Here is a 68,036-nt window from a genome sequence, read left to right on the forward strand (position 1 = left end):
TCGGGCCGCGGTCTCCTCGCTGGGGGGACACGGCTCTCTCCTCCCCAGCAGCAGCAGAGGTAAGTGCGGCTTTGGGACGGGCACGCTCGTAGAAGAAAGTCCTGGCGCATCCTGGGGGCGAGGGAGGCAGAGCTCCGGACTGTGCCACCAAGTGCCTGTGGCAGCTGGAAAACTGGAGCAAAGCGGGTGAGGAAGAGAAGCCAGGGAGAGTGGGTGTGTGTGTGTGTGTGTGTGTGTTTCAGAGCAGAGGGGTGTGTGTGTGTGTTTCAGAGCAGAGGGGTGTGTGTGTGTTTCAGAGCAGAGGGGTGTGTGTGTGTGTGTGTGTTTGTTTCAGAGCAGAGGGGGGTGTGTGTGTGTGTGTGTTTCAGAGCAGAGGGGTGTGTGTGTGTGTGTGTTTCAGAGCAGAGGGGTGTGTGTGTGTGTGTGTTTCAGAGCAGAGGGGTGGGTGTGTGTGTGTCTTTCAGAGCAGGGGTGTGTGTGTGTGTTTGAGCAGAGGGGTGTGTGTTTCAGAGCGGGGGTGGGTGTTTCAGAGCAGGGGTGTGTGTGTGTGTGTGTTTCAGAGCAGAGGGGGGTGTGTGTGTGTGTGTGTGTTTCAGAGCAGAGGGGTGTGTGTGTGTGTTTCAGAGCAGAGGGGTGGGTGTGTCAGAGCGGGGGTGGGTGTGTTTCAGAGCAGAGGGGTGTGTGTGTGTGTGTGTGTGTTTCAGAGCAGAGGGGTGTGTGTGTGTGTGTGTTTGAGCAGAGGGGTGGGTGTGTCAGAGCGGGGGTGGGTGTGTTTCAGAGCAGAGGGGTGTGTGTGTGTGTGTGTTTCAGAGCAGAGGGGTGTGTGTGTGTGTGTGTTTGAGCAGAGGGGTGTGTGTGTGTGTGTGTTTGAGCAGAGGGGTGTGTGTGTTTGAGCAGAGGGGTGTGTGTGTGTGTGTGTGTGAGCAGAGGGGTGTGTGTTTCAGAGCGGGGGTGGGTGTGTCAGAGCGGGTGTGTGTGTGTGTGTGTTTGTGTGTGTGTTTGAGCAGAGGGGTGTGTGTTTCAGAGCGGGGGTGGGTGTGTCAGAGCAGGTGTGTGTGTGTGTTTGAGCAGAGGGGTGTGTGTGTGTGTGTGTGTGTGTGTTTCAGAGCAGAGGGGTGTGTGTTTCAGAGCAGAGGGGTGTGTGTTTCAGAGCGGGGGGGGTGTGTGTTTCAGAGCGGGGGGGTGTGTGTGTGTTTGAGCAGAGGGGGTGTGTTTCAGAGCGGGGGTGGGTGTGTCAGAGCAGGTGTGTGTGTGTGTGTGTGTTTGAGCAGAGGGGGGTGTGCCTGCACGTGTGCGCGCATTTCAGAAGTGTGTGTGAGGCAGAGCATAGGTCTGTTCGGCACAGACCCCCCCCCCCACTTCTCCTCTTGCGAGGGCGGGTTCCACCTCGTGACCTCTGCAGGCTGAGGGGTAACAGCTGGTTTATCGCTACCGCTGTGTCGCATCCCGCGGCCCTCGGGCGCTCGCTGCTTGTCGCCGCGTCAGTCGAAAGTCTCGTAGACAGTTGTGAGCCAGGGTTAGAAGCAGCAGGCTGGTCCCTAGACAGTCGAGTATCCGTTTCTTTAACCCCCGCAGAAGCGGGCTGTGCCCACAACGCCCCGGTACCATCACAGGGTTTGTCCGGTGCTCCCAGACTCTTGGTTGTTTTAAGTTGTTCCTGTTACAGACCAGCTCGGCTCCCCCCGACGCTTGATGAGCTGTTTGGAAACCGCATTTCAAAACCAGGTGTAAGCGGGGAGCTGCGGTTTGGAGCCGTGCGTGTGTTCAGCGGGATGCGGCTAGCTGGAGACGGTGGGTGGGTGTTAGAGGGGAGGAAGCGGCTGGAACTTAGCAGTTTGGCTTTTAAAAGGGGGGACCCTTGAATTTGGCGGCTCCCTAGCCCCTCCCATGTGCCCCGGGCCCTTCAGTTTCTGAGGTTTGCTGAAATGAGACTTTTGCTGGTTGGTTTCTCTGATTTCAGCTGGCTGCGATCAGGGCCGCAAGTGAACAGAGCGCAAGGGAGGTTTTCCTAGCACCACGCCCAGTCCAGGTAAAGAGACACCAGGATCTCACGAGGAATCATGAGGACCCCCACCCCAAGCTAGGTCTTCCCCAAATTGCCAAACCTCCATGGCCCCCCCACATCCTGTGGATCCCAAAGCTGACAGCACAGGAAGTCCTGTCCTTATCTGACCCCCCTTGCCATAGTCCCTCAGTGTCTCAGTGTTTATCCTGACAACATCCCTGCGAAATAGGGCAGTGATCATGGGGCAAATGGGGAAACTGAGGCACGGAAAAGTGAAGTGACTTGCCCAAGGTCACAGGGGGAGTCTGCGCTGTTGGAGGACAGCTGCTGCCCACTGACTGCCCGGGCAGGCCTGGGGCAGATTTCTCAGTGATTGATCCTTGCTGTGACGCGGGGGAGAAGGCTGCCCCCCAAGGCTGAGCTGCCACCACAATGTGGTTACCCAGGTAAAACCGTAGGCAGAATGTGGCCCTGGCCCGCTGCCTGTTTGGGGTCTTACGCTGGCGCCTATCACTGGTCTCCGAGCCTTTCGTGTAAAACCAACTGGGGGGGGGGGCGCGTCGTACAGCATGGCCCCCCTCTGGTCCCCGGAGCAGACCCGACGTTTCGGGGGCTCTCGATGGGAATCCCAGATGCTCAGCTCCCCTACGGATCAGTCTTGGGCCGAGACAAACTTCTGCCCAAGGAATCTCACTAGGAGGGAAAACTCTCCCCCACCTGCGCAATCGCCCAGTAGCGGCTCCGTAACCCCCCAGCGCCCCACAGCTCCTCGCCAACCACCGACGTGTTAAGCAAGGGGCGTCCTTGGCTGCTACAATCTTCCGTCTGGCACAAAAGCTCCCGATCCCAGCAGAGTGCCGGAGCCGCCCCTGTGCGCCTAGCAGGCGCCTGTCTTCGCGGCTTTATGGCTTCCGCTGAAGACTCGATCTCTGCTCGGGGACCGGGTAATACTCCGCGCCGAGTCTCGATGGGCGCTTAAAGCTCGCTCCTTGCGCAGCCGCGCTGCAATTGGCGGAGCTGCGCTATTACCTGTCGCGCTAATTGCGAGCGATTCCTCCGCCCTCCCGCAGGACAGGCACCAGCCTCGTTGTTTATGGGCTTTGCCGTGGGACTGCCCCCCCCCCCCCCCCGAAAGATGGAGTTTTGCTGTACGACTGTCGGGGCGGAACAGACACACTTGGAAGCCCAGCAGGCTGGGAGCTGCCTCCCTCGGGGAGGGGCTGGAGCTCGGCTGTGCCAGGGAACCGGCTTCTAGGGGACGTGCAGTAGCACCCGCTGGGATGCGCCTCGGAATGCAGGAGTTTGATGCCCAGTCGTGCTACTGCCTGTGTGCTGGGCCTTGGGGGAGTCACTTGATCTCTCAGGGGCTCAGTCCCCCATCTGCCATGCGTTTCGATCATAAACTCTTCGGGGCAGGGGCTGTGTCTGCGGCACCCAGCGCGATGGGGTTCTGCTTTTGGCCTGTCACCAGGAATTCAAATGCTGCCCAGCTGATTAGCAGAGCCCCATAGACGCCAGGGGGGTTTGTGCTGGTGGTGCACATCTGCACATGCCTGGGTGCACAGCACATTTATTCTGCGCATGGAAAAACCCTAGAGGGAGCCCTGCCTGTAACCTTTAACCACCCCTTGCAACGGGACTACCTTGGCCATATGACACCTGCGGGTCCCCTTTGGAAATCGCATTGTGCCTCCGATGGGGCAGCGCCGCCTTTCCAGCCCAGAGCCCCCGAAGCACCGGGCGGAGCTGGTTTTGCAGCTTTCCAGTGAGCGCGAGTCTGTCTGTGGCGGGTGGGACATTTAACTTGCCTGCGTCTAACTCCCGGGCCAGGCCAAGAGGTGGATTAGCCAGGTCTCCTGTGACGTGGCGTGGGCATCCCACTTCCAGCCACAAACCGGAGGGGAAGGGCCCCTGGTGCTTGCGGGGTACTGGCGGGAAAGCGCTGGCTTCAGGCAGCCGCCCCTTGTCCCTGAGCCCATGGGATGGGGCACTCTCCGAGATCAGCCTGCGCCCGGTGGGAGGCTGGGCAGGGAAAGAGAGCGGGGTGCGGGAGGGGCCGGGAGGGGCAGCTCGGGGGGAGCTGCCAGGCGGGTGCCGGAGACGGGGCAGTGGGACTGACTCGTGTTTTGCCAGTCCCAGTCCTGGCGGGGTTTGCTCTCGGGCCCGGAGTGGGAGCAGCGCTGGGGGGGGGGGGGGGGGCAAGGGGGGGGGGGGGGGGGGGGCAGGGGGAGGCAGGAGCCCTGCCCGCCCCAGGAGCAGGGGGTATGTCTACACTACCCTCCTAGTTCGAACTAGGAGGGTAATGTATGCATACCGCACTTGCTAATGAAGCCCGGGATTTGAATTTCCCGGGCTTCATTAGCATAAGCGGGGAGCCGCCATTTTTAAATCCCCGCTGCTTCGAACCCCGTGTAGCGCGGCTACACGGGGCTCGAACTAGGTAGTTCGGACTAGGGTGCCTATTCCGAACTACCGGTACACCTCGTTTCACGAGGAGTAACGGTAGTTCGGAATAGGACCCTAGTCCGAACTACCTAGTTCGAGCCCCGTGTAGCCGCGCTACACGGGGTTCGAAGCAGCGGGGATTTAAAAATGGCGGCTCCCCGCTTATGCTAATGAAGCCCGGGAAATTCAAATCCCGGGCTTCATTAGCAAGTGCGGTATGCATACATTACCCCGCTAGTTCGAACTAGCGGGGTAGTGTAGACATACCCTGGGAGAGCACCGGGCTGTGCCGGTCTTCCCGGCTGGCCCCAGGCACAGAGGCGCGGAAATCGCCGCTGTTCTCGGGATGGGGAAGAACCTCTTGCTGCGGACGGGACGCCCGAGAGGGGCTTGGTAACCCGCAGCCACCCGGGCAAGCCGAATGAGCCAAGGGCTCGCTGCTGCCTGGGCGCTGGGGCCTGATCAAAGGCCACTGGAGCCAGCTGGGGTCGGGTCTGCAGCGCAGCAGCGCGTCCCTCCCTGCGCTGGAGACCTGGGCAAGCGGGGACTTTGCTTAAGCTCCAGCGCTAGAGTTTTCCTCCCTGCGCCCCAGGCGGTGGCTGAAACGGCCCGATGTGGATGCCGCGAGGGAAGCGCTTCCTTCTGCAGTTAAATCCTCTCCACTTCCTTCCTGCGCCGTGGGTAGGCGCCTCTGGAAAGGCTGGCTGATGTTCCTCCTCCTCCTGGAAGGGTTGCAAGGGGCTCTGGGGCTGGGGGTTCATTCTCAGCACTGCCACTGACTCAGCGCACATCCTTGGGCATGTCACTGTCTCGACTCTGTGCCTCAGTTTCCTTGTCTAAGAATGAGTGATTCTCTTCCCCTAACTTACAGTGTCTGAGGGGGTGGTAGCGAGTCTGTAATTAGTGCCTGACGCGCTATCCTCGGCAGAAAGGAGCCCGTGAGTGGGAAATCCGATCGCGACTGAAGGATCAATCGCATTGGGGGGGTGGCTGCCCACGGAAGTCTCCTCAAGAGCCACTATTCATCTCGTTAAAGAGCCAGTAACTGGCAGCGCTAATCGCACTCTGTCGTTCCAGCCAAATCTTCCCTCTCGACAGAGCGGTCCTCTGGAGAGAATGGAATCCCCGCCAGGAGCAGGAGAGCTCTTGCTTTAGGGCTTGGAATTTGCCTCACCCCATCCCCACCCCCCAAACAAAGCTTTGCCACAGGCACGCTCGGAAGAGCCTAGTGACCCGGCTCGGTTCAGGGAGGGGAGGCTGAGCCCATTGCTCCCTGCGTGGGGATGCCAGTGACTTGCTCAGTTACAACAGGGATGCTGAAGGCTGCAGCTCCCAGGGCAGCGTGGGGGGTGGCAGGAGACCGGCCCAGCCCCATGGAAATGCCTCCCTGGCTGGCATCCAAAAGGCACTTTCGAAGTCCTCCCAGGAGCGGGCCTGGGAGACACTGTGTCTGTTCACAGGCTGCTCCCAGGCGGGCTGAGCAGAGCCCACCCTATGCTGGGCCAGCCAGGGCTTCTGCGGCTTGGGAGCCCCCAGGTGTAGGGGGCTGGGGGAAGCAGGCAGAGGCCAGACCCTGTCCCTGCTGAGCGAGTGAGGCAGGGACGCCCGTGGGCCTCACCGCAAAGGAGTTCTGTGCTCGCTGGGTAGGGATACCGGGAGCTGTGGGCCCCGGGTGAGAACCTACAGCCAGAGTCCAACCCTGCTTCTAAGCGCTGGACCCAGGCTGTGAGAGGAGGAGGAGCCCCCATCGCCCAGGGGAAGTGCTGAGGCACAGAGTGCGGATCGGGTTTATTTAGTCTCACGCCCTGCCCATCACCAGGGAATCTGGCTGCTCCCACAGGTTCATGGCATTAAAGCTGCTTTTGTGTCCCTTTCTAGCCCAGCTTATCCAGAACCAGGAGGAATTGTTCCAAACCCTGTTGCTTTGCGGATGCGGATGCGGATGCGCCTGCCGCTTTCCGAGGGCCAAGGGGGATACGTTCACTGGCATCAGTGGTGTCACTCCTGATTCACACTAGGGCAAGGGGGATCCGGATCAGACTCCTGTTGTCCCCTTTCCCCTGCCCCCCATTTATTTTTGTAAAGGTTTCCCACCAAAGCTGTCGTTCGTGACGTGACATCAAGAATGTGGCTGAATGTGATGCTGCCGTGGATGTTCTCATTTGGCATCTCCAGGTCCGGTAAGGAAGAGGGGGAGGAGGCGGGGACATGAGGAGTGTGGGGGGGACACGAAGCAGAGTGTAAAGTAGAGCAACCACCGGGCTGCTCTAACTCGCGCCAGCATCCAAGCAGCAAGCCCCCGGACACAGTGAGCGCAGAGACAGCTGCCTTGTTCCCTGCACCCCCTCCCTCCGCCACGCGCAGGAGTGGAGTCCCGCAGATTTGCCCCAAGCCAGGCTCGGGGAGAGTGAGAAACACCCAGAGGAGCACAAAGGCTTTTGACCGGAGATGGAAAATGGGCTGAAGCGAGGAGGCTGATGGATGCAGCAGGTCGCCGCCAGCCCCACACACCTGCTGACTGTTTCAGTGAGCTTGTTTATTCCATCTCCGGATGCCGGGGCTGGTTTTCCGTGAGTCACGGCTCTGTGCCGGGCCTCCCTCTGCTGCTGCTGTGTTGTTTCTCTAGGGCAATTCTGCTGTTTGGTTACATATTTTAAGTCCCCCCCCCCCCGTCTTTCTGAAGCAGAAGGTACATTGTGTGTGTCACTGGCGTAGGGCCAGCCCCGCTCCGTAGCTCTGCAGGGATTTGCTTCTGATTAGCACTGAAAGGTTTCCTCTTTGTGGAGAAAACATCCCGGGATTAGCATGCGGCCCCGAGGTAGCAACCCAACTGCACCAGATTGGAACTGATGGTGGGCAAATAGCATCCCCCTGGCTTCCCAATTGGGCCAGGCATATTGGCATGTTTGCAGGGGGAGGGATGCCATTCCCACCTACGAGCGACACCGATTTCAGTACCTGGTTCCGTGCCCTTGTGTAAGCCGGAGGCACTGAGACAGGGTGCGCTGCGGTGCCGGAAAGTGGCCTAGTTTGAATGTCCAGCAGCTGAGGATCCATTTGTCACGTACAGGAGGGGACACGCACCTGGCAGATGGCCGTCACCAAGCTTCTACCCCACTTATGCCCAGGGCAGGGAGGTAGATGGTGCACGGAGCTTCTGCTAGTTCTCTGCACCGGGTGAATGTGTCCCCTTAGCGCTTCCCTCTTTAAAGGCCAATCCTGCAATGCTCTCGCGAGTTCGACAAGTGGCCCTTGCCCTCCCTGGTACGAAGATAAACCTGCCCCGTTCCAAATGCCGTGCGTGCTGAAGCGTCCGATGCTACCGATTCTACTTCGTCTCCGGGTGATGCTCTTCCAGCCGGCCACGTTCTGAGCGTGCGAGCAAGGTTTTAGTCTGGGAAGGAATGCTTGTCGTGATTTGGTTACAATGGTCCTAGGTGGAAGGAACCATGGGGCATCTGGCTTTGGCCTTGGTCTCTAGATAACAATGAATCCCTGAGGCAGAGTTACTCCCAGGGAGCCCGGCCCTAGGGCTGAGCTGGGGGAGCTTTCCATGGAAAACCTAGGTGCTGCTCCTCTTTGCAGTAGGTACCGAATCCCAGGGCGGTGCCATAGCAGGCCCTGCGCAGCTGCGGACACCTCCCAGAGGAGAGGTAAAAGTAAGGCCCGTGGCATCTGAGCTTGTTACAGACCCTGTAGGTCTTTCTGCAGCAGAGCGAGAATCTTCCCTCATCTTCCATCTTGATGTCAAAGGCAAGACGCAAGCCAGAGCAGCCTCTGCCCTTGGTCCCCGTCAGCCTTGGGACGCTCCCGCCTGCCCAAGGAGTCGCCGGCTGGGCAGTCCCTGATCCTACTCTGCAGTCGCATGGTGCTGGGGCTAGGAGCTTGCTCCCCCCCCTCCCCCGGCAGCAGGCCGTCTCCAGTCTGTTGTCCCTGCTCCTTGCGGTTGTCAGGAGTGGCCGGTGTGCTGCCTGGGCCAGTGTCTCACCGTTCGGCTGCGTCCTTGCCCCTCTGCCTGTCGTACTGGCACTGCTCAGCTGGCTGGCACCAGACTCTGAGGAGCCCCCAAGGACCACAAAATGGAACAAGGACCAAAGGCGCCAGGCCAGGCCAGTGCAAACAAAGCGCAGTAACAGCTTCCCAGGCCAGTGCTACAGGTGGGCCAAGAACGTGGGCTGGTGACCAGGGCCGCGACTCAGACAGTGGCATGGCCTCCGCCGCTGCCCCTCGGCCGGGCACAACGCCGCTGGGTACAGTTGTGCACCCAGGGACAAGCAAGTCCCCCATCACTGCTGACGTATCAGGGTGCCAGCCCGCCGTACCTAGAGCCAGTTACCCTGTAGGCTCGCTATCAGCCACGCAGTCAGTTCCGAGACTGTCCTGAGCCAGGGTTGGTTCATTCCTGTTACCTGTGAGGGGTTTCTCCACCGGGTGCCCTGTTACTGCCCGGCCTGTGCCTCGCGCCTCGCGCCTCGCGCCTCGCAGGTACAAACGCTGCTGTGAAATCAGCCCCGTTCTTGCCGACGTCCGCGCGTGGGGCCTACCTCTTGCTCACCGTTTAATTCGGCTTTATATTAGCAAAGCCTTGACAGTGCTGTCTAGGCTGCAGGCCTCGCTCCAGGCCGGTAGTACGTGGGCTTGTGCTTCAGGGCCCCATCTTCCTACGCTCATTGCAGGTGGCTGTTTCCCTTTCCAGTCCCGCCACTGTAGAGCTGCCAGAGAACCACAGACTCCTAGACTCCTAGAACGCTAGAGCTGCAGGGCCCTCGAGAGACCAGTGAGTCCAGTCCCAGCCCTCACGGCCGGACCCAGCACCACTAGGGTCGCCAGGTGTCTGGTTTTGAACCGGACCGTCCAGTACTGGAGCTTTCTGTTGGGGAAACAAATTGAGACACTAGAACTGTCGGGTGTTTTCTAACTCAGATGGGATGTGGATTGTGAAGTCATGTCCAGCGTGTCCGGTACTTTTGTTGAAACCATCTGGCAGCCCTAAGCACCATCTAGATCATCCCTGCCAGGCGTCTGTCCAACCTGCTCTTCAATATCTCCAGGGAAGGAGATTCCACAACCTCCCTGGGCAACTTCTTCCAGTGCTGAACCACCCTGATCCTCCTTTGCTTCTATTTAAGCCTATTGCTGCTTGTCCTTTCCTCAGAGACCAAGGAGAATATTTTTTCTCCCACCTCCTTGTAACACCCTTTTAAGTGCTTGAAAACCACTGTCATATCCCCTCTCAGTCTTCTCCTGTCCAAACTAAACCAGCCCAGTTCTTTCAGTCTTCCCTCCTAGCTCTTGCTCTCTAGTCCTTGAATCATTTATGTTGCGCATCTCTGGACCTCCAATTTCTCCACATCCTTCTTGAAATGTGGCGCCCAGAACCAGACACAAGACTCCAGCTGAGGCCTGATCGGCGCAGAGTAGAGCAGAAGAACGACTCCTCGTGTCTTGCTCACAACACGCCTGTTGGTCCCAGGAAACTTGTCACGTCGCACACACGTGCACCACGTGAGCCGGGGGGATCCCTGGCTTGATGGCTGACCCCTGTGGCCCTCTGACGGCTGCGGCGTTGGCCCCAGCCCCTCACCCTCGTAGCCTGCACCTCACTCGGCTCTTGCTGGGTTGGCGAGCGAACCCGCTCTGCACTCCTCTCGCCAGAGAGCTGAGCCTGCTCTCCGCCCTGGGCATGCAGCTCAGAGCCCTGCTCCTCGGGACGGGCCAAAGCTGAGTGGGGCTCGGACCCCCACGTGCCAGGTTGCAACGCCACTCGCTTGGGAGCCGCTTAAATGGGGATCTTGGAAAAACTGCCCCTTTTGCCCCTCCCCAACGTCAGGCCGCTCTGCTGCCCACAGTCCACACTGCACATATTGTATGTTTGACGGCAAGCGCCACTGACTGCCCGCCTGGCCCCTGTCTTGTTTCTTTTGCCTCAGCTCAGTTCCTCCCCTCCTGCCTCCCGCGGCAGCCTGTGGCCCCATCTGCCCATGTGTGTTGGGGCTTGGCGCTGGACTTGCTGCAAGACGGTAGCACCCCGGCAGTGCTCGACCCTGTGGCCTCTGCCCAGCTCTCTCCACCTCCCCCAGGCTGGGTGCGTGCACGGGGGTGGTTATCTGCCTGCCTCTTTGTGCTTGCAAACGGGTGCCTGAGGCGGGGTGGGTGCTCCAGACAACAGCAAGTGGGTGGCCGTGATTCCACCGGCTTTGGGGCTGCAAGCGGCCTCCATTCGCACAGACCCGGGTTCCCCGAGCGGCTGCTGCAATTCGGCGTGTTCCCAAGAAAAGCAAATCCAGGGCCTGTCTGGATTCTTCTCCCTGGCTCCACCTAGTGCCCACGAGTGGGTACTGCATCTACTAAGTGTCCACACTGGGCAGTCCGGCGTCCCCTCCATGGGCCGCTCAAGTGTGCTGACTTAAGTGAGTTTTCCAAGAGCCTGGGAAAGCCCCGGAGCGGAAAGCAGCCAGCGCCTGGGGGGCCTGCTCCGGCCAGCGTGGAGGCAGGTTTCTAGTGCAGGTTTTGAAGAGGAGGAAAACGGGCCCAGACCAATTCCCTGCCCTGGAACCCTCCTGCAGGGAGCAGGCGAGACCCTGGTCGCTTTCACCTCCTGGCCCAGTGCAGTTTTGCTCGATGGGCGGGCCTGGCTCTAGGGTAGCACTGAGCATGCCCCCGCTCTCTCGGGGCTCCGGGCAGCCTGCCAGTGTAGGTGCAGCATCCTGGGAGCAGGGCTGGGGGCTAAACCAAGACAGGCCCGTTCTGGGGGCCCACAACCTGTGTCCGCCTGGCAGAGACCCCAGCTTCCCTCTTCTCTGTGTCCTGCCTCTCTCCCCAGGAGCCAACAGCCCCGGCAGTAGGATCCCTACGCCGCAGCCCAGCTGTGGCATGCTCAGCCTGCATCCCCCCGTGGCCAGCCTCGGCGCCCCTTTGATGGCCTCCTGCAGCCTGGATCCCAGCTGCCAGCAGATGGGCCATGCCCGCCCGAGTGACATCGTCTGGAGGCTGAATGGAGAGAGCAGGCAGCTGCCGCTGAGCCAGGGCGCGGCGAGGAACGGCACGGTGGCTGCGGTGGCCGTTCTCCGGGCAGAGTGGCCCCGTGGGGAGCTGAGCTGCTACCTGCCTCACCGGAGCCATCTGCACCTGCTGGGGACAGCGGAGTACCAGGCAGGAGGTGGGTGCAGAGCCCTGCACTCCCTGGCACGGAGGGAGGAGACGCTCCGGGTTTGGCCTTCCACAGGGCTGGCTAAGGGCGCGCGGCTCCCACTGGCAGCACCGGCCGAGGGGGGTGGTCTGCCAGGCTGGCAGAGAGGCTGAGTCCCTGCCAAGCTCATTGGCTTGTCCAGTCCAGGGGGGTTGGATGGAACGTTCCCACCCGGCGTTTATTCTGCTGGAAAGCGACGCGCGTCAAACACTCGCCAGCGATGCTGGAATCTCAGGGGGACACGACGTTCCCCTTGGCCTCCTCCCCCCCACTCTGAGTTTCACCCTTTGCCCTCTGCACGCGGTTCTCGCACACGCAGGCCGGAATCCCCTTTTCTCACATTCCATTTCAGAGGAGGGGGCCTGTTTTGGTTCTGTTTCGGGATGGGGTGGGGAATGGAAGCCCAGTTCGTGCCCAGCCCCTGGACCAGCTGCTGCACCCTGCGGTCAGAGCCGTCCCCTCCAGCACCGGACGCTGGTTCTATTGGCTGTTCCTTTTCCGCTTGTCCAGTCCCGCCAGGAGGTCTGCGTGTGGAGCGTTGCGTCAGCTTCTGGGGAGGGAACATCACCTGCTACTGGGACCCCGGGCCGGAGACCTACCTTCCAACCACATACACCCTCCACATCACCGAGTGAGTCCCCTGCGCCTGACAGCCAAAGGGCTGTCCCTGAAAACTGTAGCTACAGCTGTTGATCCCCCCCCCCCCCCCCGCGGCCTTGCTCAGAGCTGGCGGGTGCAAGGATGGGGTTGGATCCCCGCCCCTCGTGTTCCTGGCTAACCTGGGCTCTCTCCCGTAGAGAAGCAGGCCAATGCCTCTGGGAGGTCAGAGAGGCCGGGACGTGCGTCTCCAGCCGGGAGAGCCGCTCCTGCACCATCCCCGTGGAGAACCTCTTTGCCTCTTTCAGAGTCAGGCTCACGGCCGTGAACCCGCTGGGCCAGGCCAGTGCTGCAGGCCAGTGCGTGCATGGAATGAGCATTGGTAAGACCCAGCACCAGCGTGGGGAGCCGGGGTAGGGGCCCTGGGTCACCGGCAGGGGGCTCCCAGGTCCGGCTTGGAACCAACGTTTCCCTGCACACGCTGGGATGGCAAGTCGGGGCAGAAGGGGGTTTCCTGCGACGTGGCCCTGGGGAGCGCACTGGGCTAGTCCCGGCTGTGCCACTGATTCTCTGTGTGCCCTTCGGGCTGGCACCTCCCCCTCTCTGCGTCTGGGCAGAGCTGCTGGTCCCTGGCAGTTGGGGGGGACGGCTGCAGAAACGCCGCCCAGGCTTGTGTGTCTCCTGTCCCAGTGAAGCTGAGCCCGCCGGAGCTCAGCGCCACGGCCAACAGGAGCGACTGCTTCCACGTGGCGTGGCGGCCGCCCAGCGAGGAGCTGCTGCAGGTGACAGATGCGCAGTATGAGCTCCGGTACCGCGATGTGGAGGGGGCGCCCTGGAGGCAGGTGGGTGGCTGTGTGCGGGGGTGGGGGAGTTAGCTGCAGGAATGACACGGGGGGGGGGTGCTGGCTGGCTCAGCCATCTCGCCCTCCATCTATCCAGGCAGGACCCGGCTGGTTCAGCCCCCTAATCTAGTCCCTGGCCCAGCGCTCTTGGGCAAGCGCACGACGCTCCCTGAGAACCAAGTCCCATGCTTGAAACAGGGATGAACGGCCAGAATGTTCTAGCCCCTCCCCCCAACACACACACATTTACTCAGACCCGCCACCCCCCAAAAACCTGGCACCTCCTCAGCTTTCAGTCAGCAGCCCCGGGCAGAGCCGCCGGCCGAGGGGCTGGCCCGTACGTCTCCCCGCTCAGGCGGCCTGGGCTCAGAGAGCTTGAGAGAGTGGCAGCCAGTCCCCTCGCTCAAACCCCCGGTGCTTAGCCACCTCCCGTGCGAGCCGGGGGTGCTGGTGTAACTCACGGGGCTTGTGTTTCACGTTTCCCTCCCCCACCCCCACGGCTGACCCACTGAGGGATGAGCCTGTAACAGGCGCCCAGGGAGGGTTGACTCTGGCTCAAGCTGTAGCTGCTCCTGGTTTGGGCTCTGGAGGTCCCTGATTAGCTGCATCCCTCTGTGACGCTCAGGTGGCCTGTGGGGCCAGAGCTGGTGCTCGCTCCTTGGCTGGGCGACGGGGGAGGGAAGGGCCCAGCTGGCTTGATCTCCGGTCTAGCGCTGCCCGCCCTGCACAGCAGATCGGGGCTCCTGGGCAGAATCGGGGGCAGCTACAAAGAGGAGGGGTAACAAGGACCCGCCCCACCCCCGTGCAGGTGGAGGTCCCAGGTGCGGAGGCCGTGCCCGCCTCGAAGGCCGTGTGCGGCGTCTCGCCCTTCACCAACTACTCCGTGCAGGCGCGGGCGCGGTACCGGAACGTCGCCTTCCGCTGGAGCCAAGGGAGCCCCTCCTGGAGCGCCTGGAGCCCGGAGAGATTCGTGAGGACTCTGCCCGCGGGTAGGGAGCCGTGCTGCCCGCTCCAGCCCCTCCTGACCGCCTCCTCCCTCCCTTTGCAGCAGACCAGCCACGAGTAGGGCGCCAGGTGTCCGGTTTGGAACCGGACAGGCCGGTGTTGGAGCTTTCTGTTCGGGAAACACACGGAGACAATAGAACTGAGACAATAGAACTGAGACAATAGAACGGAGACAATAGAACTGTCCGGGACTTTCGAAATCAGCCGTGATGTGGATTGTGATGTCGTGGCCAGTGTGCCCGGTATTTTCGTGAAACCATCTGGCAGCCCTCGCATGAGCTGGGGCAGCATGGGCAGGGCGGGAGCTAGAAAACGCCGGCCAGACTGTCCACCCCTACTCCGCCCTGCCCACGCACAGTGCAGGGGCATCAATGTGAGTAACCCGGGTCACGCCGGCACGTAACTAGCATGCCCGAGCCAGCTGCCTGCGGTCACCCCGATCTCCGTGCGTGGGCAGGAGGCCCGCAAGAGGGCAGGGCGGAGTAGGGGTGGACAGTCTGGCCGGCGTTTTCTAGCTCCCGCCCTGTTAGACTGCCTGCTCCTCAAGGCAGGGACTGTCCGGGTAGCCGCTAGGCGAGCGCCACTGTCACACAATCCTATTCGCCACGAAGGGTTAAACTCCCGAGTCACTGCCTGGGGTGGCGGGTCTGGTCCGGTCTCCCCCGGGTGGCAGCACAGAGCAATCGGCGCTCAGCTCCTCCCTGCAGGGCCCACTCTCTGACGGCCTCTCCCTTCCTTTGCCATGGCCTCCTCTAGCCCCGTCCAGAGGGCCCGCTCTTTGGAGGAGACTTGCCAGGCCCGCGGCTGCCGACAGGAACAAGATCACTCTGCTGTGGAAGGTAGGGGGCTAAGCGAGGGCCCAGCCTGGGAAGGGCCAATGCCAGGTGCCCCAGAGAGCGTGAACAGAGCAGGGAGTCATCCAGTGAGCCCTCCCCTGTGGACCATTCCCAGCCTCTGGCAAACAGAGACCAGGGACGCCCCCTCCACCCATCCTGGCTAATAGCCACTGATGGAGCAAACCTCCATGAATCTTTCTAGTTCTTCTGTGAACTCTGCTAAAGTCCTGGTCTTCACAACATCCTCAGGCAAGGAGTTCCACAAGTCGACTGTGCTGAGTGAAGAAATACTTCCTCTTGTTTGTTTGAAACCTGCTACCTTCATTCCTAGGTGTGCAGGGTTGCACTCAGCCATATTAAAACGCATATCGTTTGCTTGCACCCTGCTTACCAAGCAACCTAGATTATTCAGTGTCTGTGATCTGCCTTCTTCCTTACTGGCCACTCCCCCAGCTGTACGGCAGCTGCCAGCTTTATCAGCGATGACCTTGTGTTCTCATCCTGCCAGCGACCAAAGCGCTTACTTAGCTCAGGGCCAAGGACCCCCCTAGAAACCCCCCCACGTGCTGCTGACTCTGTTTGCAGTTAGGAGGCAATGGAAGATGAGCGCGCTCCTTTGGGCTGGTTGGTTTTCCTTGGTAGCGGAAGGGGTTTCTCAGGATAAAATGGACGTTTTTGCAAAAGGTTTCCATTTCTGTCCAAAGCAATTGCAGCTTTTCATCGGGACTCTGAGACTCCAGAGGGCTTTTTAGTGAACCCCCAAATCCTGGGGGGAGGAGAGTCATTTCTCAGTCAGCTCTACCGTGTCCCTCAGTCCGGTGCTAGTGGGGGAGCGCAGCCCCCCCGTCTCCCTGCCGCTTTCTCCCTTGCAGCCCCTCAAGCCACAGGACGCCAACGGCCGGATCCTGACCTACCGGCTGCGGTGGCAGCAAAGGGGGCAGCCGGCTGCCCTGGAATGCCTCACCCGCTCCCTGCACTACACCCTGGAGCTGCCGGCCTCCGAGGAACACACCTTCCTCCTCACCGCCACCAACGCCGCCGGCGAGTCGCCCGCCACCAAGCTGCGGCTCCCAGCGGGGCCGGCCCAAGCAGGTTCGGCTGCTCTCTGCGCCCCCCGACACGGGGGTTCACTCGCAAGGCAACCTCTGGCTGGACCGGGGTGGCCAGGCCTGGCCTTGGCTGTGCTGGGGAACGTGGGAAGGGCCATGCGTCTGGGCTCTTGGCTACATGGGGCGGCTCCCAGCTGGAAGGGGACATTGGGTTCTCATGGGGGGAGCCCATAATGGAGCATGTGTGCACAGCGTGGGCCCCGGGACCCACTCGGCTCCATCTCTCCCCGCCCAGGTGTTGCTCCCCCTGACCTGTTCCCCCTTCAGAGCAGGGCCTGGGGGGAGAAACTGTCCTGCCCATGGGGCCAGGCCTCCCACTCCGCTCTCCCCATGCTCCTTCCAGTGCCGCTGCCGCTGCCAGTCCTGGTCTCTCCAGAGAGCGACCGCAGCCTCCTCCTGCAGTGGGATCCGCCTGGCTTCGCTGCACCCGCCTACGTCTTCGAGTGGGGCTGGGCCTGGGAGACCCGGGGGCCCAACAGCAGCTGGCACTATGAGCCGGGGAACATCAGCAGGGTGGTCCTGGCAGGTGAGTGGCTGTTGCAGAAGTGACGGGGTGGGAGGGCAGGAGGAGGGGAAAACCGAGTCAGGATCCCCCTCCACACTCCTAGCCAGGACTTCACATCAGATCTCGTTTCGTGAACAAGGCTGTGCGGAGCGCTGTCACTGCATGCGGCACTAAGGCAGCAAGAGACGGGTCTTTGTCCTTTAGTAAGCGGCGAGGATAAGAACCTACTACTGCTCCCAGCTTGCAGAGTTACTCCCTTAGCTCTGGTGCTATGGGCTCATCAGGTCCCACGTTGGAACCCTGTTGGCAACCCAAGCACGGCTGTAGGACAAGGTGTGTCCAGCCCGACGGCAGGCGCAGGCTGGGGAGGTGGAGAGATGGGGGCTTGCTGGGCTGCCTGGGGGAGGCCACACCAGGTGGGGGGCGGATGGGACCAGGCGGGGCAGCAGGAACAGGAGTGTGGGGCTGAGGCCTCAGAGGGTGCCAGGCGAGGGGGGAGTATAGGAATTGCCAGCTGGGAACAGGCACCTGTAACCATAAGCGAAGCTGAGGGCTTCGTGGGCCTGGGAGGGAGGGGAAGGGATTCCTGCCTGACCCCTGCGATCAGCAGATACCCAGAAGCATGTGGGTTGAGGCTTCGTGTGAGGTGTGCCCCAGCGTAGAGAAACACCCATTTGTGTGTTTGAACCCCCCTTCCCCAAAGCTCCCCTGCAGCCTCTCGCCCTGTGGGGGCTACAGGGAGACCTGGGGGGCAGCGCGCACTCTGCGAAGTGGAAGAGCCTGGAGGTTTCATCATGGTTTGTGGCTGTTGTTTCCTCCAGAGGTGATCGAGCCGGGGTATCTCTACAGCCTGACCGTCTTTGCCTTGAGTGACGGAGCCGTGCGGGCTGTCGGCTCTGCGAGCGCTTACTCCAAGCAGATCGGTAAGCACGGAGTGTGTTGGGCAGACGTGGGCAGATCCCTTCCTGCCCGAGGAGACACCTGGCCGTGCTCCAGCCAGCCCGTGGGGAGGGCAGCTCACCGAAGAGAGCCAAGGGCTTGGCTGGGGAAGCATTAGCCTGGTGTGAGCTGCTGAGCTCATGTCCCCCAAGCCCTGAGGGTGGTTTGGGGAGCTCCTATGGGTATGTCTACACTACCCTCCTAGTTCGAACTAGGAGGGTAATGTATGCATACCGCACTTGCTAATGAAGCCCGGGATTTGAATTTCCCGGGCTTCATTAGCATAAGCGGGGAGCCGCCATTTTTAAATCCCCGCTGCTTCGAACCCCGTGTAGCGCGGCTACACGGGGCTCGAACTAGGTAGTTCGGACTAGGGTGCCTATTCCGAACTACCGGTACACCTCGTTTCACGAGGAGTACCGGTAGTTCGGAATAGGACCCTAGTCCGAACTACCTAGTTCGAGCCCCGTGTAGCCGCGCTACACGGGGTTCGAAGCAGCGGGGATTTAAAAATGGCGGCTCCCCGCTTATGCTAATGAAGCCCGGGAAATTCAAATCCCGGGCTTCATTAGCAAGTGCGGTATGCATACATTACCCCGCTAGTTCGAACTAGCGGGGTAGTGTAGACATACCCTATGAGACCGAGTTGGGGCTATCTGGTTTCTACACATTTGGGACTCTTCAGCCCTGCAAGGAGGTGGGAGTGAGGGCTAGTGGTTAGGGCAGGACTCCTGGGGGCTATTCCCTACTCTGCTACTGACAGCTGAATAGCCTTAGGCAAGTCACTTTGCCACGCCATGGCTCAATATGCCTACCATTAATGGAGCGGTGGGGAGGGATGGAAAGGGCTAATATTTGTAGAGGGCTTTGAGATCCTTTTGCTGAAAAGCCTAAAACACAACAGTTGCGAATGAAGGGGGGAGGCGGATGGAGCTGGTTAACCCTTTCCTCCCCACCCGCTATGTGGCTGCAGCTCCCTTCCGTGCCCCGACCCTGCACCCCTCCCGCATCTGGCCAACGCAGGTGGAGGTGCACTGGGAGGAGATCCCGCTGGAGGAGCGAGGCGGCTTCATCCGGAACTACACCATCTCCTACCAGGAGCAGGGAAAAGGCGCCCAGGGTAAGGCACCGACCGACCGGCTTTCTGAGCCTGCTGGCCGGGCCTGGGCTCACCAGCCAGGCCTGAGCAGCCGCGTCTCCTGCATTGCAGCCCTGGTGGTGAACGGCTCCGTCCGCCGCTGCCTCATTGCGGGGCTGGCCCCTGACTCCGTGCTGAGGGTGGGCATCTCCGCCAGCAACGACGGGGGAAGCGCCCAGGGCTCCGTCCTCACCATCAGAACCAGAAGCTTAGGTGAGGCGAGGGCAGATCCAGGCGCTGTGCCCTGGGTGGGGAGAGTTGGGGGTTCAGCACTGCTCCTGGGGGCATCCCCTCGCAATGTCCCATACTGGTCCTGCCCTCCCCGGGGTGAGCATCTCCCCCAGGCTTAGCTCCGCCCCCCAACCCCCCCGCAGCGTGCGAGACACAAGGCTTGTGACTCCGCTGCTTTGCACGGCCCTGTGCACCAGGGCTCCCCAGCCCGAAGGGTTACATCTTCCATCCGCCTTGCACGGGTGCAAGGGAGCATGCCGGGCAGCAGAGAATGGGAGACAGTCCCTGTGGGCTGTGGGTCTGCGCGTGGCACCAAGCCGCTGGGGAGCTCTCGCGCACGGGCCCCGGTGGCTTTGCCCCAGAGCAGTGGCCATTCCCTGCTTCCTTCCCAGACGACGACACGGTGGAACTGCTGCTCTCCTCCCTGTGCATGGGGCTCGTGGCCCTGCTCCTCGCTGCGGCTCTGGCCTGCGTCCTCAAGCACCCCCTGTACGTATGTTGGGAGCCCCTTGCCGGTCACCCTGGGAGGCTGAGTCCCCTGCACTGGGCCCTGTTGGCTCGGGGGGGCCGGGCCCGGCCGGGCCTGGCTGTGGGGCTCGCGCTTTGGAGCACCCGGCACGACGGGAGGGAAGAGTGCGCCCCCAGCCAGCGCTAATGTGGGGGGGCTGGGCAGCGGCGTGGGCGACTCAGCGGCGCGGGCAACTGAGCTCTGTGCGGCCGCGGGATGCGGCCTGTGGGGAGCATTTGCATTCAGTCTCCAGAAGGGTTTTGGTCCCGAATTGATCCTGCGGCACATCCCGGTGCCCTGCGTCCCTCCCCCTCCCCGACTGTGCCTGCCAGACGAGCTGGACACAAGGTTCCTCTCCCCACCTTGGCCCGAAGGACAGGGTGGGGCGCTGGGGGCTGCTAAAGAGCCGCCCCGTTCCCCTGGGTCCCACCCCATCCGCCTGCCAGGGGCCCGGCAAGCCCGGGGCAAGGCTGCACTGCAGGGGCAGGTGAGGGAGGTCCCGGGCGGAGTTAGGGTGGGAAGTGCATCCCCTTTGGGACTCCCACCAGCCCTAGTCCCTCCCCCGCCCCCAGGGCTTTTAGAGCCCATGCCCGGAGCCCGGTGCACCCGGGGATGGGACTTTGGCAGGTTAGTCAATGCCACAGGCACCCCATGATCAGTAAAGCCTAGAGGGCCGAAGCCCGATACAGTGAGCTCCGGAGTCAGGTACCTCGATCAGTCTCAGGGCTTAGGTGCCCCCCTCCCTGGGGAGACCCCACGGCTGAGCAGGAGGTGGAGGGAGGGGTTCCCTCTCCAACGTGCTCTGGCTGTCGTCCTCTCCAGAATACGGGGCTCCTTGTGGCCGCAGGTCCCTGATCCGGCTAAGAGCCACCTGGCCAGCTGGCTGCCACAGCAGATGTGGCCGGTGAGTGTCCGTTTTCCTGCCTGGGGAGCTGGCGGGGGCTGGTTAGTAGCCGCAAGTTGAGAATTAGCCGAAAGCTGCCAACAAGCAGAAGGCGCCGGCTGAGAGCGCAGCCTGGGCCGCCAGTGGGAGGGGGGCTCCGAGGAGAGCCGCAGCAAGAGGGGTTGTAGCTGGATGCCCAGCTTCCCCCAGGCAGCGGTGGCACTCGGGCGCCCGTAGTGCTGCCTGGCCTGGCACCAGGGGCCCAAGCTTGCCACATCCCAGGGTTTCCTTGGCTGGCTGCAGCCCCAGGAGGGCGTTCCACAAGGAGACTGGTGCCGGGCTCTGCCGGGCTCTGCCGGGCTGCAGACTGACCAAAGCAAGTGCCAGCAAGTGGCAAGGCAGGTGCGAAACGCCAGATCCACCGCGTGGGCAAGCCAGGAGGTCGGGCTCTGTGGCCAGCACCTGCTGCTAATACCCGAGCGTTGCCAGTGTGAGGTCAGCTAGGAACTCGCTTCACCTCTCTGCTGCCCCCTTCTTCCCTCCCTCCCCACCGGTTCCTGCTGCCTCCTGCCCGGACCTGGTCCCTGCCTCTGGCACATGCCCAGGGACCAGGCTGTGACGTCTCCCTCCTCCCCCCACCCCCCCAGGCTTTCAGGGGCCCATACGAGCTGGTGGTCGCGGCCCCACGGAGCAGGGTATTAGGGTGGGAGTGGAATGGGGAAAGAGCCCAGGCTGGGAGATCTCCGTGTGTCTGCCAGGGTCCACCCTCCCCGTGGGCCTTCCCCAGTGGCTGGGCATCGGAGAGCTGAGCATCCAGGACTGGGGCCCATTGTTCAGCTGCCCCATCACTGTCCCCACCCGGGGCAATGCCTCCGGCCCCCCGTCGGTGCCTGGCCTGCCCCAGCCAGGGGTACCCAACTTCAGCTGTGCTCCCTGCCTGCCTGCCAGTGGCCAGTACCACTGGGGGGGGCAGGGGGACAAGTCAGCCGCCGTGCGTCTTACTAGAATGGCAAATGGGACAGTCCCTGACGAAGGCCCCTGGGGGGCAGGGACCCACGTCAGATTGTGGCTGAATTCAGCAAATAGTTTCAGCTGGAAAAACAAAATGGGGGGGGGGGTTGTAATAGTCAAAGGAGTTTTAGTTTGGCCGTTTCGAAAGGAAACGTTTTGACTTTTTGTTCCCAAACGGTATTTTTCTTTTCAAACGTTGCTGCTTTGCTTTACAAAGTGGGCACCCCCCCCCCCCCATGAGCTGACAAAAAACCGGAGGGGACAAAATTGTTCCGAGTCCAACACGACGTTTAGCTCAGCCCCAAAGGAATTTGCCTGGGTGGGAGAAACCCCAACTCTTCCCACACGGATCCAGGCCAAACCATCAAGCTCTTTGAACGGGGGGGCCCTAACGAGGGAGTCACTTTGCTCTCCATGCAACCTCCTCCCCCTGGCAGGGCCCGAGGACCGTGCCGGCGGAGCAGGGCGGGAGGCAGCGGGCGAGGGTTTCCGACTCCCCGTCCCACGCACTCGTCTGTGGCCGGCAGGACAAGGGGGTGACAACGTGCAAGTCGTTCCCGGAGGCCGCGTGGGCAGCAGAGGCCTCTAGCGCAGGAGATAAATACAGGCAGCCCCTCCAGACCATCTTCGCCCCAGGAGACGTGGCCACCCCAGGCCGCTGCCCGACGGGAAGCCGAAGCAAGGTGGAGTATTCTGCAGTGATCGTCTGGGTGTATCCTGGTGGCACCCCACCGAGCTCCGGCGCTGCCTGGCCCCTGTGCACTCCCCAGAGCCCCGAGAGCGCTGGTACGAGCCAGGAGCCTGGCCGGGGGGTCTGCTTCCAAAACCCATCCTACGAAGCTCTGGATGGGCCGTGCTGGCGATCTGGCCAGCAGCCGGATGCGGGGGTGGCCTCCTTGGGTGCATTTCCGCTCCTGAGGACCGTGGTGGCGGAAGGGTCTGGAGACCCCCACCCTAACGGAGATCACCCTGGGTGCACATCCAGCCCTGTCGCACCCTAATGGCCGCTCCCTGGGCATGTGTGCGAGGAGGGAAGGCGAGCAGGCTGTCTCGCTGGACCCCCCAGGCGGGCAGAGGGGGAGCACGGAGGCAGAACGGAGGTGGGAGCGAGAGCCCTGCTGGTCAAAACGCGGCCTCAGTGATAGCGGGGAGGCGAGCAAACGGGGCGTGTTGAGCTGGGTCTCCGTGCACCAGAAGGGGGCAGGGCGGAGTCCCTCTTCCCCTCTGCTGCCGGCTTTTCCCCGTGTGTAGCCAGCCGGGGCCGTCCTGTCCCGCTCGCCTCGCCCGCTGATCGCCGATTGCACCGCGTCACTCCCTGGGCCGAGCGGAGCCTCTCCCAGGCGCTGGCTGCCAAGCTCGGCTCCGGCTCTTCGTTGCGGATCCCCGGTCTGTCCCGGGCGCCCATCCAGCTGTCCCGTCCTGCCAGTGTGTGACATGCCCCCCCCCCCGCTACATGCTGCATGAGCCGTGAGTGCCGGGGGGACTGTTCTCCCTTCCCGTGGCCTATGCGGGACCCCCCCCCATGTCATTGGGTCCCATAAGCCAGGTCAAGCTGCCGATCTGGTGGCTGCCACAAGATTGAACATGGTGAGTGGCCTGGAGGGCCCCAAACTCGTTAAAGGGGTTTCCTGCCCTTGCTCTCCATTCCTCCGTGGCTTCCGCGACCCACATCAATTAACCCCCCGGCTTTGCCGGCCACCTCCCTGCCGCTGAGGTTCGCTTGCCTGACGCAGGATCGAGCCGGTCTCCCTTATGGAGCTTTCGCTCCCAATTTCCCGTGAGCTTTGCCCTTTGGGGGCGCATCTGACTTTGAGTCCCCCCTCATCTGCATGGTTGTGGAACGGTTAAGCCGCACGTGTTTGCCGGCCCGTGTTGTTCGTGTCTGGTCCAACAGGGGTTGGATTGTGTCTTATTGTAACAGCTTGCTCAGCACCAGAGTCTTTGGCAAGGGGGGAACCATCTGTAATCATTTTACACCCGGTTATTAAACCTCCAGAAGTCGCTGCTGTTTCATCCCCCTCCTGTTTTCTAGCAGCCGTGGGTTTCAGACCCCTCTGCCATGCTGTGGTCGCTACTTATCCCCTGGCCTTGTGCTGCTTGCCGACACCTGCTGTGGTCTCATCCCCTCCTGACCTTGTGAGTGAGCACTGCAGGGCCGGGAGCGTCCCGTTGCTGCGTATGTACAGCGCCTAGCGCCAAGGGTGTTACAAGGGTGGCTGGTCCCAGATGCAGAGACATCCTCTCCTCCCTGGGCCTGCTCCCATTCAGCCTCGTGTCTCTGTGGCACCCCGTGGAGCTGACACCCTGGGCTCGAGGTTGCCCCCTTCCTTGCAGCTTGTGTCCCCACACCCGTGGGCAAAGTCGCTGTAGCTAGAGGCGAGATGGGGAACGCGGCGCGTGGAGCGTTCTGCACCTGCCTGGCCCACGGGCCGGGGCCCACACACGTCGCTGTCGGGCTGGAGGTTCGGACTAGTGTTCTCGTGGTGGTGGGGAACTGCTGCCTGCACGGATGAGCCCTCAGCTGAGACCAGGGCTGGGGAACCTTCTGGGGTCGGGGCCAGTGACTCACGGAAAAATCAGTCGGGGGCCACATAGAAGTGAGAGCCCCAGAAAACCCTCGCAGAGCTGCTTGGGGCTGCCTGGCTCAGGGGCCTCAGCAAAGGGACCCCCTGAGAAACACCCTTGCGCTGAGGATCTTTAAAGGGCCCTAAACAGGAAGGGGCAGGGAGCCCAGGAGCAGGGGTGGGCACAATATGGCCCACAGGCCGCCCAGCGTTTCTATGCAGCCCACCCAGCTGCTGAGCAGCGTGTACTGGCACCCTGTGTTCGGCTGCCCCTCCCCTCCCCCACTCCCCCGGCTCTCTCCTGCAGCCAAGCTGCTCCCAGGACCCACCTACGAGCTGTGCAGAGTGGGGAGAGAGGAGAGCTGAGATCTGGGTGTCACCCTGCCCCTGTTCCCCGTCTCTGCAGAGCAGTGGCGGGGGAGACGACAGAGCAGGACAGCTTTCCCTGTCTTAAAGGGACAGTCCTGGCCTCTCTCCAAAATTTACCAGCAGCAGCCAGTGTACACATGCTCTGTCACACACCTTGGGGCCTTGGGGTGCTGATTACAGACAGCCTGGGCTGCAGGAGCTCTGGCTTTGGTCCCCAGATCTGACACTGACTCTGTGACCTTGGGCAAGTCACTTCATCTGGAGTGAATGAATTCAATAGCCAGAGAGTCGGATATGCCAGCCCTTGCAGCCAGAGCAATGTTACACATGCCAGTGTTTTTAAGGCCAGATTAGCCATGGTCTAGGCATGCTTAATCCCGCCTCAGGCTAGGAGGACGGACTCTAGAGCCTACTGCCAGCCCTACTACATTCATTCAAACTGAGGCACTAGTCCAACACTCCCAGCCTCAGTTTCCCCAGCTGTAAAACTAACCTCACTAATCTTTCTTTTCCCTCACCCTTTGTCGGCCTGGTCTGTTAGAGCGTCAGATCTTTGGCACAGGGCCTGTCTTGCTCTGTGGCTACGCAGCCCCACTCTGGCCTGGGTCTTGTAGCACAACTCAGCAAGAACGGCAAAGAACTCCTGGGCCGAATGGAAGAAGGTCAGCGCAGAGTTGGTAACAAACCAGAGCCACTTGTTTAAACACAAAAATAAACCTAAATATAACCCCCAAAGAAAAGACGCTGGGGGTTGAACAAAGGCGAGCGAGACGCTGCCCAGGGGCTGTGCTGCCACGGAGGGAGAAGGACAGCCGGCTGCCGGCAGTTACAACAAACCCTGTGGCCTTGCATTGTGTGGGAGCAGAAAATCCAGGCGTTGGAGCCAGGAGCCTCAGCTGTGAAGGCCCTTGGCAGGGACAAACCGGGAAACAATTGAAAACGGGAACAAAACAGTGATGACAAGGAGAGAGAAAATTAATTAAAAGGCGCGGTGGGGAGGGGCCGAGCATCCAGCCTGACGTCTCCACGTGGAGGGTGAGAATCGATGCGTTCGGGGGGGGGGGAGGTACAGTCCCCCCACCAGCTGGGCTATGGCAACTCCATGGGACCTGCCCTCCAAGGCCTGCCCTCCAGGAGTCCCATCCCGGTTGCAGAGTCTGGCTGCAGGGGCAGTGGAAGGGGCTGCCCCCGGTTCGTACCTCTGGTCTCAGCGGGGTATGGACAGGGTTCAGCTAGTCTGGCCCCCTGTCGCTGCTGCGGCAGGATACACTGGCTGGCTTGTCCTGAGCTCCCGGGGCTGGAAGCAGACCCCTAGCTCCAGGCGTCAAGCCCCAGCGCCATCATTCCTGCCCTAGGATGCTTGTGTACGGAATAGACCGGACGCAGGCCGGGAGGAGGGGAGGGATCGTCTCTGTTTTACCGTTGGGGAACCAAGGCACAGAAAGCTGCAAGCAACTTGCCCGGGGCAGCCTGGGGCCTTTGGGGCAGAGCCGGGAACTGAGCCTGCATCGCCGAATGCCCAGGCCCTGGGGCCGCCCTCGTCCAGTGGGTGCTCAGAGGAAGCTGGCTCCGTTTGGTTACCGAAAAGCAGCTTTTCCAACAGCAGGCACTGAGAGCTGCCTCCGGGCTGTGCGCAGGGCTGTCTCCCCCGGGACCCTTCCTGCCTAGGAAACATCACAAGCAAAGCAGCACTGGAAACAGGAAACGACCGACCCCAACACCCTTGGGCACCCTCCCTGTCACCTTTCCATGGCCAGCTTGGCTGAGGAGGGAGAATGTGGCTGCCGATTGTAGAGGGGGCCGCTTGTGCTAGGGATGTGCAGGGTAGGGTGAGTGGCGCTGGTGGCTATGACCCAGGTCGCAGAGGGTATCGTAACAAAGCCAGCCCGAGCAAGGCCCTTGACAGCTGTTAGCATACAGTGTGCCACAGCCGAAGTGGGAGTGAAATACTAGCCCCTTTAGTGCTAATCATCTGAGTTAATGGAGACTCTTCATGAGCTACTTGCAGTACAGGGCTTATGACACCTTCAGTTCAGACACCCTGCAGCAGAGGGCAGTACTGCACGTGCACACACTAAGGAGGTTATTACACCATTCGCCCTGGGTCATTTTTCACCTTTTAAGCCAGTCGGGCAAAGCTTCCCTGGCTCCCGGCAGGAAATGCAAGAAGTGCTCTGGGATTTTCCTGCCTCGCTTCGCTCCCACTTCCGTTTTCACCTGCCCACCCTTGGCTGAGCGGCGTTAGAACTGCAGGGCCCTACAAAGCTCCCCGCCTGGGCTCCCCGGGGGATGGACTCCTGTTCAGTTTTTCAAGGGCAGGCATATTCACGTAGCTCCAAAGGGAGGTGGGTATTTTCCAGGCGCTCAGCACAGGCTAGAAACGGCTTTCCCGGTCTCTCCCCGTCCCGGGCTCTGGAATGCTGCTGGCCCGGCCCCAGGGTTCACCGAAGGACTGGGACTGGCTGGTGCTGTTCAGGCTTCCCGCAGCTGCCTGCGTTGGCAAAGGGCATTCCCCAGGGGAGACAGCTGCAAGGGCTCGATTTGCAGAGGGTGGAGCTCAGCGCCGTCTGAGACTCGGGCCCCTTGCAGGTGGCTCAGGCTCACAAGTCACCTTTGAAAATCGTGGCCCTGCTTGTGGGGTTAACGTATTGCGCCGGCGAGATCGGGTTCAAGGCCATCGTATGCTTAAGCCCCTTGTTGCGTGAGAACATAGGAACGGCCAGACTGGGTCAGACCAAAGGGCAATCCGGTCCAGTGTCCCATCTGCCAACAGTGGCCAATGCCAGGTGCCCCGGAGGGAATGAACGGTGCAGGGAACCATTCAGGGATCCCTCCTGGCGCCCATTCCCAGCCTCTGACAGAGCTAGCGACACCCTCCCTGCTCATCCTGGCTAGTAGCCATTGATGGCCCTGTCTTCCATGAATGTATCTAGTTCCTTTTTGAACCCTGTTAAAGCCCTGGTCTTCATAACATCCTCTGGCAAGGAGTTCCACAAGTTGGCCGTGCGTTGTGTGAAAAAATACTTCCTTTTGTTCGTTTAAAACCTGCTGCCTCTTAATTTAATTTGGTGACCCCTAGTTCTTGTGTTATGGCAGGGCTCGACAAACTATCGAATCTACTCGCCCATGGCGAGTAGATTTCAGCTCGGCGCCCCGTTTACCGGAAGCACATGCATGCGCAATGCGGCTCTTGTGCATGTGCAGTGCGGGGCTGGCGAGCGGCTTTCCCCGCCGTTTGTCACGCCCTGGGAATAAGTATATAACTTTTCCTTATTTACTTTCTTATTTTCATATCTCCTGTTAGTCTCCTCTTTTCTAAGCTGAAAAGTCCCAGTCTTACTAATCTCGCCTCATATGGCATCTGTTCCAAACCCCTCATCGTTTTTGCCGCCCTTTTCTGAACTTTTTCCAATGCCAAGATAATTTTTTGGGGACGAGACGGCCACCTCTGCACACGATATTCACGATATGGGTGCACCATGGATTTCTCGAGCAGCCATAAGATATTCTCTACCCCCTTCTTCATGATTCCCAACATTCAGGTCAATAGGAATATTATGGGACGTGCTGATTTGCCAGGATGCTTTTTGCACGATCTGGAAACGTGGTGGCATCGGACAAGCCAGTCCATGTTATTTGTACCTGGATGCATGTGGCACTCACTGCAGAGCACAACAAGGGTGCCTTTTCCCAGGGCCTCTTGCGAGCGCATTGGAAACATTTGAGGTTGGTGTGTGTGTGGCGGGGGTGCCTGCCAGCTGTGCGCACAGTTCTTCCCTAGACGCAGAACTGCAGCCATTCCATGTACTTAGCCAGGTTAGTTAGTGAGCTCTTGGATATCGGCTTTCTGTGTTATTTTTGACCTGGCAACTAACGGGTTAATCCCACCAGCTCCTACAGCACTAGGGAGAGTTTGCTCAACAGGTGCCTGCCGCCTGCCTCGGCGCGGTCCCTAGGAAACGGACACGGTGTTCCAGCAAAACCCAGTACGACACATTGTTCCAGCGAATGTTCTAGCCTGCACTTGTGTCTAATACTAGAGGAGAACAGCTTGCGAGCTGCTGCGAGCGGGAAGGGCTGGGATGCATCAGGACACAGCAGCTGCCATGGTGGCTGGGAGGAGAGTGTGTTGGAGAAATTCTCTTTCTAGCGAATCAGGGACTTTTCCTGTAGACAGGAAGTATCTGCAGGGTTTGGTTCCTCTGCTTCCCCAAGTCCTGGGGTCCTGTCTGGGCCAGGCTCATGGCTCTGGATCGGGGTGGGCCGTGGGCCCACAAGTGCAGGAAAGGGTTGTAGCATTTCGGTTTGGTCTCACGTTCCGGTCCCAGGCTTCCTCCGACTCTGGGGCAAGTCACTAGCTCTCTGTGCGGCCGGGTCCCCGTCAGTGAAACAGGCTCATCCCTCACGTGTAACTTGTGATGGTGAGCTCTTGGGGGCAGGGGCTGTCCCTCCCGATGTGTGTGCAGCACCGAGGCCAGTGGGGCTGGCTCCTCTAGGACCGTGTTCCCGCCAGGAGTACATGCGTGCAGAGGTCTCCCGGGGGTATTTAGCTCCTCCAGATCCATGTTTCTCAACCGGGGGGCTGTGGTCTCAGTGGAGGTGCTAGGATGGGCAAAGGGAGGGTCACAAATGCAGGGCCGGCGGTGGTGGTGGCAAGCAGGCCAGTTGCTTAGGGTCCCACGCTACTGGAGGCCCCGTGCAGATAAATTGCAGTCTAATTTTGTGAGCAAGCGGGTTTTTCAGTGAAGGGAAATTGGGGGCTACGCAAGACAAATCCGACTCCAGAAAGATGGGAAGTGGCCTGGAACGAGACTAGGAGCCATTGCCCTAAGGGTGAGACCGATCTCGGCTGCGTTGCACACACTTGTTCCCAGCCCTGCGGCGCCCACATGCCAGCCTGGCACAGGCTTCGTTCGCGGCCGGAGAGGCTTGCAGCAAAAATGCTACCGCAGAGGCACTAGCTCTGTGCTCTAGTCACTGGGGCAGGGTCCTGATCCCCTTTCATTCCGCGCCCTCCATGAAATGCAGCGCCACACGGCCCGTCGGTGCCAGAGGGTACCGGTGCAAGAGTGCCCATGCCTCGTGGACGTGGGACTGAGGCTTCGAGGAGCCACCGGCTATGCCGTGAAACAAGGGCCCAGAGAGACCTCGGTCAGCTGGCTGCGGGGTGAGACTAGCAGGGCAGCCGCTGGGGATTGGGCTGGATTTCGGACTGGAACCTTGGCCTCGAGTACAGCGCAATTCGCCCTCTGCTACCGCCATCCCAAGTGAGCGCTAGAGCAGAGCACGTCTGTTACCGCTGCTCGCTGGGAGACAGCCAGGTGCTGTGGCTGCAGGTGGCTCTCCCGCTTTCTCCCCTCCGAGGGTCTGGCCCTGCTGTTCCTGGCCCCGGTTTGATTCCAGGGCCGGTTCCTGCCGCTGCAGTTTGGCAGTTCTGACAGCGGAGGGCACCATCGCTTCAGCTTGGCCGCGTTCTCGCCCTCCAGCCCCACGGTGAACCCATCCCGCGCCCCTGGCCTGGGCCCTTGTGCCTAGACTTGCCCAGCCGTGAAAGGCCTGCCTGGGCGCCGCAGGGCGAGCCCCAGTCTGCCTCTAGGACCTGTCTGAAAAGAGCCCACGTTTTCCATTGTTCATGGGCTTTCACTTAGCAAGTCCGAGGGATATCTCAACGTTCTCTGGCCCCGGGCACCGGCCCCTCCACCCGGCTTGTGCAACCCCCCTCCCCCAGCCCCTTTTCCACTGAAGCAATAGGTCAGAGGCGCCCGACCTGCTACAAGAAACGCTCCAGGCGATTGCAGCCTGTGAGCACGGTGTTAGCTGGGGGCTCCCGACGTGCCCCCTCCTTCCAGGCCTGCCAAGGGCTTGCTGGGAAGAAAAGCTGCAGCCGGGCTAAGTAAGCAGGCCAGCAACATGGCAGGACCCCCTGCATTCCCCGTCGATAGCAGGGCTGCGGCTGGAGCACGTCCGGTGTCCTGCAATGTGGCTGCACTGGCCTGGGGTGTTACAAAGCGTTTCTGCCAGGTCGCTCAGTCGCACTCGATGTACGTATGGAGCCTTTCCCCACAAGCTCCTTTGCAGACGGGGCTCCTGCTGGCAACCTGCTCAGCACACCCTGCCACGAGACGTGGAGCATATCTAGGGCAGAGGCCACCCACTTGCACCGTGCATGAACCGTGGGTGTGGGGACGTCGGTGCCAAGGACAACAGGGAGCCGCCCCCACTCCGGTGCTTATGGAAAATGCTCTTGGATCGTCAGTGTGTGCCTGGAGCAGGCCCAGGCCTTGCCTCGAAGGGCCCCCCAGGGTCAGGGGTGTGGCGCTCACGTTGCCAGCCGTGGAAGGATAAGCTGGGTCAGGCCGGAGGGGTTTGGCCCTGTCTCCAGGGAGGCTAGAGCTTCCAGGGCTGCTCAGGTCATACGCTGAGCCACGTGCCCTCTGCCACTGTCCCATTCGTCTCAGGGCACAGGAGGAGCTGGGGGACCCGGTGCTAGGAGAGGGGGTTGGAGGGTGATACTGAGCCTGATGGGGACCCAGAGCCAGCAGAGACGTGAGACTGCTCTAGGGGAGCTCAGTGCCGGGGGCTGGGAGAGGAAGGGTTTGTGTAAATAACCAGGAATCATCCCCCCAGCCTCCCTCTCGACAACGCTGGGGCACGCTGGGCATCCCAGGGACCGGCTAAAGCGCTGACCACTGGGTCCCCAGGCCGGCTGGGAAACTGCTCTTGAAAGAACCAGCAGAGAGGCCAGGCTGGAGCTGCCACCTTCCTGGGGGAGGGGGGAACACGGCTGCCCACCAGGGTAGGCTACACGGCAGCTGTGAGCGCGCCTCAGCCCCTGGCACCCTGGCCATGCTCCCAGCTGCAGGGTAGACCAGGGCTGCTCAACTTTGGAAGCCCCAGTGAGACTCACAGCACATGCTGAGGGCTGCAACTTAAGTGTGGTTGCAGGTACATGCAAATATATGTGTAAATATATGCAAATAGCATCTTTCACACTGACAGGCGTGGATACAGAGATAGGGCAAGACTACACAATGCGCAGGACCCATTGAAGTCAGTTCTGCTGATATAAAGACAATGCAACGTTTACCCAATATCCACCCATATGACAGCACTTTTAACGAGCAATGCCAGTCCAGGCATTTAGCTACTAAAATGCACGTCAGCCGAAGACCATTATCTTGACTAGTGTTTTGTTTTGGCTTCACAACAGTCCAGGCATTTAACTACTAACACACAAATCAACCCAAACCGCACCGTAAACCCGGCCGGCACTGCGGGCTGCGTGTTGAGCAGGCCTGGCGTAGACACTCCCCCGGGCACCGGTAGCCTCCCCGCCCTGGCCCATGCACTGACTTATGCCACATTCAAAGGGCGACTCGGCCATTCCGGGCGCCGTGGCACGAACACATTGTGCTCCACCAAGGCAAGAAACGGGGCAGGGGGACTAATAAACGCCTCGGGCTGGCTGCCAGCCCAGGGGCACTATGGATCAGCTCAGCTCCTCCCACCGAAAGCCCTCAAGCAAGTGGAGCAGAGCCTCAGATCTTAGCCGCTAGCAAGGTGAAGGCCTAGGTGACAAGGGTTGCAGAGGGGCGCCATGCCCGGGCGAGGGGCAGCGGGGATGGGAGGGGTCGCCTGCGTTGCTGCTAGCGAGGGCTGTGTCACTAGAGAAGACGCCAGCGAAGAGCAGAGGCCGCCATGGCACTGCTGCTTTGGTCCACACCCGCCAGTGGGACGCGCCCAGCAGACCCTTTGCTGCGCTGTTGTTGGGGAAGCATCTCAGGCTGAATCCCAGCCCCTGAGCCTGCAGGGACCTCTGGGCAGGCCGATCTTACCCTCACGCAGCCCCCTGGAGAAGTGGGGGCCCCACATGCTTGGCGCAGGAGCAGGGCGTTAAAGGGGTTGGGGGGGGGCTAGGCAGCAGAGGGAGGACGTGCTGTAAATTTCCCGGGCCTGGCTCTGCAGTTTATGCAACTGTTCTCACTCGTGCAACCAAGGTGCAAAACACCATGGTCGTGTCTCACACCTGCTCACATCCGCTTTGCCCAATGGGAATGACTGTGCAGGGTGCCGGGCAGCGCAGAATCAGGCCCCTCCCCCTTTAGGCCTCAGTCATGCACCCCAGTTTGGCACGGTAATCAAGGGGGCTCCTTCTGCCCAGGCAGGTCAGACTGCAAAAGCCAGCGCATGTCAAGGGCAGAAAGGGTTAAACATCTCCCCAACATCCCCAGGGCATCCTGCCAGGCCTGCTGGCCTCCCACAAACACCTGGGGCACCCGCTACAAGCCAGCCATGGAGCACGTCAACAGACTGGATTGACAGCTGTCACCAGGCTGGTTCCTGTCTTGTTATTACAATTCCTTCCGTTTCTACCCAAGGATCGGTCCCGGGATCTGAGCCTTTCCTACACAGCTGAAGCAACAGCCAAGATAAATGCAATCCTGACAAGCATCCTCATGGGAATCTAATGCTGTCTGTGGTCCTAGCACTCTAGACTTTTCACTTCTCTGTTTTAACCTTTGCATTATTTGGGTTTCCATTGCCGGCTTCCCCCCCTCGTCTCCCTCGCCTAACTTCTGTGCCCTGCTAGCTAGATTCAAAGAATTCAGATGCATAGATTTGAAGGCCAGCAAAAATATTAGCTCATCTAATCTTGTACGACGCAGGCTGGAGACAGATAGGTATCCCTGCACTGACCCAGGTGACTGGGTCTGCCTCATATCTCTTCCTGGCATCCCGTCTTGATTTGAAGAGAGTGAGAGACAGAGAATCCATCACTGCCCTCGGTCGTTCCTCCCAGTGGTTAGCCACCCTCGCAGCTCAAAATTCATGGCTTGTTTCTCATTTGAGCGTGTCTGGCTTTAATGTCCAGGCCAACAAATTTCGTGTGAAGCCTTTCCCTGCTGGGTGCCAGAGCCTTTTACTACCCAGTGCTTGTCTCCCTCGTGGCACTCATCCACCGGGGCCAAGCCACTCCTCAGCCCTCTGTTGACAAGCTCTGAGTCAAGCCTTTGCTTCAGCCCCTGAATTAATTTTGTGGCTCTTCTCCATTTTTTCAGCCTCTGTTCTGAACTGAGGAGAGCAGAAGAGGAGAGGCCATCCCGCCCCGGCCTCACCAGTGCTGTGTACGGGGGTCAAACCGCCTCCCACCCGACAACTCCCATCTTTAGCCCTCCCAGAATGGCAGGAGCCCTGGGAAAGGCCGGTGTCACCGGAGCCATGGGATGAAACTGAGCATGGAGAGAACTGAGAACGAGCCACAGGAAAAAACATCATAATGCTGAAATCTCGCCAGCAGCAGCGTCCCCCAAGGGAAGCGGCAAGAGGCCCTGGCTGGAGCAGTTTAACATTTCCGTGGACCGCACGCCCTGGAGGGAACAGCCCTGTGCAGGCCCACCGGCTGGGCATGAAGGATCTGCCGATGGCCCAGCCAGTTCCGATCTCGCATCTCTGCAAAGCTTCTTTTCCATCTTGATTCCCTGAGGTCATCTCGTCTCCCTTTTGCAGGTCCTGGCAGGGCCACAGGGAAGTTTAAGCAAACAGTTCCCTCTCTTGGGCCTGGATTTACAGCTGGCACAAGGGAGGTTGTGTTTCCAGGGAGTAAAAGGGGATGGGGGGGGCTCTAGTTTGGGGAACGGGGGCGACTTGGGCCACCATAGGAGGTTGGAAAGGGGAAGAGACACGAGCAACACAGGGGTAAGGGAATCTCCTTTAACCAGCCTTCCCCGGGTCTCTGCTCTCAGGGGGAGCTGGGGCTAGTGGGGAGACACGACCTCCGTTGTGCCAGCTGTAACTCTGGGCCCAAGAGGGACCCGTTTAAACTCTCCCACGTCTTCTGGTTTCTCTCTGCCTGCCTGGCTGGTTTCTCCCAGCGGGGGCCAAGCCTTGCACACCTGGCCAGGGGGCAGGGAGTTTGCTGCAGGTCCAGGCCAGCCTAGGAGGCCAGATATGGGAGTGAGGGCAAGCCGCTCAGCAGGGAAGAGGGGAGGGGAGCCCTTATGTGGCAGGGGAGGAGGATTTAGAACCACTGCCCGGGGCGGGGCGGGAAGGGGGGGGGCAAGCCCCTCAGAAAGCAGAGCTGAGATCCGGGCTCATAAATCTGGGCTTCCAGAGCACGAGGCAACAGGTCCCTGAAGCTTTCCCTGTGTGATCAGAAATGTTCCCTCCCCACCCCTTCTGCCCCATAACTTGCCCCAGCCCAATAAAGTCCCTCATCTCCTGTCCCCTCTCCAGTCTTGTAACACATCTCCTGCCCCATAACTCCACCTACCCCATAATCACCCCTTCCAGTCTCCTGCCCCATAACTCCACCTACCCCATAAGCACCCCTTCCAGTCTCCTGCCCCATAACTCCACCTACCCCATAATCACCCCTTCCAGTCTCCTGCCTCATAACCCCACCTCATCCCCTGCCCCATAACATCCCTGCTGGTCTCCTGCCCCATAACCCCACCTCATCCCCTGCCCCATAACCTCCCTGCTGGTCTCCTGCCCCATAACCCCACCTCATCCCCTGCCCCATAGCCCCCTTCCAGTCTCCTGTCCCATAACCCCACCTCATCCCCTGCCCCATAGCCCCCTTCCAGTCTCCTGCCCCATAACCCCACCTCATCCCCTGCCCCATAGCCCCCTTCCAGTCTCCTGCCCCATAACCCCACCTCATCTCCTACCCCATAGCCCCCTTCCAGTCTCCTGCCCCATAACCCCACCTCATCCCCTGCCCCATAGCCCCCTTCCAGTCTCCTGCCCCATAGCCCCCTTCCAGTCTCCTGCCCCATAACCCCACCTCATCCCCTGCCCCATAACCCCCTTTCAGTCTCCTGCCCCGTAACTCCACCTTATCCCCTGCCCCATAATAACCCCCCGCCGGTCCTAAGTCCTGCCCCCTCCCCTATCCTGCAGCTCCCACCACTCCCCTCTGCCCCACAGCTCCTGCGCTCCCGGCGCTGCCCCCTGGCGGCCGCAGGCGGCTGGGGAGGGCGGTCCGCTCCCAGCCCGGCCCCCTGCCCGGCCCGGCTCCGCCCCCGCTCCCGCACCATCCCCGGACTTTAACTCCTCGCCAGTCTGTCGCCCCTCTCCTGCCGCCGCCGCTGTGCCCGCATCGGGGCCATGTGAGCCGGACCGAGCCGGGCTGAGCCGAGCCAAGGGGGCAGCGCTAGCGGGGCCGGGCCGGGCAGACAGAGCGGAGCCGCCCGGGCCCGCGGCCAGCATGGAGCGCAGGAAAGTCTTCGTGGTGCTCGATGTGCTCTGCGTGGTGGTTGGTAAGGATCCCCCCCCCCGCCCGGCCCGGCCCGGCCCGGCCCGGCCCGCTCCTCCCGCCCCGTCTGGACGGGCAAAATCTCTGACCGGCTCGGGGCCAGTTGGAAAACTACCGCCCCCCCCGCACCGCTGCCAGCTGGGCAGCCCCCCCAGGTGTGACCCCCCCGCCCCCGCCGTGTAGCCCCCTGCCCCCCCCCGCCTTTACCCCCCCCGGCTCCAGCCGAGCTTTGCTCGCAGCTTTTCTGAGCCGGGCCCGGGCCCAGCTCGCCTCGGTGCCTGACGCCTTCTCCGGCCGGCCCGGCTCCAGCTGGCCGCATGTCCGGGCTCTGTGCGGGGAGGGGTGGCGTGGAAGGGAAAGGCGGTGTGGAGCCGGGGGTGGCCTGGGAGGATGGGGGGTGGTTAAGGGGGGCTCCCTTGCCCCTCTGTCGCTCCTGCCCCTTCCCCACCTCCTGTGGGCGAAATTGTTTCCAGTTCCCCAGAGCCCTCCCCTGTCTCCTCTGGAGAGCGGGGGCTGGAGGGCGCCCTGCCAGTGGGTGACCCAGCGCCCCCCGAGGGAGCCCTGCCGAGCTGGGGGCACAGCCCCATGGAAGCAGCTCACAGCAGTGGGGCAGGTGCCATGCTGGAAGGCTGAGGGAGTCGGATCTGTGCCGTGTGGGTGAGCCATGGGCTCTGGGCAGGACCCCCAGCCAGCAGCCTTTGCCCCCACACGCCCCATTAGCCAGCCAGCTCCAGGTACGGCATTTATGGCTCAATACAGGAAGTGGCTTCCCCCGATTTCCCGGCATGGGGCCTCTGCACAGGGGCAGGTGACAAGAACCAGCCGCCTTTGCATCTGTAAGGGCCTTGGCACAGGTGGGAGCGCTGGCACCGCGCCAGCAGAGAGCTTCTCCTGGCCCAGGTGCTGGGGAAGGCCGGCAGCATAGACCTGGGGGTCACCCACCTGGGGGTGGGGACTGGACAGCCCGGCCCCGAGGGAGAGCCTTGATTCAGGCAGGTGCCAGCGGGGATCCTCTTCCAAGGGGCAAGTCAGAAAAAGGGTTTTCGGGTGCAGGCTGCTGACCAGTGCAGGGTTAAATTAGAGCAAAGCTGGGAGAAGGTCCGTAAACACCAAAGTCAGGCAGGGACGGTGGCCTCAGGAGGCCGCTGGCCAATGCAGAGCTGAAGGGGCGTCCCGGCGGGGAAGCTAGCAGGGCTGGGGAGACTGAATGTGCCTCAGAGGGGAGGGCAGCGGCATGGAACTGGTGGGCTGCAGAGGAATTGGCTGGCGCAGTCAGCCAGCGCATTGCTGCTGGGGGCTGGACTGGGCTTGCCGAACCAGCGGCCTTGCTCGGTGTTTTTAGCCCGTTATGGCCGCTTGCTGGCACCCTGCTGGCCCTGGCAGACACGAGAGCCAGGTCTGGGCTGGATTTTGGGCAGTGAGGTCATTCTCCCCCACCATGCACCCGTCTCCCCAGATCTCACGAGACTCTAGCAAGGCCCGCTCCAGCACTGGCATCCGCAGGGCCTGCGCCCCCTTGCCAGTGCGCCTCCACCAGGCCCTGGAGAGAGGGGGGGCAGGATAGTCAATCCTCCCTGGCAGCTCCTCCTGTACCTGGACAATGTGAAGCACTGAACAGAGACCTGGCGATATCATCTCACCCAACTTCCCTTTGCTGCCAGCCTGGCCTTTGAACAGGCCCGGCAGGGAAAGGCTGCATGTCCCAAGCTCTTCCACGTCTTAGTTTTAGCCGAATCACACGCCCGTCGCAATGGTTACGAACGGTGCACTTTGCACAGGCGTTGGGCTGTAAACGTAGCGTCATTTTTAGCTCCCTCCCTTGTCCTCTTCACTCTCTGAGTGGACAAATGCTGCCTCAAAAATAGCCACCCAGGAGTCCGTAATTAAAATGCCTTAAAATAAAGCACAGGTCTTAATTTCAGTTTGGACCTCCGCCGGCATCCGTGTAAACCACCGGTGGAAGGGCCGGGCCGAGGGCCCTGGCTTTGTTTTGGTCTCTCTTGCGTGGCTCTGAATTTAATCCACAGCCACTAAAAATATCCTGCGAGGAAATTGGGGCCTAATTTGAGCCGCAAATGAAGGTCTTTCATATATTTGTAAGAACCCTCTGTGTTTACAGTTCACCTGGAAGCCCTGTGCCGGGGCGGGGCAGGAGCAGGAGCAGCAGGCCTGTTGCTATTCCCCACCCTCCCCATTGTTTCCACTGGAGAAAGTTGCAAGGGAGAATTTAGCAGGCTGCTGGAACCAGCAGGGTGAGATTTTTGCCTGGGCAGGAGGTGTGCCCGGGCCTGCAGGCAAGGGGCTGGCTCCCGGGAAGGCAGTGGTGACTCCCTGGGTGCAGAGTTTTCCCCACCTCCTTGATTTTGCCTTTGTGCAGCAGGGAGAAGACACAGCTGGTGTGTTTACCCACAGAGGCCTATCAAACAAAGGGCCGATGGAAATGGTTTTAAAGGTGGAACTTGGGAGATAAGTCCCTTTTAAGGTGGCCCAGGGCCTCCAGCTTTGGGTTTTCATGCAGGCCCCTTGGCGTTGGTGTAGGGCTGGGACCCTCTGCAGGCTGCCTCGGCTGGGCTGGAGGTGGGTGCAGTGCAATGGGCTTCGGCAAACCAGGCCTTGTCAGCACTAGGATTTCAATGGTACAGCTGCACTAGTGCAACCCCCTCGTGGACACACACTTTGCACCAGTAGTGCTTATCCTGGTGTAAGACACGGCTATCCAGAAGGCAAAGGAATGTCTCGTGGTGGTTTCGGCGATGGGCTCGCCTGCCCCTATCCCATCTCTCAGCTGTGTCCAGCCTGGTGCAGGAGTTAAACTCCAGAGCCTGGATGTGCAGAGAGTAACTGAGCCAGCCAGCCCCTCCAGTCTGTTCTGTAGCCCAGAACCGACCCCATGCACTTCCTCCAGCCCGCTCCTTGCTTCTTAACCCTCGAGGGCCCATGGCTGGGCTCCCGGAGAGGCTGCAACCACCGCAAAGCTTTAAAACAAACCGGCTTTACCTCCTGCCAGTCCCCAGCTCTGCCTCCGATGCCTCGGTGCTGGGTCCCATAGCTGGGAAGGCTCCTGCAGCCGGAGAGAAGTGTGCATGATCCCGCAGCCGGTCTGCACTAGGGTAATGTGCACTGGTGTGACTTCATCCGTGCGGCTATATCAGTGCAAGCCCCTAATATGGACACTGCCCTGGTGCAAAATGGGGCTTGCACAAGTGCAATGTATGCTGGCAGTTGACAGGGTAAAACTAGTGCAAGCTCCACCTTGAACCAGGGCAGCGCATCCCCTCTGGGTGGTTGCCCTGGTGAAAATAGTAATAAGCCCACCCCGGTACAGACAAGTCCAAAATATTAAACCAAATGGATGCTGGAGCCTTGTCCACACTTGGGATCTCAGCCAACAGCAGAGCTGCATCAGTGCAAACCTCTGGCGAAGAGCCATGTAGTGGGAACACCGTATCCTTGTCTTAACCAAAGTGTAAGCTTTGCTGGTGCACATTGTGTGTTCACGAGGGGCTTGCACTGGTGCAGCTGCGCCACTGGCTGAAATCCTAGTGCTGAGAAGGCCTGGTTTGCCGCCTCCAGTTGGCTGCTGGTTCCTCTGCGAACGCTGCTTGGACGGAGAAGCCCCTCTGCTTTCCAAGTGCTTATAAACCACCTTGCAAACGCCTGGCAGGTTCCAGGGACCAGGCCCAACAAGGTGCCGTTGAGAAATGCAGTTGGCTGGAAAGTTTCACTGAACTTGGAAATGGAATTTTTTCTGACGTTTCTCCCTCTTCCCCCCCCCCCCCGCCCAGCTGTGTTAACGGGCCCTGTGTATTCCAGGCCTAGTCCATCCTTGTGGCCCGATGCAGACGGAACCAGCCTATCAGCCACAGCCCCGCAGTCTGCCCTCTGTGACAGCGACACTGGGCTGCTGGCCGGCCAGCTTCCCCCACTTGCTGCACTATGCACGGGCCAGGACGGGGCATGCGGGAGAGGTGCCAGGGCGCCGCCCAGATCGGTCGGGGGGGGGGCATATTCCCGCTCGAGGGGGTAAGTGGCCGGGGTGGCTATTGGAGCATGACGCTCGGGGCGCTGCGCCAACACCGGGGAATGCAGCAGGCTGGCTGTGGGACCCTGTCACAGCTGGGGGGTGGGCCCAGGGGGCTCTAGCCCAGGCAGGGCCCGTGGTCTGATCCTCTCGCTGAACCCTTCCCTTCCCAGTTATCCTCCAGTGCTCCCCTACCCCCCGCCTCGCCCTTGGTAAGGCACCGTCCCCTGCTGGGGCAAAGCCTGGTGTAAGGGGGCTGCAGCAGAGACTCGGCTCCCAGGCATCCCTGCAGGCCGAGGGTCTCAGGCTGGGCTCGCCCGGCATGCCAGGCAGGTGGGTGCCTATAGCCATGGCCGCCATGCGCTGCCTCGCTGGGGCTAGTGCTGCTGCAGCCCAGCTGGCTCTGGAGTGGGGATGTGAATGGTTAACTGGGTGATGCCGACTGGCTACAGTTCACCCTGACCCCCCGCCCCCGTGTAAGCGGTTAACTGGTAAAACACAACACTTAACCGGTTCCATCCTTCCTCTGCAGCGGCTCTGCTCTGCTGCGCTGGGCTCACGCCCTGCCATGCTGGAGCTGCTGCTCTTTGCCCGAGGCGCTGGCGCGTTGTCCCCTTGCACCTCCGTGGCAGCAGGCAGGGTTCAGGCCCTTGGGTGCAGGGCCCTCCCTTCCTGCCCCGCCTTGGCGCTGACTCGCTGGTCTCCCGTCCGTCTGAGCTGGCACAGAACCAGCCCCGCCCTGCCGGCCATGCGCCCGTGGCGATGCCGCGCTCTGTGTGCGTGAAGGGGAGCAGCCCCTTGAGACACAGACCGGGGGTGACTGCGGAGAGACCGGCACGGCCCAGCCCTGCTGAGACAGATGCAAACGCGGAGCATGGTCTCCATGGGGAGCGGCTCTGTTGCAGGGGTCCCCCCACAGGTCTGAGCCGGGGGTTAGCGCAGGGCAGTGGCGGGACGCTGCAGCATGGTCTGAGCCGGGGGAAGGCCTGCAGGGGCCAGAGGGGGGCGAGGGAGCCCCCAGGGTGCATGCCGAGCCCCCAGGACATGCACCGTCTGTCCCACAGCTCGAAGCTAGTGCAAGCGGCTTGTCCTTAGCACATGTCCCTCCCCTGCCCCCCAGCCGGGTTCCTGCAGCCCCAGGTAATTGCGGAGAGGCTGCCAGCTGCCGCACTAACGACCGCTTGCTCATCCGCTGGGGCTGCTATTTTGGGTAAAGCCTCGGGGCCGGAAATGGGTGTTTGTGAGCCAGCTGGCTGAGGGGCGCGGGGGAACCTGCGCTGGGAGCTGGCGGTGCGGGCGCTCGTTCCTGGGGGCGTGCTCCTGTTGCGGGCAGAGGGGGCGGGGCCCTTCCGCCCTGGCAGGCAGGGACTGTCCCGTCCCGTCCCAGCTAGGCAGCTGGCACTGGCACGGTTGGATGTCGGGTCACCCCAGCCCATTTTGAAAGGGACAGTCCTGCCTTTAAACCGCCTGGGGGTGTCCTGACTGCTCTTCAGAAGGGGGCAGCGCGAGGTCCTGGCACCCAGGTTCCTTCAGTGGGCCCAGTCAGCCCGGTGCTAGTCCGGCCGTTGGCGCCGTGTGGCGCCGCTCGCCTGTGAGCGCGCTCGGAGCCGTGTGCCTTGCCCCAGTGCCCGCCGGCCGTTGGGAAGCGGGGGCCGGGCCGGGGCGGGGCGCTGGGCAGTGCTGGCCGGAGGGCGGCAGCCCTGGGGCATCTGGAGGGTTGAGGCGGGCAGAGACTGGCGACCTGCTCTGTTCGGTGAGGAGGCAGGGGCCAGCCATCCCCCAGACGGGGGGAGCCTGAGGCCGGCTAGGCCGCGGTGCCTGCTGGGGAGAGGCTGCCTGCGATCCAGCTCCGCACGGTGAGGTTGAACTAGGGGCGTTCGCTGGGGCCCCGCTGCCTCCCGGGTTTACGGGTGTTGGGGGGCCAGGGCCCCAGTACAGTTGTCCCTGCATCAGCCCTGCCTCGGGCGGCCCATAGAGCACGGGAGGCAGGCGCAGATGAGAGGGGAAGCCAGGCCCCAGCTGGGTCAGATGTCACCAAAGACTCCTGGGGAGCTGGTATCATGTTGGTGCTGGGGGGTGCCCCACCTCCTCCGGCCTCTGCCCAGCCTGCCGGTGCCTTCCCAGGTCTTTCCTTAGCGCCCCTGCCTGGGAGCAGGGGGTGCGTCAATGGGGAGATAGGGGCTCGTTCCTGGTCGTAAATCTCCCCTTTTTCTCTTCCCCTCCACCCCAGCGCACCCTCCCCCCCCCCCGCACCCCCACAGCGAGGCTGCGGCTATGATACAGGGCTGGCCATCAAAGCCTCCTGTGTCTGAATCCCACCTCCTCCCATTGATCGTGGGCAAGCTGGTTCCCCGCTCCGGGCTTCAGTTTCCCCATCAAGCCCCTGCTGTGCAGGGTTTTGTGTGTACCTGGAATCCAAGTAGGCAAGACAGGTAGAGATTGGGCGAAAAGTTGGGGCCTGATTTTTACAGTTGAAGAAACTAAGGCAAAGTCAAAGTGACTTGCCCAGGGTCATGCAGAGAGTCTGTGACAAGGCTGGGGCCTGTGCCAGCGGAGCACCCGAGTAAACACACACGGCCTGAGTTCTGCGCTGCGGGTTGGTGCGGAAAGTTGCTTGGGGCTGGGTTGCAGTTTGGGCTCTGCAGGTGGTTGTGTTTACAGCAGTGTCCTGGCTTGTCTGGCAGCTGCCAGGGCCTGATAACGGGGCTCTCTAATCAGCAGCAGGCAGGGGAGCAGATGGGAGGGGGCTGAGCTGTGTGGCCCAGGGGCTGCCTGCAGCCGGCTGCTTTTGCATCCCTGGAAAGCAGAGTCCTTCTGTGAATCAGGGCAGCTGTGACTGAGGTTGTGGCCTCCCTGAGGGAGTGATTGGGCCCATCCCCTCCTGGCCGTCCAGACCCAGGACTAGAGAGGCCTTTAGAACGGCCATACCGCTCCGTTTCCCTGCTCCAGGCCTCAGTTTCCCCATCTGGCCCAGGACCCTGTCTCCGATCTTGGCTTGGTGCTGGCTAGTTCGGGATCCTTCTCCGGGATGCTGCTCCAGCCTAGCGGTGCATCCGCGCTGGATCGGACCCCGACTTTCCTGTCTGTGAATGGCGGGGGGGTTGTATGTGACGTGGGGCTGCCTTGCTCCCCCTGGGTCCCCTCTGGCCATAGAACGGGGGCTGTGTGGGCAGCGAGGGCACGCCCTTCCCCCGCCTCTCACCTCGTCCCCCAGTTCAGTCCTTATCTGTGCGCCCAGCCTGCCAAGGGCGTGGAAACACCAGCTCCTTCCACGGAGGCTGCCAAAGAGCCATGGGCCCTTCCAGCCAGGGCCGGCCCCCTAGAAGGGAGGACGCTTGGAATCCCACAGCCGATCCTGGTGGGGTGGCTGGCGGCTGCACCCCGGGTTCTGGTGCTGTTGGGGGGCGGGGAGCTCCCCGAGCCCAGCTGGGCCAGGAGCCGACCAGTCGCCAAGTCAGCCGAAGGGACTGGGACAGGTGATACAGGCTGAGTTGGGGATGTCCGCGTGGAGACGACTGGCTCCCCGCCAGGGACTGTCGTGTAATCACTACAATGTGGTGCAGTTACACGACTGTTCAGTTACACGCTATCTAACATCCCTAGCTGGGCACTGCCCTGCTCTCTGGGGACGGGGGCAGCAAGGGGGGGATCCCGGTGGGGAGGGAGCCCCCTCTGGCAGCGGCAGCCTCCCTGACACCCCCTCCCTGCTTTGCCTTCAGCTGCCCTGCCCTTCGTCATCCTCACACTGGTGAACTCTCCGTACAAGCGCGGGTTCTACTGCAGCGACGACTCCATCCGCTACCCCTACAAGCCAGACACCATCACCCACGGGATCATGGCCGGCGTCACCATCACCTGCACCATCCTCATTGTAAGGAACCCGGGGGGCGGGCTCCCGGCGGGCTTCCCCCCTCCCCTCCCTCCCCCCCCCCCCCCCGCCGAGTTCCCTACACTGCCTTGCTCTACCCCAGCCTCACCGAGCTCCCGCTCCAACCAGCCAGCCCAGCCTGCGCTCCAAGGGCATCCTGGGCCCCTCGAGCAGAGCCAACGGCCGGTCCCTGTGGGGAGAAGCAAGGGCAGGAGTAACTCGCAGAGCCGCTGCCCCTGCTGGAGCATCCTCCAGACCCAGCATCTCCCTCCCTCCTGCTGGGATTGGCTCTGCCATCCTTGGCACGCAGCGCCCAGAGGTCGTCCAGAGCAGAGCCAGCATCCGGGGCAGGTTCCCGGCTGCTCCGTCCTCATTGGCTCTCCCTTGGCGTCCGCAGGTCTCCATGGGGGAGGCCTACCTGGTGTACTCCGAGCGCCTGTACTCCAAGTCGGAGTTCAACAACTACCTCGCCGCCCTCTACAAGGTGGTGGGGACGTTCCTCTTCGGCGGGGCTGTCAGCCAGTCCCTGACCGACCTGGCCAAGTACATGATCGGCCGGCTCCGGCCCAGCTTCCTCGCCGTCTGCGACCCCGACTGGTCCAAGGTGAACTGCTCCGTCTACGTGCAGCTGGAGAACATGTGCCGGGGCGATGCCAGGAACGTCACTGAGTCCAGGTGACATGAGGGAGCAACCTCCTGGGGGGACTTGGGGCCAGGTCGGATCCTGAGGAACGCCCCCGCCCGACTGAGCTCCACTCCGTGGACAGGGCCGGCCGGCCAAGGAGACAGGGACCCTCCTGGCTGTTGGAAGCAGAGGAGCTGGGAAGGGAAGGACAAGTGTGTGGCTGGGGGGAGGGGCGGGACAGTCTCGCTGGGCATCAATCTCATCAGAGTTGGAGAGCGTGAGGGGGGTCCCATGGGCTTGTGGGAAGCCTGGAGGGAGGGTGGGAGTCTCCTCCTGATCTTGGCCTTTGTTCATCCAGGTTATCCTTCTATTCCGGACACTCCTCCTTCGGGATGTACTGCATGGTCTTCCTCGCAGTGAGTGTCTCGCTGGGGGTGCATGTGCGGGGGCAGTGGAGTCCAGTGGGTAGAGCAGGGGGGAGAGGGGTACAGGTCAGGACTCCTGGGTTCTGTTCCTAGCTCTGGGGGTAGGTACCGATCAGGACTCTTGGGGGAGGTGTGATGCAATGGGTAGAGCACTGGGAAGGTGGGGGGCAGGACTCCAGTGCCCCTGACTGAGTGAACTTGGGTTAATCCTTGCCGGGGACCAAATGGACTGGTACGCCCTGGCCCGCCCTCCTTGCCCCTGCTGGAGGTGTCGTGCTGCCCTGCATGGTTCTGCCCTGAGCTTTTAGGCCCCTGCGTGGGGTCTGCGTGGCGGTCCTGGGGGACCCCCCCCCAGTCACTGGGCTGAGGGCAGTGCTGGGGTGACCGACCGACCTTCCCCCTCTCCCCAGCTGTACGTCCAGGCCCGGCTGAGCGGGAAGTGGGCCCGGCTGCTGCGCCCCACGATCCAGTTCTTCCTGATCGCCTTCGCCGTCTTCGTGGGCTACACCAGGGTGTCCGACTACAAGCACCACTGGAGTGACGTGCTGGTGGGGCTCCTCCAGGGGGCGCTCATTGCCGTCCTCATCGTAAGCGCACCGAGCCCCGCCCCTCCACTCTCGCCTAGGGGAGCACAGTTGCCCGGGGTGGGCGGGAATGGCTGATTGCATGACCGTGACCTCCAGCAACAGGATGAGCTCTGAATTCCTGCCCAGGCTCTGAGTCTCGGTTCCTGCGTGGCTGCCAGCTGAGGCTGCTCGGCGACACGCCGGCCAAGCCAGCGGCAGCCGTCTGGGATGCTCTAAGTATTGCACCCACCCACCTTCTCCACTGCAGCACTCCGTAGGGTCCCAAAGCAGGACGAGTCGGGCCCTCTGGGGTCTGTTTCCAGTTCTGCCAGTGACTCTCTGCATGCCCTTGGGCATGTCACTCAGACCTACATTTTATTGAGGCTGCTGCATGACTCCAGTGCTGCCGAGTGTCGCTGCATAGGAGCTCTCAAAGGGGCTGCTGGATGCCTGGAGAGGTGCTCCTCGGTAGACTTCTCCCCTAACGCCTCCTTCTCTCCTTCCTCCCCCCAGGTCCGCTACGTCTCTGACTTCTTCAAGCAGCGCCCCTCTCTTCCCTGCGAGGAGAAGGACCCGGAGCGCAAGCCCAGCTTACCACTGACCACGAGCGACCCCGACTGCAACCACTACAGCTATCGGGGAGCTCCCTGAGCTGCGGGGGCCGGGGAGGCAGTGCTGCTGGACAGACCCCAGGCCTCGCCAGGCTGCCTGCCAGGGCTTGGGGGGAACTGGGAGGAGCAGCTTATCTTGTTAATTGGTTCTGCAGCTAATGAGTTCCTTATTACTGCACGGTGCCCTGGCACCCTCTGGGGAGAACCCAGCAAAGACTTTTAATGCTCATTTGGCCGATGGCAGAGAAATCAGCCCTGTGGTCGCGGGGCTCCGATCCCTCAGTGAGTGGGTGGGAGGGGGCTCTCCAGCCCTCTGCATGGAAAGAGGAGATGGCCCAGGGTGGGAGTGTTTGTGACGCAAAGAGCAACCCCCCCGCGAAGCCTGAGACTGCACGATGCCGAGCGCGTCTATATCCACGTCGTCTGCCGACGGCTCTTCGCTGGGACGGAACCAGGAGGGCGACGCCCCCGGCACGTTGCTGGACTTGTGAGCAGGGCCCGAGCTCTTCTCTGCATCTGGATCGGATCGTTAAAATATTCCTAGTGAGCCGCAGCTGATGCAAGGGATCGACACACGGCGAGGATTTGCTCCCGCTGACCTGGGCCCTGCTGGGCTGCCGCAGGGCGGGAGCGAACGGCCACATGAGAGTTTGCAACGTGCCTGCTTTGTGGGGTGAACCGGATGCTCCGTAGGAAATGCCAGGGGTCAGACGTCTCAGCTGATTCTTTTAATGGGGGATGGGGTGGGTGGGAATCCTTCTGGGATAAAGCAGATAAATTGCAGTGTGAAGAGGGTCCTGGATTCTGGCCCTGTGAGAGGGCAGGAGGTGGAGCAGGGAACATGCTCACAGCCTCGCCTCCGCTGCGCAGCTGCCTTCGGCGCCGAGGGTACTTGTGCCTCTTTTAAATGATATAAATTTTCATAGCGATGTGTTTTTTGCAGTCAATGCATTTACTTTTCAATTAGATCATCCTCAAAGAACGGCCGTGTCCCAGCTATTCTTTTACTCCAGAGCTGTTTGTGGCCTCAAATACGCAGGCTTAAAATGGGTTTTGTTTTGTTTTTCAAAGGGGGAATCTTTGTGAAGCCCCAAGTTAATAGAGATGTTTGCATCAAATTACACGTTTTGAACATTTCAGTGGGAATGGGGTTTGGGTTCTTAACGTCGCCCCCCTCCCCCATCCCTTGTTTTGCTGGCTTTGCAGCACAAGCGCCAGGAAATTAGGCTTGGGTGTGTGCGATCTACTGTGTATTGGAGAGCGTTCGTCTGTATGGTTGTTCAGGAACTCCTCCTAAGCAGTAAGAGCTAGGGCCTTCGAATTCAGTACCCAGCTTCCTCGCAGCACCACGGAGAGGAATATACGGGCGTGGTTGTGCCAGGCCAATGGGATTGCTTCTCATAAAACCCTACAGAAAAGAGACAGAGTCAGCAGGCAGGTGGAGGGGGTCCCCAGCCAAGACTGCCCGAGCCTCCCACTCCCCAGATGCCTTTAGGGATGGGGGAGGCGGGGGGAGAACCTCCCCAGATTCATACAGGGACATTGCTGGCTGGTTCCCTTCATCAGGGAGCGAGGGGAAAGTGCAGTTTGCTGCATTCCTCACTCTGGCTGGGGAGTGCAGGGGGCAGACAAGCTGTGCGCTTTGTTCTCATTCCCTGCCAGGGACATGACGGGGAAGAGCAAGCAGCCCTGATACGAATCTCCAAGGGGGAAGCATTCTGGGCGAGGGGTACACCCAGATCCCTCCTGCACCCCCAGCCCAGAGCCCCTCCGGGTAAATGTGCTAGAGTGGGCGAAACCGACCAATTCTGACTGGCAGCAGCTTCCTGACAATCCCAAAGGAGCGAAATGCGAATGGGAGGAAGCGAACGTGGGCTCTGGCCCTGCGGCTGGCTAGCGAGTGGGAGGAAGCGAACGTGGGCTCTGGCCCTGCGGCTGGCTAGCGAGTGGGAGGAAGCGAACGGGGGCTCTGGCCCTGCGGCTGGCTAGCGAGTGGGAGGAAGCGAACGGGGGCTCTGGCCCTGCGGCTGGCTAGCGAGTGGGAGGAAGCGAACGGGGGCTCTGGCCCTGCGGCTGGCTTGCGAGTGGGAGGAAGCGAACGGGGGCTCTGGCCCTGCGGCTGGCTAGCGAGTGGGAGGAAGCGAACGGGGGCTCTGGCCCTGCGGCTGGCTAGCGAGTGGGAGGAAGCGAACGTGGGCTCTGGCCCTGCGGCTGGCTAGCGAGTGGGAGGAAGCGAACGTGGGCTCTGGCCCTGCGGCTGGCTAGCGAATGGGAGGAAGCGAACGGGGGCTCTGGCCCTGCGGCTGGCTAGCGAGTGGGAGGAAGCGAACGGGGGCTCTGGCCCTGCGGCTGGCTAGCGAGTGGGAGGAAGCGAACGGGGGCTCTGGCCCTGCGGCTGGCTTGCGAGTGGGAGGAAGCGAACGGGGGCTCTGGCCCTGCGGCTGGCTTGCGAGTGGGAGGAAGCGAACGGGGGCTCTGGCCCTGCGGCTGGCTAGCGAGTGGGAGGAAGCGAACGGGGGCTCTGGCCCTGCGGCTGGCTAGCGAGTGGGAGGAAGCGAACGGGGGCTCTGGCCCTGCGGCTGGCTAGCGAGTGGGAGGAAGCGAACGGGGGCTCTGGCCCTGCGGCTGGCTAGCGAGTGGGAGGAAGCGAACGGGGGCTCTGGCCCTGCGGCTGGCTAGCGAGTGGGAGGAAGCGAACGGGGGCTCTGGCCCTGCGGCTGGCTGGCGAGTGGGAGGAAGCGAACGGGGGCTCTGGCCCTGCGGCTGGCTGGCGAGTGGGAGGAAGCGAACGGGGGCTCTGGCCCTGCGGCTGGCTGGCGAGTGGGAGGAAGCGAACGGGAGCTCTGGCCCTGCGGCTGGCTGGCGAGTGGGAGGAAGCGAACGGGAGCTCTGGCCCTGCGGCTGGCTGGCGAGTGGGAGGAAGCGAACGTGGGCTCTGGCCCTGCGGCTGGCTGGCGAGTGGGAGGAAGCGAACGTGGGCTCTGGCCCTGCGGCTGGCTGGCGAGTGGGAGGAAGCGAACGTGGGCTCTGGCCCTGCGGCTGGCTGGCGAGTGGGAGGAAGCGAACGTGGGCTCTGGCCCTGCGGCTGGCTAGCGAGTGGGAGGAAGCGAACGTGGGCTCTGGCCCTGCGTTATGTGCTGGGGAGGGTTGCATGATCGCTTTAGGTGTGAGTGAGTTTGCTCTGCTGTTTGAAATTTGAATCTTCAGTTTCAGCTGCTGTGGCAGTTGGGACTGAGTGCCTGACCTTTGTTCCTTTGATTGCCTCTGATCAGCCTTCCCCTGTGTGACTCAGAGGGGCAGGCCTGACCCAGGAAAGCAGGCTTTAAAAGCCAGAGGCAGAGTGACCAGTTTGAGAGGGAGTTTGACAGAGGGAGGCCTACGATGGTCAGGAAGACCCACAACACCTGTGCCAGCTCTGCTCCTGTCTCCTCCACCTGCGCCTGTAGCCAGACAGAGCGCCTGAGCATGGATGCCTCTACCCAGATCCTGGTGTGGTTTTGCAGGGACTGTGGCTTGCAATTCCCACTTACTGATATCCAGGCTGGGAGGACCAGCCAATGTGAAAGGTGCCTGCTGGAGGAATCTCTCAGGCAGCAGGTGGGAGAGCTACAGGAGGAGGTGGCCAGGCTGAGGAGCATCCGAATCCTTGAGCAATTCCTAGACAGTGTTCATGAGGAGACAGCTGAGGTAACTGTCCCAGTACACAGGACTGCAGACGCACCCCTGGTGGAGGAGGAGACGGCTCAGGGTGGACACTGGCAGCTGGTTACTTCTGGCACCAGGCCGTGCTCCACCCCTGCTCTGAGCCCTCCCGCCGTGGTACTAGGAAGCCGTTACGCTCCTCTTGATACAGGAGATAAGGAATCACCCCCTACACCAGAGGAGGAGAAGCCCCGTACCCCCAAGGCTGGGCCGTCTGCTGCCACCACTGCGAATAGGAAACGTAGGGTAGTGGTGGTCGGAGACTCTCTCCTGAGCGGGGCGGAGGTGCCCGTCTGTCGCCCTGACATGTCATCTCGGGAGGTTTGCTGTCTGCCGGGGGCCCGTATCCAAGACGTTACGGAGGCATTGTCGAGGATTATCCGGCCCTCTGACTGCTACCCCATGCTACTCAGCCATTTGGGCACTAATAATACTGCGAGGTGCGACACTGAGCGGATCAAGAGTGACTACACGGCTCTGGGAGTACGGGTGAAGGAGTGTGGAGCGCAGGTGGGAGTCTCTTCGGTCCTTCCTGTCAAAGGTAGGGGCCCAGGCGTTGAGAGTCTCTGGGGTAAGCTAAAAGGGGTAAAAAACAAGGGTGATGTCATGCTAGGGGTCTACTACAGGCTACCTACCCAAGCGGAAGAGGTAGACAAGGCTTTTTTTAAACAACTAACAAAATCATCCAAAGCGCAGGATTTGGTAATGATGGGGGACTTCAGCTGTCCAGATATACATTGAGAAACTAACACAGCGGGGCACAGACTATCCAATACGTTCTTGGACTGCATTGAAGACAACTTTTTATTTCAGAAGGCTGAAAAAGCTACCGGGGGGAAGCTGTTCTAGACTTGATTTTAACAAATAGGGAGGAACTGGTTGAGAATTTGAAAGTGGAAGGCAGTTTGGGTGAAAGTGATCAGGAAATCATAGAGTTCATGATTCTAAGGTATGGTAGAAGGCAGAACGGCAAATTAGAGACAATGGATTTCAGGAAGGCAAATTTTGGTAAGCTCAGAGAGCTGGTAAGTAAGGTCCCTTGGGAAGCAAGATTGAAGGGAAAAACAACTGAAGAGAGTTGGCAGTTTTTCAAAGGGACATTATTAAGGGCCCAAAAGCAAGCTATTCTGCTGCGTAGGAAAGATAGAAAATATGGCAAAAGACCACCTTGGATCAATTAGGAGATCTTGCATGATCTAAAATAAAAAGGAGTCCTATAAAAAATGGAAACTAGGACAAATTACAAAGGATGAATATAGGCAAACAACACAGGAATGCAGGGACAAGATTAGAAAGGCAAAGGCACAAAACAAGCTCAAACTAGCTACAGGCATCAAGGGAAACAAGAAGATAGTCTATAAATATATTAGGGTATGTCTACACTACCCCGCTAGTTCGAACTAGGAGGGTAATGTAGGCATACCGCACTTGCAAATGAAGCCTGGGATTTGAATTTCTCGGGCTTCATTTGCATAAGCCGGCCGGCGCCATTTTTAAATCCCGGCTAGTTCGAACCCCGTGCTGCGCGGCTACACGCGGCACGGAGTAGCTAGTTCGGATTAGGCTTCCTAATCCGAACTAGCTGTACTCCTCGTGGAATGAGGAAGCCTAATCCGAACTAGCTACTCCGTGCCGCGTGTAGCCGTGCGGCACGGGGTTCGAACTAGCCGGGATTTAAAAATGGCGGCGCCCGGCTTATGCAAATGAAGCCCAGGAAATTCAAATCCCGGGCTTCATTTGCAAGTGCAGTATGCCTACATTACCCCGCTAGTTCGAACTAGTGGGGTAGTGTAGACATACCCTTAGAAGCAAGAGGAAGGACAGGGTAGGCCCATTGCTCAGTGAGGAGGGAGAAACAGTAACAGGAAACTTGGAAATGGCAGAGATGCTAAATGACTTCTTTGTTTCAGTCTTCACCGAGAAGTCTGATGAAAGAATGCCTAACATAGTGAATGCTAGTGGGAAGGGGTAGGTTTAGAAAATAAAAAAAAAAAAGTTAAAAATCACTTAGAAAAGTTAAATGTCTGCAAGTCACCAGGGCCTGGTGAAATGCATCCTAGAATACTCAAGGAGCTGATAAAGGAGGTATCTGAGCCTTTAGCAATCATCTTTGGGAAAACCATGGAAGACAGGAGAGATTCCAGAAGACTGGAAAAGGGCAAATATAGTGCCCATCTATAAAAAGGGAAATAAGAACAACCCAGGAAACTACAGACCAGTCAGTTTAACTTCTGTGCCAGGGAAGATCATGGAGCAAGTAATTAGGAAATGATCTGCAAACACTTGGAAGATAATAAGGTGATAGGGAACAGCCAGCATGGATTTGTAAAGAACAGATCATGTCAAACCAATCGGATAGCTTTCTTCGATAGGATAACAAGTCTTGTGGATAAGGGAGAAGGGGTGGATGTGATATACCTAGACTTTAGTAAGGCTTTTGATACGGTCTCGCATGATAGTCTTATCAATAAACTAGGAAAATCCAACTTAGATGGGGCTATTATAAGGTGGGTGCATAACTGGCTGGATAACCATTCCCAGAGAGTAGTTATTAACGGTTCACAATCCTGCTGGAAAGGCAGAACAAGTGGGGTTCAGCAGGGGTCTGTTTTGGGACCGGTTCTGTTCAATATCTTCATCAATGATTTAGATATCGGCATAGAGAGTGCTCTTATTAAGTTTGTAGATGATACCAACATGGGAGGGGTTGCAACGGCTTTGGAGGATAGGGTCATAATTCAAAATGATCTGGACAAATTGGAGAACTGGTCTGAGGTAAACAGGATGAAGTTTAATAAGGACAAATGCAAAGTGCAAATGCACTTAGGAAGGAACAATCAGACCCACACATACAGAATGGGAAGCGACTGTCTGGGAAGGAGTACGGCAGAAAGGGATCTAGGGGTTATAGTGGATCACAAGCTAAATGAGTCAACAGTGTGATGCTGTTGCAAAGAAAGCAAACATGAATCTGGGATGCATTAACAGGTGTGTTGTGAGCAAGACATGAGAAGTCATTCTTCCGCTCTACTCTGCGCTGGTTAGGCCTCAGTTGGAGTATTGTGTCCAGTTCTGGGCACTGCATTTCAAGAAAGATGTGGCAAAATTGGAGAAGGTCCAGAGAAGAGCAACAAGAATGATTAAAGGTCTAGAGAATATAACCTATGAAGGAAGACTGAAAGAATGGGGCTTGTTTAGTTTAGAAAAGAGAAGACTGAGGGGGGACATGATAGCGGTTTTCAGGTATCTTAAAGGGTGTCACAAGGAGGAGGGAGAAAACTTGTTCATCTTGGACTCTGGGGATAGAAGCAGCAATGGGCTTAAACTGCAGCAAGGGAGGTTTAAGTTGGACATTAGGAAAAAGTTCCAAACTGTCAGGGTGGTTAAACACTGGAATAAATTGCCAGGGAGGTTGTGGAATCTCCATCTCTGGGGATATTTAAGAGCAGGTTAGATAAATGTCTATCAGGGATGGTCTAGACAGTACTGGGTCCTGCCATGGGGGCAGGGGACTGGACTCGATGACCTCTCGAGGTCCCTTCCAGTCCTAGTATTCTGATTCTACGATATGATCCAGTGCCTCAGTTCTGTAAAGTTCATTCCCTTGCCGAATACCTACAATGTCAATTTCCTGTTGTTTTTTAATTAGGGTTTTTAACCTGCCTGCCTTTTATATAGGAGGTGGGCCAATGGGGAAACTGCCACCACCACCACTGAGAGGAATTAGTCCTGAGTGCAATCCCATGTTCTTCAATTGACTTAATCTGTGACCTTGGTCACATCACTTAATCTCTTTGGGCTTCAGCGGTTTACCAGTGCAATGATGATAACAACACTGGCCTCCCTCACAGGGATGTTGCTGAGACCAATAGATTGAAAATGGTGAGGTGCTCAGATATTGCAGCAATGGGCGAGAGTCACATACCTAAGAGAAACCAGGAAAGTTTAACGGGTTTCTAGAAGGCAGTTGGCTTCTTGTGGCTTAATGGTTGCTAGAGCAGAGAGGTGTCAAGGCCCCTTGCTAGGCAAAAAGCAGTAACCATGTAAGTTACTTGGCTGTGTGCAACAGGATCAGGGTTGGATTATTATTTTATATCGACATTTTAAAAAGGCCTAAACGCGCTCTGAGAAATGTTTTTTCTTGCATTCCTCTGTTAGTCAGAGCTGAACATGGCTCTTTCCCTTTTGGCATTCAGGCCTGCCATGGAAAAAAATCTCAGTCCAAAAGCTGTGGTTAGGGATGGAAAGTAGGGCTTGCTGTTGGATTTCTTAGTGTGTTTGTCATTGGCAAAGCAATTGGCAGTTTAGAAACAGAAGGGGGTGTTAGGTTGGTGTCCAAACTTGGAAGGTATTTTAAATGCTTCCACAGCTTCCTGGGCTCCTGACAGTAAGAAGCGTAAAATCAAATTATCAGAAACTTGGAACAGTGGAAAGCAGTGCTGAGTAATGGTTAGTGTATCAGGGGTTGAGAAAAACAGTTCAGTTCCTAGCCCTGCCACTGACTTGCTGCATGACCACAGTCATGTCATTTAAGCCCAAGGGTCCAGTATGGAGTAGCTCTTCTCAATGAAGAGAGACGTGCTTTTAGCTGTCTGGAAAATCTTGGCCACAATATCTAATAGTTCATAGAACATTAGCACTGGAGGGGACCTTGAGCGGACATCGAGTCCAGTCCCCTGCTTTCACGACAGGACTAAGCACCATCCCTGATGGATTTGCCCCAGATCCCTAAACGGCCCCCTCAAGGGCTGAGCTCACAACTCTGGGTTTAGTAGGCCAATGCTCAAACCACTGAGCTACCCCTGTCCCGATAATGGATGTAAAATCTTTAATTAGTTAACCGATTAAACCTAATATTTCACTGGCTGGCCGGGCTGGAATGCCCCCTCCCCCCGTCATGAGCACAGGCTGCTCCGTGGGGCTGCTGGCTCCGGGCTGGCAGCTCTCAGCCCCTTGTGGGACTGCTGGCTCACAGCCCAGGAGGGGCCCGGCAGTTCTGGAGCAGCCCTCCACCTGTTGTAGGACCTGGGCGGGGGGCTGCTCTCCAGGTACTGGTTGCCCGATAATATCCCTAATCTCCATGCTGTTGAGCCTCACCTGCCTATCAGCCAGAGATGATGCTACTCTAAAGGTGCAGCCGCTCAAATAGCTTTGCAAAGAGTTGAGCGCCCGGTAGCGCCTTCCAGCAGCAAATTGGGAGGTGGCCGGGCCGGGGGCATCGTTGGAGGGGTAGATGGTGATGGTGATGCCTTGATTGGTGCTGGGACTGCTGACGGCCTGGGGTGGATAAGTGCCTGCTCTGGCTTCGCTGGTGCCCTCCAAGGAGTTCAGAGGGAGCCGGGAAAGCAGGATCCCGGGGGGGGGGGGGGGGGGGCATGCACGTGTGTCCTCAGCTGGACACGATTCTCTGGGCCTGATCCCTGCACGTCCACCCCCTGGCGCTGGGCTTCAGGAGAGCCTATGTAAAGCCTTCCTCACCAACAGCGGGTTGACGGGCAGCTGGGGTGGCAGGCTGGGACAGGACCTGGCTTCAGGTGCTGAGAGCCTGAGAGCACTTTCAGGGGCAGCCGGGTGTGAGACCAGAACTGGCCAGGCGGGGAGGGGCTGAGCTGTGCCCCTCCCTGTGGAGCCCTCTGCCCCCCCCCCCCCCCCCCCCCCAGCTGCCAAGCGGAGCCGCTCGCGTTTTGCTTCGGGCGCCCCTTGGGCCTGCCCAGATCTGTAAAACGGGGCACACGAGGGAAAAGCGCAGAGGCACCTGCCTGATGTTTCCAGATGTTTCTGCTGCCCAACCAGCTGCAAAGAAACCTGTAAAACAGGCCCCGGGGGGTGATCTGTTATCAGCCAGGTTCCAGTTGGCCTGTGCTGCTTTGGCTCTCCCTGCTATTACCTCCTGCCCTACCCATGCTCCCTGCTAGGTGGCCTTGTTCCCTTCCCCTTAGGCCAGGTCTTGGCCATGTGGCCAGACCAGGGCTGGAAGGTGCTGGCCTGGCTATGGTGTTGGTAAAGCTGCCGCCAGACTGGGGGGCATGGTACCCCGAGACGTGCTCTGGCAGCGCGTGCTGGGCGTAGCCTGTGCTGGCGGGGGACGACTCCTGGGATTTCACTGCAAGTCTTGGGGTATTTGGGGGCCCTGCAGTCAGGTGGGGAAGGGGGAATGGAAGCTCAGGGGTGCTTGGGGTGTAATGAAAGTTGCTGCCTTGTGGCTCTGGAGGAACCTGCGACTCAACAGAGCCCCACGTGGCTTTAGCTCCGAGCTCACCTGCTTTATCCAGCCAACCTTGTGGCATTTCGGGGGTGGGATTCCTGGGGTGTTCCCCCCATGATTGGGGAGAGTCCATGGCACCAGCTGGGGCTCCGCCAGCCTTGCTCCCTGCCCTGCAGACCCACCGTTAGCCCAGCCCTAGCCGGTGACAAGCCGCTACCCTGCTCCAGCTTCCTTGGGGCTTCTCTGCCGCTCTGCTCTGCGCAATGTGGCTGCTCCCTTCCCCCCAGAAGCCACTGGGGCTCTTTGGCTGGATCTCTGGAAAAACCAGCTGGGCCACTGCTGAGCCTCTGGCTCTTAAAGGGCCAGGCCGCTCCGCTGGCCTGCTGAGCACTGGGGGGATGCGGGGACGCAGGGTGGAAGCCCCCAGGCAATCCCAGCTGCAGCAGAGCCCCTGGCAGAGGCTGGAGGGGGCCCTGGCCCACTCCTGCAGAGCAGTGAGCGGGGTTCCCTTGCCCTCAGTGGGGGGGGGGGTGGCTGTTGCACTTTTCCATCTTTCTCCCCCAAGGGCAGCCAGGAGGTTCTGGCCTCCCAGCAGGTGGAGATGGAGCCGCTGAGCGCGGGGCCTGGCCCAATCAAAATGTTCCGGATGGATTTGTGCAAAGTTGGGTAAATGCCGCCAGCGCCAGCCTGGATCCTGCTTCTCCCCCTCCACACCAGGGCCAAGGGGCCAGGCTGGAGCTGCAGTTTGTGGAGGCAGAAGAGAAAAGCAGGTTTCTGACTGGCCGCTAGCCCTGTCCTTACGTCACCCCCTCTCCAGCAATGCTCTGGGCTCTCAGGCTTGGGAACGTAGCGGCAGGACTCTGCGTGCGTGACCTTGGGCAAGTCACGTCCCTGGGCCGTGCCTCGGTTTCCCCCACTAGCACTGATGTGGGGGCATCCTCTCCATCGGGCACTAGATGGTGATGTCCAGCCAACGCGGCAGGCTGCTCCATGAGCATTCTGGGAATGATGATGCACCAAGCGCCCAGTGGCTCCGGATTCACCCCAGTTTTCCTCTTGGAAAGACAGGGAGTCACCACCCACCAGCTGAGATCCCCTCCCCTAGTCCACGCCCAGGGCTCTCATCCCAACCCAGCCCCATTTAACTTGTTTCCACTCTGGCCCTGGAACGAATGTGGCTGCCCCCGAAATGTGGGAGCAGGGTGACAGCCCCTCGCCTGGAGTGTGATCCTGCTCCAGGTCCCAGGGATGTGAATCCATTTGGGCAGCATCAAGGTGGCTGCTCTGCAGTGCTGAGCTCAGAATCGGCCTTGCAGAGCCCGCCTGGGGGCATGCCTGAGGCCAGGGGGATGGTTGCAGCACCACAGGGCAGCTGGGAGCGTGATGACACGGGGCAGAGGGAGCCAGGCTCCTAGACTCCGCAGTTCTGGGGCGAGCTACCCAGCCTGGGTCATGACGCAGGGGCCTGGGACGGCGGCTCTGTGGAGTCGGAGGGACCATGTGGTTTGTGTCTCTCCCCCTTTCAGGAAATGGCTTTGGCAGCTTGTGCCTGCGCAAACCTCCCTCCCCACAAACTACCCCCCCGCTGTGGGAATCCAGTGTGGGAGCGAATGGGTCCTTGTGCGTCCAAACAGTCAGTTACCCCCCCACACACACACCCCGTTGTGTAGCGTGGGAGCACAGGCCCTGCGGGGCTTCCAGCCTTAAGAGCAAAGACAGGCCCAGCGAGGGGAAGGGATGTGTCCAAGGTCACGGAGCAGTGGCGGAGCTGAGGCTGGCAAGGGCGCTGGAGGGGTTTGTGAGACAGGCCCTTGAGAAGGGGCTGAGACCCACCCAACTCATGTCCATCTAACTGCATGTGGGTTTGCGATGCATGTTGGGACCCCAGGGCGTGAAAGAAGCCACAGACATATAGCAGCAGGGTCTAGAGGTTAGAGTGGGGAGGGGGGTGGGAAATCAGGAGTGTGCTTGACTCTGACAGTGATTGTGGGCAGGTCCCTTCGGCTAGATCTGAGCCTCAGTTTCCCCAGGTGCGAAGCAGAGTTGATTCTGGCCAGATGGGGCATGAGAGGCTCAATGCTTGCAGAGTGCTCAGAGCCTGTCGAATGGAAGGTGCAGCTCGCCTCACGGGTAGGGCCTGATGCTTCTTTACGCGGGCGTGAATCCGGAATCCCTGGACAAAACTCATTGGAGTTACAGTGGAGGGAAAGCAGGAGGGAATCAATGGACTTATGCTGGAGTCAATCCAGAGTAATTGGCGGGATCGTTGGAGTCATGCCGGGGGGGTGTGGCAGTGACTGGAGGGTCGTGGGAGTCGCGCTGGGGGGTGGGGGACGTGGGAGTCGCGCGGGGGGGAAGTGAGAGTGACTGGCGGGATCATGGGAGTCGCGCCGGGGGGTGGGGGATGTGGGAGTCACGCGGGGGGGGAAGTGAGAGTGACTGGCGGGATCATGGGAGTCGCGCCGGGGGGACGTGGGAGTGACTGGCGGGATCATGGGAGTCGCGCCGGGGGGTGGGGGACGTGGGAGTGACTGGCGGGATCATGGGAGTCGCGCCGGGGGGTGGGGGACGTGGGAGTTGCGCTGGGGTGAAGTGAGAGTGACTGGCGGGATCATGGGAGTCGCGCCGGGGGGTGGGGGATGTGGGGGGGGGGGGAAGTGAGAGTGACTGGCGGGATCATGGGAGTCGCGCCAGGGGGTGTGTGGCAGTGACTGGCGGGATCATGGGAGTCGCGCCGGGGGGTGGGGGACGTGGGAGTCGCGCCGGGGGGTGGGGGACGTGGGAGTTGCGCTGGGGTGAAGTGAGAGTGACTGGCGGGATCATGGGAGTCGCGCCGGGGGGTGGGGGACGTGGGAGTCGCGCGGGGGGGGTCACGCCGGGGGGACGTGGGAGTGACTGGCGGGATCATGGGAGTCGCGCCGGTGGGGTGTGTGTGTGGGGGGGGACACGTGAGAGTACCCGGCTCAGGCTCGCTGGCGTTCCAGGAAGCAGAGCGTGGGTGCGACAGGTCAGGCTCCCTGGGGTTCTGCCCCACCGGGAGCCAGGGCATCCTGGGGCCCTGCTTGGAAAGCGTGCCCATCCCCCGAGTGCGCTGTCGGAAGCGCTGGGCTCCGAGGCGCCCAGCCAGCTCTCCCCCTTTCCAACACAAGCCGCCCTCCGCACCATCTGGCCGGCCTCCTGCCTCCAGCCCCCGCAGGAACTAGGGCTTGGAGCCAGCTGAGAGCCCCCCGCTGCCTGTCCCCCACCCTGCCCCCACTCACTCCCACCTCCTGTAATTCCAGGGGGGCTCTGGAGTCCCCAGAATGTGGGGCACCCCTCATGAGTGGGGCCTGACTCCTCTTCCACCTGCTCCATTTTCCACAGGGCCCCCCAGCAGACCCCCCCAGCAGGCTGACAGAGGCAGTGCAATTCCAGAGGGCATGGGGGCAAGGGGGCTGGGCTCATCCTGCAAAGGGGTATGCGGGGAGGGGCAGGGTGAGAGAGGTAGGGCCTCCTGGGGTGGGCAAGGTGAGCGCCTCCTGGTGGCAGAGGGAGGCAGTTCATCCCAGCTGGGTAAGCATGTCAGCAAACCTGATTCTTACATCAAGGAAGGAGAATCCGAAGCGGGGACAATGCCTCCCCAGGCCCTGCCAGCCTTTCCACCAGCAACCCCCCCCCCACACACACCCGCCGCCTCCCCAGGCCCTGCCAGCCTTTCCGCCAGCAACCCCCCCACACACACCCACCGCCTCCCCAGGCCCTGCCAGCCTTTCCACCAGCAACCCCCCACACACACACCCGCCGCCTCCCCAGGCCCTGCCAGCCTTTCCACCAGCAACCCCCCCCCCCACACACACCCGCCGCCTCCCCAGGCCCTGCCAGCCTTTCCACCAGCAACCCCCCCACACCCACCCGCCGCCTCCCCAGGCCCTGCCAGCCTTTCCACCAGCAACCCCCCACACACACACCCGCCGCCTCCCCAGGCCCTGCCAGCCTTTCCACCAGCAACCCCCCACACACACACCCGCCGCCTCCCCAGGCCCTGCCAGCCTTTCCACCAGCAACCCCCCACACACACACCCGCCGCCTCCCCAGGCCCTGCCAGCCTTTCCACCAGCAACCCCCCACACACACACCCGCCGCCTCCCCAGGCTCTGCCAGCCTTTCCACCAGCAACCCCCCCCACACACACCCGCCGCCTCCCCAGGCCCTGCCAGCCTTTCCACCAGCAACCCCCCCCCCCACACACACTCGCCACCTCCCCAGGCCCTGCCAGCCTTTCCGCCAGCAACCCCCCACACACACACCCGCCGCCTCCCCAGGCCCTGCCAGCCTTTCCACCAGCAACCCCCCACACACACACCCGCCGCCTCCCCAGGCTCTGCCAGCCTTTCCACCAGCAACCCCCCCCACACACACCCGCCGCCTCCCCAGGCCCTGCCAGCCTTTCCACCAGCAACCCCCCACACACACACCCGCCGCCTCCCCAGGCCCTGCCAGTCTTTCCGCCAGCAACCCCCCCCCCCACACACGCCGCCTCCCCAGGCCCTGCCAGCCTTTCCGCCAGCAACCCCCCCCCACACACGCCGCCTCCCCAGGCCCTGCCAGTCTTTCCGCCAGCAACCCCACCCCCCCGCACACACTCGCCGCCTCCCCAGGCCCTGCCAGCCCCATCCCGAGCTCACTGGCGCAGCTGTGCCCCCCCAGCAACCCCCCCAAGTCAGTTATTCAGGGAGCAGGAGGCTGCTGGGAAGCGACTGGGTGGGCCCCGCCCTGCTGCCAGCTGTTCCCCTGCAGAGGGGCACCCTCCAGGCAGCTGCCAGTCACACCCCAATGCCCGCCTTTAGGGGGGCGCAGGCAGGCAGGGCAGCTTGCTGGTGAGTTCCCTGCCCCGCCCACCCCCCGGGGCTGACCTGCAGCGCCTTGCATGCGTGCGGAGGGGGGACCAGCAGGCCTGTGCCTTGACCCACGCTCCCTTGGGGAGCCCGATCCAAAGTCCTCCACGGTCACATTGGCCCAGGCCTTCAGAGGCCTGTCTCCCTGGGGCGGGGCTGGGCTGGGCCCCCATGACTCCGCAGGGCTTTGGCTCAGTCCTGAGTGAGCCGAGGCAGCGTGGGGTCACATGGGGCCCAGCGTAGCCTGATGCCACGTCATCCTGCCTCCTGCCCCGGGGCATAGCGAGGCAGCTCCCGCATCTCCATCTGAGGGTGGGAGCCTCTGCTCAGCACCCACACGGCGTTACTGCCCAGCCTGACTGACGGGCTGGCCGGCAGGAGAGAATCGGTGACCCATAGGGACCGCAAGGCCCAGCCGGCAGGGTTTGCTGGAGTTCCTGCACCCCCGAGGGCCATGCCCCTCGCTGGAGGACAGGCCTTTCCTGCCGCTTTGCACGCTGCAGGAGGAGGCTGTTCGTATTGGCTGGACGGAGGGTCGGCCACCAATTCGCATCAACCAGTTTCGGCTGCAGCGTGTGCTCGCGGAGCCCGTGTTCGGGGCGCATGTGTGTCTGCTTCGCGCACTGCAGGGCGGGGCAGGTGCAGGGGAGTGGTGGGCTGCAGGCAACCTGCTGCGGTTTATTTTACTGGTTCGTCCCAGCACCTGTGGGGGGCTAATTTCGGCTCAGCGGCGGGAGCGATTTGTGCTTGTGGTAGGGGCTGTTTGCGCCACGCGGGAGAGGTTAGCGCCACTGCGCACAGGCACTTACGCTCAGTTATCGCCAGTTACCGTTTGCATTACGACATCGTGCGGGCGCCTCCGTGAAGGGTCCCAATCCCTTTGTGCAGGGTGTTGTGTAAACCTGGAACAAAGAGCCAGGCCCTCCCCCCGGAGCTCACAAGCGAAGGGAGACACCCAGGGTGACGCGAAAAGGCACGGCTGTCAGTGACGGGGCTGTGGGCAGCACGGCCTAGTGGTCAGAGCAGGAGCCAGGCCTACAGACGGTGGTTGCTGGGTGATGGCAGATCTAAGCCTGCCCACAGATAAAGGAGCAGTACATAAAGGGGAGAGGAGTGAGGAGCCAAACCTAATGGTCAGCAGGAGCCGGGAACCAGAGCCAGAGGTCACGAATCAGAGCTGAGGGTCAGCCTGGAGGTACCGGGCGTGAGGCACAGCTGGGGGAAGCTGCTGGGCTCCTGCGGCCCAAGCAGAATAGCCAGCCGGGCAGGAGACCACAGGCCAGTGGTGCCCAGAGCCAGGCCAGCTTCCTGGCCCTGTGAGCGGCCATCGCTTTGCTTTAATAACTTGGATCTTGTCTCAGAGCCGGGGCGATCGGGGCTGGATTCCCAGCTCGGACGCTGACTCTCTGTGTGCTGACAGACAAAACCGCTGCAGCTCCCTGGGCCACCATTCCCCACCTGTAAAATGGGTACAATAGCCTCCCCTCACACTCACCCTTGGCTTGTTGCCTCTTCACATTGCGGGCTCTTTGGGGCAGGGTCTGTGCAGCGCCTGGTGCCAAGGCTGAATCCTGTCGCTTCTCCTGTCTCACACGTTGCAGTCTCCCCAGCTGGTTTCCCTTCCACCCTCTGTAAGGATTTGGTTTGAGTTCTTGTTTCCTTTTGTGAGTGTCTCTCCAATAGCTGCAGACAGAAGGGGCCCGGAGCGCTCTGCTTCCTTGGGAAGCCCAGTGGCAGTGTTCCCTGTGAGCTGGGTGCTTGTGCGGCCCCTCAGGAGAGCTTCCAATGCTGCCCACCTGCTTAGCGGAGTGCCCACAGCTGGGTTTTTGTTCTATTGGTGGTGCACGTTTGCACATGCCTTGGTGCACATAGAAAAAGTTATTCTGCGCGTGGCTGGAAAAAATTCGAGGGAACGTTGGCAAGAACAGGTTGGGCACTGCTTGCCTCTCCCTTTTGTCGCTGAAATCTGGGATTTGGGCCCTGGGCGTCCCTGTCGCCCATGCCCAGCTTGGATGCGGATTCCTGGCCCAGCTCCTCAGTGGGCATGGGGCACAGACCCCCAAATGTCAGGAAGCGATGCACACCAGCTGAGGAAGTGGGCTATTTTTTCCTGCCCCCGTGCAGCTCTCCGGGCCTGGGCAGAAGGCGGGAGGCCGGGGAGGGCGGACTGGCGGTGGATCCTAGGACTAGCTACCGACGCCTGCCCCACGAGCAGGCCAGGCGGTGCGTGGCTGGGCTGGGGAAGGCAGCGCAGGAGGCCAACGGGCAGCAGGTGCTCCATGCAGCCCTGGGGAGCCTGCAAGGAGCCGCGCTGGCAGGAGAGGGCAGCACATGAGTAGATTTCGCCCAGCGAGGACGAGCGGAGGAGGGGAGCCCAGCATGCTGATCGCCCCGGCTGCCTCTTTCCGCTTCCTGTGGCTGCTGGGACCCTGGGGCTGCCTGGCCCTGCCTGGTGCCCCCCCCCCCGCCCGCGCTTGCAGCTGATCGCAGGGGGGAGCACAGCTGGCCCTTGGCCCAGACTCTGCCTGGCACCACTCGCTCCCCCAAAGGGCTCTGCTTTCTTTGTGTGGGGGAGCCCAGTTGGCACTGGGCTGGGATTGAGCCAAGCTCCCCCACTGGCCAGGGACGAACAGACTCGGGGCTTGGCTGGCTGCCCTCACATGTGCTTTGCCAGCTCCCACCAGTTCTGCTGTGTCCTTGTGCCTTGCTGGTTGGACCCCATTCCTCCCAGAAGCCCTCCCCCGCAGGACCCTGTGCTGTGAGCTTCCTCCCAACAGTGCCCTGCCTGGCACTGCCTCTGCCGCTAACAGCAGTTCCCTCCAATCACGATTGGCTTGTCAGTGCCAGTGCACGTTCCCTGTCCATGCCTTCGGCCGTGGGAGCTTCCTGCCAGCCAGGCCTTGTCCATGACAGCTGCTGCTGGCTGCCAAAGCGGGCGCTGGCGTGTGCGTTTGCGAGACGTCCCTCGGGACGCAGCAGCCTCTCATCTCTTGGCGGCTCCTTTATTTTTTTTTTTGGCCTGGCCATAAGGTATCACATAAATAAATCGCTAGCCCCAGGACTCTGCTTGGAAGCGGTGCCCCGCTCTGCGCGTGCTCCTCTGGGGCCTGAGTGTGGCACAGATGTTTCCTCGCCCAGCAGGAAGTTCTCCTCCGCTGCACACACTCCCGCCTCCTCCCCCATGGAAGCAAGATGCCCTAAAAGAAGCTGGCACTCAGCCACGCAGGCCTCCCTGCTCGCAGGCCTGGAAGCAGCAATAATGGGAAATCGAGGAGGCTTGTTAGAAAAGGCAGGAAACGCTCCCTCCCCGAGGTTTTTATTGTTGTTATTAGAAACTCTCATTACAGCAGAGCCAAGGAGACCCAGCTGAGCTCCGGCTCCTCTTGCACCCGGCACTGCCCAGACACAGCGTAGAGGGCAGTCCCTGCCCCCAAAGCAGCCCGGGGAGCGAGAAGGAAAGTTTAGGAACCCCACTTTACCGACGGAGCTGAGGTGCAGAGCCACAAGGGGCCCGATTTCAAAGACGTCTCTTGCTACAGAGGGAGGGCTCTTTGAAAATGGTCTTTCCAGACGCGTCCATGAGAAAGCCAGTTTGACCTCTGGCTCTTGAGCCACATCTGGGGCTTTCCCTGCAAGATCCCTCCTCCCCGACCTCCCTCCACCCCAGACCTCATGAAATTCAAGCCAGCCAGTCCCTGTGCAGTGAAGCAGTGTGAAGTGGATTGCATGGGGCAGACAACAGGCTGTGCAGCCTCTCCTGCTGCCAGAGGGTGCGTGGCTGGCGCTGTGCTTTTACAGATGAGCCTTGAGGAAGAAAAACTGCCCCTTGGGCTCACCCTCCCCAGCTAGCGCCTAGTTTCCTGGCCCAGCCTGCCATTTATCCAACTCACGGACAGCAACATTCCTCTGGGCGTAAACAGGCTGCTCCTGGAGAATGAGCCAGTAGGTGGCGCCCCAGAATTCGCAGCATGGTCCCTGGGCTGGGTAAGGCCAATAAGACCTGTAGCGGCCTGCAAATGGCTTCCCCTATGCAGCAACCGGCCCAGAGCACAGCTCAGGCCTGCCTCTGGCGCCCGCCACGGCAACACTGCACAGCAGCAAAGGGGGGAGGCACCGGGCGCAGTGGAAACGCCCCGGGCGTATTGACCGCCCGGTGTTGGCAGCTGGGCGCTTGCCAGGGCCCTGTGACCGTGGGGTCAGGTGCTCGGCTGGACCTGGGCCCCGAGGCCTTGTCTGTGCTACGCGTTCCGGTCGAATTTTTAGCACCTGCTTTTGTGAAGCCCAAGGTGCATGTTCCCCTGAGCGCCAGTCCCAGCGTCTGAGGGCAGGCCCCCAGCAAGCAGTGACTAGTCCGCAGCTGCAGGCCTGGCCTGGGTCTCTGAGGATTCGCGGCCACCAGGCCATGGTAACCTGGTGCACATTTAGCGCTGTGTGGTGAGTCCCAGTGCAGGCTTTGGGTTTACTCATTCAAGCATCAGTCCTCCACCACCACCGGGCGGCCCCTTCCGCCCCCCACGTGCTCCTCAACGCACCGTGAGCCAGGGTGGCACTAGCAGCGGCCGGATGGAAGCAGGAAACTGTTGTGCCGTGGTGGATAATAGTGTCAGCACCCTCGGGTGCAGCACTGGCGCCTGTCCTGGTAGTTGAAGAGCTGTGTGCTCCGTCCCAGAAGGAAACTCAAGGGGGCAGGCACAGGTCTGAGCTAGGAGTAGACAGACGCGGTACAGGCACTTTTTTCACTGTTGTTTTACGTGGATGTCGGGATAGCACAAAGCGTGACTTTTCAGAGGTAGCACTCTGAACTGGGTAGCACCTGGGGGTCTGTCCCTGGCTCTGCCACTGATCAGCTGAGTGACTTTTGGCAAGTCACTTCACCACTCCGTGCCTCAGTTTCCCCACCTTTTGTCTCTTTAGATGGTAAACTGTTTGCAGTCTGGGTTTCGCTATGTGTATGTACAGCACCAAGCACAAAAAGGCCTTGTCTCACAATAAGAGACTCTGAAGCCTGCCAAAATAGTGGCTTATGTGTAGCGGCGCCTCTCAGGCAAAGCTCCAGTTCCTGTCTCTGCTCAACAGTAACTGTCCAAACACTGCCGTTTGCCATATGGCCATTTTAAGGTTTGAGGCTATTATTGCAGATACCGTAAGGTTTTTTTTGGGAGGGGGGGGGGCAGAGGAGAGAATTGAGTTAGGAAAAGAGGAGCAAAAATTTAGGTCTAGAGGTTTTGATTCTGAGCCTCCATGTCCTCACACTCGCTGGCTCTCTCACGTATCATGAATTTGGTGGTGGGAATAAAATCTAATCCAGCCTCTAACCATCCAGGTCCAGGTTTTGTAAATCCAAGAAGTGTAACTCGCAAGGTTTTGTAAAAACCCCAAACCCAGGCTTCTTGGCCCGTTTCTGAATATTTCTTTGCTGCTCAGGATACGCACCAAAAGGCACCCAGAAAAGGAGTGTGGTGCAGTGGCTAGTGCAGGGGATTGGGAGTCAGAATTCTTGGGGTTTCCTTTTGGTTCTGGGAGAAAAGTGTTGCCTAGTGATTAGTGCAAAGCCCAGGGTGTCAGGGCTGCTAACATCTTTTCTGCCACTCTGTAACTGATTCACTGTGACCTTGAGCAAGTAATTTCATCTCGCTATGCCTGGAGATTTATGGCCCAACTCCAGAAATTATCAGCGCCATCTACAAAAATAGAAATATCACCATTATTACATTTTAAAATATAATAAGGGCCGCTGAGTAGCACAAAGGAAGGGCCTGGCTCCACATTACACACCCACTTCCCTAAAGTGCCATCTAGTAGCAAAAGTGCAACCCAGTGTGTGAATGCACCTAAAATGTATAGACAAGTGTGGGGTGAAGGGAACTGTCACAGGTAAAGGAAAACTGCCAGCATAAAAGTTGTGTATTTAATGGAGGAGGGGAAAGGCTGGGCCCCTGTGGTGGAGTGAGTTAGTGATCTTTCCTTTGAGTAGGGGGAGAGCATGCAGTACATGCATGGACTGTCAAGGCGCAAGAGCTGTGGTGGATTAAGTAATCCCCTTGGCACGCCAAAGCGCAATGTTGTGAGGAGTCAGGCATACAGAAGCGCTGCCATTATCCGGCTGAGGTCAGAGACGGAGCTGCGGGGAGCCTTTCTGAACCTCTGGTTGAAATCCTCTGACCTGTGGGGAGATTTGTTTGTTGCTCTTGAGTTTCAGGATCCTCCCGAGGCCGTTGTCCCAGAAAAAACTCTTCTGGCTTGGCCCAGCTGAACAAGGCCATGCTGAGTGACTGTAAAAAACAAAATTAGAAAAATGCACCTTTTGGTTTCCCTTTGGGATGCTATTCATCTTGGGACGTGATGATCCAAGTCAGTTTCCTTTTCGTGTGGAGTGAATTTTGCTTTCTTGTTCCCACGCTCTCACCCCAGGCTACACTCTCTGGGCTGCAAACCCGGTCGGGGCGTGTTTATTTCAATTTAAAAAATGGAAAATGTTCTGTTGCTCTTGCAGCTGGTGATATTCTTTTAACGTCCATTTCGGCCCGAATTTGATCTGACAGCAGCCCTGGGAAAGCCTCTCTTCTTGCAAACATTGTGCTTTGGTGGCCCATGTTTCTCGTAAGGTTGCGGGCCTGGAGTATCTGTGGCGGGGAGGAGGGGGATAGCAAGCCAATAAAGAGAGTGAGAGGGCAGGACAATTTGCACCACTCCCATTGGTTCAGAACTAAAATGTGTGTATCTGGTCTCCTTTAATGCTTACATTGCGGTAACCCTGGAGACCAGCTAGACTGGGAGCCCGTTCAAGGAGGTGCTGGGTAGACGTGGCCTACAGAAAGGACTCGTGCACTTTAAGTGTGTGAACAGTCCGGTAGAAGCCACTGGAATGAGTGAAGTGTTCAAACCTGAACTTGTGTGTCTGTGTTTGCAGGCTTGTTTCTAAAGCCTGGTCGACACCAGGAAATAAGGTCAGCATAACTGTTGCTCAGGGGTGTTAGAAATCCACACCCCTGCCCTGAGCAACACAATCATCTTCTTAGCGTTTGTGCAACAGGCCTCGGGTGGAAGGTGACCAGGATCCATCACCAAATTGTGTCCGTTGGTGGGATCATTAGCTTGTCCACCCTGCCGGGATGCTGAGTGGGAGTCTGATGCAGTTAAACCGACCCAGCTCCCTGGTGCAGGCAGCACTAGGTCAGTGGATTACCTAGGCTGACGGGAGAACTCTGGTGTACATAGCATGTCTCGAGCCCTGCAAATCCATGGTGCGCTGCTTTATATCTCTGTATCTGCGGACGCGGCTGTGGCTATCAGCAGCTCATTTTGCAGCTACGGATGCAGATACAAATGTGGCTGGAGCGGGCATCCTTGGAAGGTAGGGCTGGAGAAGTGGTGACTGAGCTTTATAGCCGCAGCTCATTTTTGCAGATGCAGCTACCAGTTTTGTATCTGCACAGGGCTCTGTGCATCTCCACCTCAGTACCACAGTGGTAAGTGTGCAGTGTTTTAAGTGTACACAAGCCTCAGCCTTTAACGGATCAGCCACATTATGGTGCCTCCTTTAGAGCATGTAGCTAAAGAAACTGTTTAACTGTATCTAGCTATTTCTTCCTGGGTCTTGTTTACACTGCTCCTGAGATGTTCAGCAGTGGCTAGTGATTCTGGAGGTCTGGCTTGAAACCCCTTAAAGGTGCCCGACATTCGGGAAAAGCTACACTTCCATCTGT

At 60.2% G+C, this 68,036-nt stretch overlaps 2 protein-coding genes across 3 annotated transcripts; both read left to right on the top strand.

Annotated features, from left to right (window-relative positions):
• Positions 1–4,733: 4,733 nt before the first annotated feature.
• LOC112546408 (granulocyte colony-stimulating factor receptor-like) lies at positions 4,734–23,256 on the top strand. 2 transcript variants are annotated; one of them, XM_075902564.2, is made up of 15 exons: positions 4,734–6,630; positions 11,274–11,609; positions 12,150–12,270; positions 12,437–12,618; positions 12,927–13,078; positions 13,887–14,067; positions 14,840–14,922; positions 15,792–16,011; positions 16,372–16,554; positions 17,355–17,456; positions 18,446–18,592; positions 18,683–18,823; positions 19,234–19,330; positions 20,172–20,253; positions 21,681–23,256. In XM_075902564.2, the coding sequence occupies exons 1-15, from the start codon at positions 6,576–6,578 to the stop codon at positions 22,242–22,244; spliced, it is 2,646 nt and encodes an 881-aa protein (XP_075758679.2). In that variant the 5' UTR covers positions 4,734–6,575; the 3' UTR covers positions 22,245–23,256. The 2 variants fall into 2 exon arrangements, with proteins under 2 accessions (XP_075758679.2, XP_075758678.2); XM_075902563.2 differs by lacking the exon at positions 4,734–6,630 and having other exon boundaries at positions 6,642–11,609.
• An 11,941-nt stretch (positions 23,257–35,197) lies between these two features.
• PLPP2 (phospholipid phosphatase 2) lies at positions 35,198–46,531 on the top strand. The gene is made up of 6 exons (XM_075902562.2): positions 35,198–35,437; positions 43,174–43,325; positions 43,720–43,997; positions 44,306–44,363; positions 44,783–44,959; positions 45,452–46,531. The coding sequence occupies exons 1-6, from the start codon at positions 35,386–35,388 to the stop codon at positions 45,587–45,589; spliced, it is 855 nt and encodes a 284-aa protein (XP_075758677.1). The 5' UTR covers positions 35,198–35,385; the 3' UTR covers positions 45,590–46,531.
• Positions 46,532–68,036: the final 21,505 nt, after the last annotated feature.

Source organism: Pelodiscus sinensis, chromosome 32, assembly GCF_052426305.1.
Source record: "Pelodiscus sinensis isolate ZL-2025 chromosome 32, ASM5242630v1, whole genome shotgun sequence".
Lineage (NCBI taxonomy): Eukaryota > Metazoa > Chordata > Testudines > Trionychidae > Pelodiscus > Pelodiscus sinensis.

Excerpts from the sequence above, each read along its gene's own strand:
- LOC112546408 (XM_075902563.2), top strand. The coding sequence starts at position 11,072 with ATGGGCGGGCCTGGCTCTAGGGTAGCACTGAGCATGCCCCCGCTCTCT. Across the intron at positions 13,079-13,886 it reads AGGGGGCGCCCTGGAGGCAG|GTGGAGGTCCCAGGTGCGGA; the intron begins GTGGGTGGCTGT and ends ACCCCCGTGCAG. Across the intron at positions 19,331-20,171 it reads TGCGTCCTCAAGCACCCCCT|AATACGGGGCTCCTTGTGGC; the intron begins GTACGTATGTTG and ends CGTCCTCTCCAG.
- PLPP2 (XM_075902562.2), top strand. The coding sequence starts at position 35,386 with ATGGAGCGCAGGAAAGTCTTCGTGGTGCTCGATGTGCTCTGCGTGGTG. Across the intron at positions 43,326-43,719 it reads TCACCTGCACCATCCTCATT|GTCTCCATGGGGGAGGCCTA; the intron begins GTAAGGAACCCG and ends TGGCGTCCGCAG. Across the intron at positions 44,364-44,782 it reads ACTGCATGGTCTTCCTCGCA|CTGTACGTCCAGGCCCGGCT; the intron begins GTGAGTGTCTCG and ends CCCTCTCCCCAG.